Source organism: Hypanus sabinus, unplaced genomic scaffold (genome assembly GCF_030144855.1).
Source record: "Hypanus sabinus isolate sHypSab1 unplaced genomic scaffold, sHypSab1.hap1 scaffold_47, whole genome shotgun sequence".
In the NCBI taxonomy this organism is placed as follows: Eukaryota; Metazoa; Chordata; class Chondrichthyes; order Myliobatiformes; family Dasyatidae; genus Hypanus; species Hypanus sabinus.
The window spans coordinates 1,927,810-1,999,898 of record NW_026781341.1 but is presented as its reverse complement, the minus strand read 5'-3'; the positions used below and the strand labels follow the sequence as shown (position 1 = coordinate 1,999,898).

The following is a 72,089-nucleotide window of genomic DNA, read 5'->3' as shown; positions in this document are numbered from 1 at the left end:
TTAACTGCAAGAGGCGGGAAAGGAGCAGAGAAATTACTGACTAGTCAGGGCAATAGAGCAAAATTATTATTATTGGACATTACCTTTTGTTTTTTCTCTGCTACAAATGGTGGAAACTGGACCCAGAACAAATGAACCCGCTGACAGTGTGCAATATCGGTGTGACAGAGAACTCTCCGCGAGTTTTGTAAATGGGTTCAATCTGGGTGAATTCCCAAACGGACCAGATGACAGCTGGTTAAACGCTTCCTGGCCGCAGTAAGGAATGGGTATGATATACCAACGTCACTGGTCTGAGCCGCACAGGAATGAAATGAAATCCACATCGGCGGTTCCCTCTGCTCACATTTCTAACATAAAGGAGCCTTTCGCGTTGTTCCATCACCCAGACAGGCAATTCACAGACGATTTATACGGACAGAACAGAAGGTCGTCTGGCTCCCACGGATGAAGTGTAGCCCGGTGTCCTCCAGTGCAGACATTTCGATTCACAATTATTACATGATATCGAGACAGCGGAGAGGATTTCAGTCAAAGGCAGCTTCTCTGCTCCAATATGGAGCGCTGCTTGCTACGAAAGCAATGGGATTAATATTGTCAGCGCCTTCCGCCCATGACTGAAATGCGGGGTCTGGACAGGTGGTTGTGGAAACAAGTAGCGACAGAAACACTTCAGAATATCGGAATTAACTCTCAGTTCCTGCCGTTTGTAGGTGTGACAGCGTCTTACCGAGAATTCCAACGGCTGAAATAACAGGGTAGTAAATGTCTTCTATCCGCCAGATTACTGGATATCCCATTTGAGTGACGCAGTGAACGCTATTGCTCTGAATTCCACAGATCGGCAAGACACTCTGGGCTGACGTACTGCAACAGGCTCTGATTTATACAGGGGATCCATCTCCAGTGACAAGGTCCCACCTCTGACCATTGTTAGTGAACAAACAAATTACATCACCGGCAGTGTCTCAGGTGTGAATTCTGTGGGGATGTAACGCGAACACGTCAGCATCATTAGCATTACCTCAGTCCGACCCCTTTGAGTAATTCGAGCAAAATGCGCAATGAGACCAGTAAGTGAGCAATCAGCTTCATTTCCAACATTCCACAGTTGTATTGACAGCGGTCACGACTGTTCCCATTTTCCAAACTGAGACTTTCACTGTGGTTCTCTTTCCACAAGCATTCCGGAATCGATGTTTCCAGCATTTTCGGCAATTTTCACTGTCACGCCTGCTGATTCATCTACAGATAGATCCTGTTTCCCCTCAGTGTGCTCTGGATCCAGGGACACATGAAAACCCCTCCCAGTCTCCTCCTGCAGACTTTCATTTAATATTAATTTAATTTAATTTAATATCATTCACTTTTTCTTAATTCAGCAGTTCCACTCTGGCTGCTCAGACACCAAACCTATTCCACCCCGTCCGACTATAAGTCACCATATACAAATCATAGTCGTTGTGTCCACAGACACTCGGTCCAGTTCTCCTTCAGACTTTCACTTTGGTTCTCTTTCCACGAGCAAACGGGAATCGGTGCTTCCAACATTTTGGACAATGTTCACTGTCACATCTATTGTTTCATCTACAAATAGACCTTGTTTCCCCTCAGTGTGCTGTGGATCCAGGGTCACTGTCAGTCTCCTTCTGCAGACTTTCAGTTAATGTCATTCACTTTGTATTTTTTTAATTCAGAAGCTTCACTTTGACCGCTCAGCTGTTAAACCCACCCCATTATGCTCCATTATGTGCCGACAGATATAAACATACCCACGGTGTACACAGACACTCTGTCCAGTTCTCCATCAGACCTGGACGGCATCGATGTTTACGTCATTTTGATCACTTTCCCGGTGTAATGTTTAATTTGGACACCGTCGATAAGTACAGAACTCATTGTTCATTCCAATGAGAAGGAAGGATTCAAAGAGGGGGAAGGGGCCACAGTGTTTGACAAAGGAAGTCAGAGATTGTATAGCATTAAAGAAAAAGAAGTATGACAGGGCTAAGATGAGTGGGAATACAGATGATTGGGAAAGTTTTAAGGAACAGCAGATCTTAACTAAAACAGCAATACGGAGAGAAAAATCAGGTATGAGCTCAGTCTGGACAGGAATATAAAAGGGGATGGCAAAAGCTTTTTTAGCTATGTGAAGAGAAAGAAGATAGTTAAGAACAATGTTGGCCCCTTGAAGAATGAATTGGGAGAAATTGTTATGGGAAACAGGGAAATGGCAACAGAATTTAATGCATACTTTAGATCTGTCTTCACCAGGGAGGACACAAGCAATCTCCCAGATGTATGGATGGGCCCGGGTCATAAGATATCAGAGGAATTGAGAGAGAATGACATTAGGAAAGAAACTGTGATGAGTAGACTGGTAGGACTGAAGGCTAATAAACCCCCGGGTCCAGATGGTCTGCATCCGAGGGTTCTAAAGGAGGTGGCTCAGGAAATTGCGGATGCATTGGTAATCATTTTCCAATGTTCCTTAGATTCAGGATCAGTTCCTGAAGATTGGAGAGTGGCTAATGTTGTCCCACTTTTCAAGAAGGGAGGGAAGGAGAAAACGGAGAACTATCGCCCTGTTAGCCTAACGTCAGTCGTGGGGAAGATGCTTGAGTCCATTATTAAGGACGAAATAGTGGCACATCCAGATGGCAGAAATAGGATTAGGCCGAGCCAGCATGGATTTACCAAGGACAAATCATACTTGACTAATCTGTTGGAGTTTTTTGAGGGTGTAACAAGGATGTTAGACGAGGGTAAGCCAGTAGATGTTGTGTACCTAGATTTTCAGAAGGCATTCGATAAGGTGCCACATAGGAGATTGGTGAGTAAAATCAGAGCTCATGGCATTGGGGGCAGGGTTACAACATGGATAGAAAACTGGTTGGCAGATAGAAAGCAAAGGGTAGCAGTGAATGGGTGTTTCTCAGACTGGCTGGAGGTGACTAGTGGGGTATCACAGTGCTCTGTATTGGGACCACAGCTCTTTACGATTTATGTCAATGATTTAGATGAGAGCATTGAAAACTATATCAGCAAGTTTGCTGACGATACTAAACTGGGTGGCAGTGTGACATGCGAAGAGGACGTTAGGAGAATACAGGGAGACTTGGATAGGCTGGGTGAGTGGGAAGATACTTGGCAGATGTCATTCAATGTGAATAAATGTGAAGTTATCCACTTTGGAAGCAGGAACAAGAGGGCAGAGTATTGTCTGAACGGTGTAGAGTTAGGTAAGGGAGAAATGCAAAGAGACCTAGGAGTCCTAGTTCACCAGTCAATGAAGGTGAATGAGCAAGTGCAACAGGCAGTGAAGAGGGCAAATGGAATGTTGGCTTTTGTTACAAGGGGAATTGAATACAAGAGCAAGGATGTTCTTTTACATTTGTACAGGGCCCTGGTGAGACCACACCTGGAATATTGTGTACAGTTTTGGTCTCCAGGTTTAACGAAGGACATTCTGGCAATTGAGGAAGTGCAGCGTAGATTCACTAGGTTGATTCCTAGGATGGCAGGGCTGTCTTACGCAGAGAGATTGGAGAGATTAGGCTTGTACACGCTGGAATTGAGGAGATTGAGAGGGGATCTGATTGAAACGTTTAAGATAATTAAAGGATTTGATAGGATTGAGGCAGGAAATATGTTCCAAATGTTGGGAGAGTCCAGTACCAGAGGGCATGGATTGAGAATAAGAGGTCAGTTATTTAAAACAGAGTTGTGGAAGAGCTTCTTCTCCCAGAGAGTTGTGGAGGTGTGGAATGCACTGCCTCGGAAGACGGTGGAGGCCAATTCTCTGGATACTTTCAAGAAGGAGCTGGATAGATATCTGATGGATAGGGGAATCAAGGGATATGGGTACAAGGCAGGGACTGGGTATTGATAGTGAATGATCAGGCATGATCTCAGAATGGCGTTGCAGACTGGAGGGGCCGAATTGTCTACTTCTGCACCTATTGTCTATTGTCTATTGTCTCCACGGTTCCCTCCAACTCTTAACCTATCTTCTCCACATCTGTAGTATCTGTTTGTACCTATGTTTATATGTATGTGGGTGGGTGTGGGTTAGTGTGTATGAGCGCGCGCGTGTTTTTATGTGTATATGTGTCTGTCTGTGTGTGCGTGCGTGTGTGTGTGTGCGCGTGTGTGTGTGGATGTGTGTATAGGTGTGTTTGTGTGTGTTCTTATTGTGTGTGCGCATGTGTGCGGATGTTTGTGTGCAACTCTTCTATATCACAAAACGTATACGCATAAAATTTGTTATTCGTGCTGTGGATTTTGAACAGTAAAGTGACGGACAAAACCTCTGTTGAATCTGCCTGAGAAACAGTTAGATGCTGAAAGACTGTGGCGTTCAATTAGCTGTAGGAATATAATGAGATGATAAGGCTGCCATTCACTGCTCTGTGGGTTACGAGTACAACCACAACACGTTTCTCCATGGTGTAAATATCGGCATGATTTTACAAAATACTTTCTGACGGGTATAGATTCCATTCCGATATGATCTCATGGTTTAACATAAAAATACCCCTGTCTTTGGCATTTCCTTTACAGTGTCTTTCGCAGGACCATCTAATAAAGCAAAGTTATCAAATAAAGCCATATTGAAAGTATTATGAACACACACACACACACACACACACACACACACACACACACACACACACACACACACACACACAGAGATACACACAAACACTCTTACACAAATGCACTCACACACATGTAAATATACACACACACACATATACAGTATCTATGACATACACACGCACCTACACACACGCGCAAACAGATACACTCTCTCACACTCACACACACTCTCTGTGCATTTCATACTGCATATACCAGTTTCTCCTCTAGTGCGAAAGTGTGGGGTGCATTCTGTATCTGACAGTCTCTGCCACAGTGTGAGACTGTGGGGTTTCAATTTGTATTTAATAGTCTCTGTTACAGTGTGAGAGTGTGGGTTTCGTTCTGTATCTGTCAGTCTCTGTTACAGTGTGAGAGTGTGGGTTGCATTCTGTATCTGTCTGTCGCCGCTGCAGTCTGAGAGTGTGGGTTTCATTCTGTATCTGTCAGTCTCTGCTACAGTGTGAGAGTGCGGGTTTTATTCTGTATCTGTCGGTCTGTGTTACCGTGTGAGAGTGTGGGTTTCATTGTGTATCTGTCAGTCTCTGTTACAGTGTGAGAGTGTGGGTTTCATTCTGTATCTGTCTGTCGCCGCTGCAGTCTGAGAGTGTGGGTTTCATTCTGTATCTGTCAGTCTCTGCTACAGTGTGAGAGTGCGGGTTTTATTCCGTATCTGTCGGTCTGTGTTACAGTGTGAGAGTGTGGATTTCATTGTGTATCTGTCAGTCTCTGTTACAGTGTGAGAGTGTGGGTTTCATTCTGTATCTGTCTGTCGCCGCTGCAGTCTGAGAGTGCGGGTTTCATTCTGTATCTGTCTGTCGCCGCTGCAGTCTGAGAGTGTGGGTTTCATTCTGTATGTGTCAGTCTCTACTACAGTGGGAGAGTTTGGGTTTCATTCTTTATCTGTCAATCGCTGCTACAGTGTGAGAGCGTGGGTTTCATTCTGCATCTGTCGGTCTCTGTTACAGTGTGAGAGTGTGGGTTTCATTGTGTATCTGTCAGTCTCTGTTACAGTGTGAGAGTGTGGATTTCATTCTGAATCTGTCTGTCGCCGCTGCAGTCCGAGAGTGTGGGTTTCATTCTGTATCTGTCTGTCGCCGCTGCAGTCTGAGAGTGTGGGTTTCATTCTGTATGTGTCAGTCTCTACTACAGTGGGAGAGTTTGGGTTTCATTCTTTATCTGTCAATCGCTGCTACAGTGTGAGAGCGTGGGTTTCATTCTGCATCTGTCGGTCTCTGTTACAGTGTGAGAGTGTAGGTTTCCTGCTGTATCTGTCAGTCTGTGTTATAGTGTGATAGTGTGGGTTTCAATCTGTATCTGTCAGTCTCTGATCGAGCTTTAACTGTGTCCTCTCAGTCCTGTAGCCTGAAGCCACTGATTCAGTGGGAGCGGGAGTATTTTTTCTCTTAATTCTCAAATCTTGTAACTGATCTTAAAATAGTTGCCGTCTTCCTCGACCTATTTTTGGAACAAGTGTCTCCTACGGTTGGCTTATGCTATAATTGTGAGATAGAGAAATCATCAATGAATAATATCGGTTGTTCGGAGCGGTATATTCAGGATAATAGAGTCATGGGGCAAACAGACCATTCGTCCCGGCATCATTCTGCATGCTATTAGTTACTCAAACAGATACAGCCAAATAGAACAGCACTTGGTCTGTAATTGTCTATGGCTTGACAATGCAACTTCTTCAATGTTGAATGAAAATAAACACTTCAGATAAGTGCTGTAATTTAAATATATTTGCGTAAGTAAATTCATAAATTGATAGATATAAAACAAACCGAGCCAGAATGTTTCATGTTCCAGCAGCATGTATATCAATAGATTTCCCTCAACAATTCTAAATTGCTTCCTTCACCGAGTATCTTCTCTCTTAAGAGTTTGACGATTCTTTTATCCGTCCCTCAATGTGCACAACTGTGTGAGTTTGTTCCAGTGATGGCCCACTCATAAATGATGTGATATTCATTTTGATTTTCTTATGTAAGCTTCAGATTGGTCTGTATCGTGCCGTCCATGTTTTATTGAATATACCGTTGCAGCCTTGTTCAGTGTGGTACTGAGAGAGTTTGTGAGTAGGAATGATGTGAGGGAAGCTCAGGTTTCACATTTGGAATAATCCAATGCTCCACATTGCAGCATGCGGCTGACTGATGAACTACCCCACCCCGCCCCACTATGTGCCACCAGATATAAATCATCTCCGCTGTGTACAGAGACACCCTCTTTGGATCTTCTCCATCAACCGACCAACCACTAAAATAAGACTGACTGGTCTATAATTTCCTGGGCTATCTTTACTCCCTTTCTTGAATAGGGGAACAACATCCGCAACCCTCCAATCCTCCGGAACCTCTCCCGTCCTCATTGATGATGCAAAGATCATTGCCAGAGTCTCAGCAATCTCCACCCTCGCTTCCCACAGTAGCCCAGGGTATATCCTGTCTGGTCCCAGCAATTTATCTAACTGGATGCTTTCCAAAATCTCCGGCACATTCTCAAGCTTTTCAGTCCACTGCAAGACATCCCTACAATCGCCAAGATCCTTTCCCGTCATGAATAATGAAGTAAATTATTCTTTAAGTACCTCCGTTATTTCCTCGGGTTCCATAAACACTTTTCCATTCTCCCACTTAATTGGTTCTATTCGCTCACATCTTATCCTCCTGCTCTTCACATACTTGTGGAATGCCTCGGGGTTTTCCTTAGTCCTGAATTATGTGTGTTTTTATTTTCTTTAAGCGGGTTCTTTGCTTTGTGGCCGCCTGCAACAAGACGAACCTCAAGGCTGTCTACTGTATACATACTTTGATGGTAAATGTGCTCTGAACTATGAACAAGCTGGGAGCAATGTTAAGAAGGCGTGCTGGACTTCATTTGTCTGGAATCGAGCTCAAACATGGTGAGAAAATGTTGCAGATCTGTAACGCACAGGTTAGACCACACTTGAGATGTTGAGCTTAGGAAGACGGTGGAAACGTTAAAGGGGGTGAAGAGCAGATTTACCAGGATACCACCTGGGCTACACACGCGGTGTTGTACAAACAATAAGTGGTTGTGATTGGAAGGCGCTGCCTGCTCCTGTGGTAGAGATGGGGTCACCAGGTGTCTTCAAATGTAACTGCACACACAGATGACGGGCGATTCATGTGTAGGTATCGAAACGATACAGGAAGCAAAGTTAACGAGACGGCTCATATAACCATCAGCGCAAAGCAGTTAAGGCCATAAGGACATTAAGAATAGGAGCAGAATTAATCAAGTTGGTCTCTCGAGTCTGCTCCGCCATTTAGTCATGGCTAATCCAATTTTCCTTTCTGCCCCAATGTCTTGTTTTTTTTTCTATCCATGACCTGCAGAATGAAGAATCTATCACTTCCCGTCTTAAATATACATAAAGACTTGGTCTCTGCAGTTGCCCGTGGCAAGGAATTACAGGATTCAGCCCTCTCTGGCTAACGAAATTAGTTCTGTTTGCCGTTCTACAAGGACGCTCCTCTATTCTGAGGCAGCGTCCTCTGGTCCCAGACTCTCTCACCATAAATATTATCCATTCCACATCTATTCTGTCAAGATCTCTCACCATTCAATATTTCCAATGACGTCACACCTCATTTTGCAGTTTTCCAGTGAATTCCGGGCCAGAGCCAACAAACCGTCTTCATATGACAAGCCGTTAAGTCGGGAAATCATTTTCGTAAACCAGGACTGAGCACTCCCTAGTTTCAGCAGATCCTTTCTAAGCGGAGGAGCACAAATCTGCTCACAACACTCAAAGTGCAGCCCGAACAGTGCTTTATAAAGTCTCAACGTTATATTGAATCGGGCGAGTGACCACCTTCCATAGCGTTCTCTGGGTTATTTCTGTGGTGGTCAAGGATGCTGGTTTTCCAAAGAATGGCCCTCCCTCTTTCTCTCCTTTCCCCATTCGGTATCAGATGATTCTCGTCCTTATCGCTCTACTAAACCTGACTTGTGCTGATGCAATCAACGTTGACTTTTCCTGCCCACGGGAAACTGCAGAATGACGCGCGAAGCATCACGGGTTCAAAATGCCGAAAGGCGTCCTCCCGAGGATTCACAGATACTGGATCCCGAGGGAGCAGAGTGTTCAGTTAAATGACTGGGGGTGCGAGTGTGCTGTGCGTTGCTGTTCTTGTGGATCTTTCTGGTGGGTGGTGGGGTTCTGTGGTCGTTGAACAATGGGCGTCCGTTGAGCGTGAGGAGTCAGATGGGTGCTCTGGAAGTGGCTGATGTGCGGTTATGAATCAAGATTAGACACACTGATCTTGTTTTTCAGGTCAAGCCAGTCCGGAAGTGGAGATGCAGTCGCGCTGCTTATGGGCGAGGTGGTGTATGAGGACGGCTTCAGTGGCTGACGGGTGAGGTATGAGCTGGTTGCTGTTCGATAGAGGCCCGAGGTCAATGTCAGATGCCTGAGAGTTGTGGGGTCTGCTGGGGAGGAATAGTCGCAGTGTGAGCTGACGGGGAGGTGTGGAGTCAGCGAAAATGTGGGAGGTATGTGGGCATTGGAAAATGGGGAGGTAGAGTCAGTGGAAAACAACGTAGTGGGATTTGTGGTCATTGGGGCCGTATAGGCGGATCACATTGAGTAGGGGGGCTGCTGGAGAGGGTATGGCAGCTAGGTGACTGTTCTGTAATTTCCTTTCTGCTGCCTTCCTCCTTTCCTAAAGAGAGGAGTAGCGTTTGCAATTTCTTAGTCCTCTGGCATCATGACAGATTTCAATGATTTTGAAAGGCCATTTCTAATGCACCAGAATCCCTAATGCTACCTCTTTCAGAACCCCAGAATGCGGTTCTTGTGATCCGTGTGACTTACGTAACTTTCTGTCTTTCAGCTCTATGGGCACCTTCTCTCTTTTAACAGTAACTGCACACATTTATCTTCCTTCACACGCCACAACATCAGGCATACAGCTAGTATCTGCCACAATGAACACTGGTGCAAAATACTGATTTAATTCATCAGTCCCCCGTGATTATTTCTCCTGCCTCACTTTCTAGCGGTCGAATATCCATTCTCATTTCTCTTTTATTTTTAAAAGACTTGAAAAATCATTTACAATCCACTTTGATATTATTTGCTGCCTTGCTTTTATGTTTTGTCTTTTCCCTTTTAATGATCATTTTAGTTGCTCTCTGTAGGTTTAAACAAAACTTCCCAATCGTCTATCTAGCCACTAATTTTTGCTTTGCTGTTTGACCTTTCTTTTGCTTTTACAATAGCCTTGACTTCCCTTGTCAGCCATAGTTGTACTATTTTACAATTCGAGTATTTATCAAAATTTCAGATACACATGTCCTGCACATTCTTCATTTTCACAGAAACAGACGACGTTTATGCTCTGCTGACCTCCCTGGCTGTAGCTCCTACCAATCGATTGTACTTTGACCAGCTACTCTCTCGTACCACTGTGATTTCCCTTACTCCAATGAAATACCGCTACTTCAGACTTCACTTTCTACTTATCAAATTTCAAGTAGAACACAATCATATTGTGATCAGTGCTTCCTAAGCGTTCTATTACCTTAGCTGCCAAATCGACTCACGTAACACCCAATCCAGTATACCTAAACCCCTCGAAGGTTCAACGGTAAACTGCTCTAAAGGGCTATTTCTTAGGCATTCAAAGAAATCACTTGCTTGAGATCCATTACAAAACTGAATTTCCCAATCGGCCTGCATGTTAAAGTCACCCATGACTACCATATAATTTCCTTTTTATTCGCCTTTTCTATTTCCTGTTGTAACCTACGGTCCAGCTCCCAGCCACTGTTGGGAGGCTGTATAAAACTGGCATCCACATTCTTTTTCCTTGCATTTTTCTTAACTCATCCCACAAGGATGCAAGATCTTCCCATACTCGATCACATCCTTTTACTGATTCTAAGGCATTCTTTCCCAGTAGACCCACATCATCCCCTCTACCTAACTTTCTATCCCTCCGATATAACATGTAACCTCGGACATTCAGTTCCCAACTGCAAACATCTTTCAGCCGCCTTTCAGTGATGGCTACAACATCATGTCTGGCAATCTGTAATATTGCCACAATATCATCCACCTGATTTCTGATACGACGAGCATTTAGATTCAACACCTTGCTGTCCTTTCTGATCCTGCACACCTAATGATTTGTGACTCAACCTTTTGGCTGCAAATAAGTCCCATCACCTGCCTGCCCTTCCTGACAAGGTGACTGAATGCTATATTCACTTTTACCGCCCTCCCCAAAAATGTTGTGGACGCGATCTGAGCCGTCCCATCCCTGACACCTGGGAGGCAGCATACCTTTCGTGTGTGCAGTTTACGTCCACAGTGTCTCCTGTCTGTTCCCCACACTATCGAATCCTCTATCGCTGCAGTTCCTTCTTCTGTCCCTTTCCCTTCTCCGCCACCGTCCCATGTTCTGTGCCTGTAACTAGGTTGCCGCGGCATTCTTCCAGGACGTCACCCCTGAAAAATGTATCAAAGCGGTATACTTGCTTTTCATGGCAATGTGTCGTGGTATGGTCCGTGAAATCCGCATTCCGGTTCACTGTCCGGTCTACGTACCTTATTCCAGGTTTTCCGGGTTTCCCTAGTTTCTGTTGAGGCAGCTTATTCTTGTTTGGCTGACCTCATAAATACCTTCAGGATTACGCCTCAGGCTGCTGGATTGTTCCTGTGAAAACACCCTGTCTGCATCCCTTTCCTTTACCTTCCTGCCTGGAGCCTCTTGCCCAGATCCACCTGTCTGCATCCCTTCCCTTCACCTTCCTCCTGGTGCCTGGTCTCCCCCTGCCTTTGCCTGGAGCCTCGCCTTGCCTCTGCCTGGAGCCCCGCCTGGCCTCGCCTTGCCTGTGTCTGGAGCCCCGCCTCACCTTGCCTGTGTTTGGAGCTTCGCCGTGTTTGGAACTGTCTGTGTCCACGCCTTCGCTCGTTAGGTCCGGCTGTTTTGCCGCTAACTAGCGTTAGGAACTGTCTCGTCGGGTTCGGTGTTCGGTGTTCGGCCCTACGTTCTGTACCCAAGGAGAGGTCCCGGCTCAGTGTTCCATGCTCCTGACTCTACTTCGTCCAAGACTCAGTGTTCTGCGTTCTTCTCTCTTCCTCGACCATGTCAAGGCTTCGGGGCCTCATCCAGTCCTAGTCAAGGTCCTTGTCTTGTCGAAGCCACGGCTTTCTGTTCACGTCTTGTCATGTGCCACGCCCGGCCCAGGAGTACCTTGCCCCGCCCAGTGCTGGTGTTCCCACGTCCTGTTCATGAATCTCACGTCCAGTCCTGTTGCCTCCCCTCATCCTGTAACCTCGTCATGTCTTCGCCTAGTTCTGGTGTCCAAGTTCGAGTCAAGACCCAGGTTCTGTGTCCTTGTCCAGTCTCTGGCTCGAAGTCCAAGACCAAGAATCCCTGTCTCGTCCGGGGCCTGTGTAATGTCCAGCGTCCTTTCTTCCTCTCTTCCCCTGCTTCCTTCGCACGCCTAGTCCTGTTCCTGGTAGTTCACTGTCTGTGTCTTGCATTTGGGTCCGGTCCCAATGCCACACCTTGTGACAAAATGGCCACGGTGTGTTCCGTTGCAACTGCCTATTACCATTTCTCCTGACGGGCACCCAACTAATCGCCTCCTGCAACTTAGGGGTGACTACATCCCTGTAACTCGCTCTCCCGCACAAGCTGAAGGTCATCCCGTTTCCGATCCAGATCCCTAACACGGTCTTCATAGAACTGCAGCCGGATGCATATCATGGACACCCTGGGACCGCCAGCTCTCCAAAATCCGGCACGAAGAGCAGACCACATGCGTCTAAATGGTCCAGTGAGAGAGGGAAAAATAACAAAAATGGAACCTTACAGACGTTTTACACAGAGCCGAAGGCTCCTTTGAGACAGAGCCTGTCGGTCCTACACTCGCCGACTAGCCTACTTGTGTGCAATGGCCGGTCCACTGATGGTCGTCATTGTGCACGGGGATTTAGCTTATCGGTGGACGGTTTGTGATAATTTATTAACAAATGCACTTTCAATCTTGTACTTTATACAGTACCTACTTGGTTGTTTAAGTCGTGTTTGTAATCTGCTGGAAATGTTTCTTGCTCTGGGATAAACTAATGTGCAAGTGGGTATGTCAGCAGCTTTGGGGGCGCATACGGAAGACGTCGTGCGCACTTATTGATGAGAATGACGCCAAGTATGTGCGCACAGGGATTATCATGCGTGTTTGGGGTGCACACGGTTTTGGTGATGTTCGCAGGTTTAGGTGTTGGTCGGCGCATATGGGTGCACATGGAGTTGTGGGTGCCAGTCGATTCCGAGCTGTTAAAATCTCAAAGTAGTTTCATTTATTTGAGTTTTAATAACAACTGATCTTTAAACATTGAAGATGTTCTAGCTATTTCTTTCAGGTGAGGGCTGCTATTTTGTGAATGATTCTTTTGGAAAAATCGAATGTGCATCGCTGGGTTTCAGTCGGCTTGACGGTGTCCACGGCCCTCGGGTGCTCACAGATTCCGGGATGTGGTGTATTTGAGGTCGTGACGAATCTCAAGCGCGTCTTCACGGATTTCTGAGCAATTGTGGATTTGGAGTAATGGAAAATATCAAGGTTGTTTCTTTTACAAACACTTCAATAAATAGTGCACTTTAACGTTCCATTTCGATTGGTTGCTGTTGTTAATGTGGATTAAGCTATCTTGAGAAAAGTTTGAAATGATTCTAGCTCTGGGATAAACATTTGTACTTATAGGGCCGCCTTCGAATTTGGAGCTGCGCAGAGATTTGGAGATATACGCGGCAGGTTTGGGTACATGCGGATTTGGTGATGTCGGTGGATCGTGATGTGTGATGAATCTCAAGGTCGTATCGTTGATAGATATATTCATAATAAGTGTACATAGAGCAAAACTTAGTTCTAGATTTTGGACGTTGAGGCAGCTATTTTGTGAATTGCATGAAGTGACTCTTGCTTTTGCATAATTCAATGTGCATGTGAACCTGTCATCGGGTTTGGCATGCAGATGGGTTTAGGTGTGCGCTCTCATTTCGACATGTGCGCAGTTTTATGCATCTTGTGTCGAACATAGAGTTACACACGGATTTTGGGTTACACCGGGTTTCGGTGTTCCGGCGGATTTGCAGTTCCAGACGGATTTGGGATGCGTGCGGATTTTTATTCTGGAAACAGTCATTTTCTGTGCCGTTTGAAATGAGTCCTGCTCTGAGTAATCTATTATGGATTTTGGAGTGTCAGCCTGTTAGGAGTGTCAGCCAGTTTTAGGGCGGTGTCGGCAAATATGGGGATGCACATTGGTTTACGGATGCGAACAGATTCAGTGATGCAACCGCCAGTATGAAGGTGCACACCTGTGGTGTCAGCGGATTCAGAGTTGTGCCGTATCTCCAGGTTGTTTCATTTACAAATGTCTCCAACCTCAGCAATGGGACGCTCGGCTTGCGGTTCACCACGCTCGCCTACAATATCCTCCCCATGGGAAGCGTGGAAAGCACACTGCCCCCTGTACAATCCTAACCCCGTATCCTATTTACTTTACCAGACACGGGCTGAGACACACAATCAACTGGAACAATGCTGAGTAATCATATAAGCCTCGAACAAAATCAATCCTGGAGGAGCCGCAGAATCAAAATGCGCGGTTTCCTTGGCTGCACAGGTCTAGGGAAGACAGTCTCCGTTCCCGCTAAACGCTTGTGATTGAGACAGCTTTCCCGCCCTAAACCCCGGTTTGTGCAGATACCAAACATTGATACCGTGTTAGAAATTATTGACACGTAATTACAAACTGTACCCGGCGTCAGGACTGGAGACAGATTTCGATGTTGGGTGAAGGGGAGGAAGAACCACATGTGGATGCGTGAAACCGGGATGGGGGCAGTGGTGAGGTAACGAGCTGGGAGGTTAAAGGGCGGAGAAGAGGAATCTAATAGGAGAGGACAGAAGGCCATAGAAGAAAGAAAAGGTGGTGGAGGACCAGGGGGTAGCTAGTAGCGGGGCAGATAAGGATAGCGAGGGCAATCGGAATGGGGAATGTCGCAGTAGGGGAACATTGCAAGAGCTTCGGAAAATCGATATTCCTGCCATCTGGTTGAAGGCGACACAGGCCGAATATAAGCTGTTGCTCCACAAGAACAATGAATGTGGCCTCACTCCGACAGTAGAGGAGGCCATGGAAGGGCAAGTCAGAATGGGAATGGGAAGTGGAATTTAAGTAGGTGGCTACTGGAAGGTCCCGCTTTTTCTGATGGACGGAACGGATGTGCGCGGTGAAGCAATTTCCCAATCAACGTCCAGTATCACAGATATACAAGAGGCCACACCGGAGCAGCAGGGACAATTAACGACCCAACACACCCAGAGTTGAAGTGTCGCCTCACCTAGGAGGGCAGTATGAGGACATGAATATTAGTGAGGGATAATGTGCAGGGGAGGGTGTATCAATTGTTCAGATTGCAAGGTAAGTGCCAGGAAGGAGATCAGTGACGACAGTCGCGTAGGAAGAGACCCCTGGAAAGCGCAGACTGGGAGTAGGGGAAGGGAAGATGTCCTTGTTGTTGGGATCACTTTAGTAATGGCGGAATTACAGAGAATTATGTGCTGGGCGCGGTGACTGGTGAGATGGCAGGTCCCTATCCTTAGTGAGGTGGTGGGAGTTTGGAGTGAGGACAGATCTGTGCGAAATGGAAGAAACGACTTTGAGGACAGCGTTGATGGTGAAGGGAGGGAAGCACCCTTCACTGAAAAAGAAAGAAACATCTCCGTTGTTCTGAAATGAAACGCCTCAGGCTGAGAACGTAAGCGGCGGCGGAGGGAGGAGTTGAGAGAAGGGGATGACATTTTTACCAGTAGCAGGATGGGTGAAGTATAGTCCAGGTAGCTGTGTGAGTCGATGGGTTTATGAAGTACGGCAGCAGATAAGCTGGCTCAGAAGACAGGGAAAGGGAGATTGAGAAGAGGATGACATTTTTACCAGTAACAGGATGGGTGAAGTATAGTCCAGGGAGCTATGTGAGTCGATGGGTTTATTGTGTACGACAGCAGATAAGCTGGCTCAGGAGACAGAGAAAGGGAGATTGAGAAGGGGAGTGAGCTGTTGGAAATGGATCAGGTAAAACAAAATGCGTGATGGAAATTGGAGCTGGTTGATGAAGCCAACGAGCAGCGTGCAGGAAGCGGCAGCCATGCTGTCGTCAGTGTCGCGCGGGAGAAGTCGGGCAGTGACACCGGTGTCGGCTCCGAACACGGACCGTTCCGCGTAGCCAACAAAACTGCAGGAACGGCTGGGATCCATGCGAGTGCCCATGGCTACAAGGGTCTTCAAAGTGTTGGGAGGGGGTTCGGTTTGAAATGTGAATATTTTTACAGGCTCTGTACCTGTCATCCGTTCTGCGACAATTGCCAGTTCAATACATTTATCCGAATCAAATCTGAGTTGGGTCTGGATAAGAACTATCATTACTGCCTCTGATATCTGCGATTCATGTTGAGTAGTATGGTTCAGCTGACGGACGTGTTCATATTCAGATATCATCGTTATCTTTGCGATTGACAAGATAAGGAGCGACATTCTCATTGTGAACAATAAAGTGAAGCAGCATGAGCAGCTTAATTAATGTGAGGAAATGTCACCACTAGTAGAACTATTTATGTGTCTGGAGAAGGCCCGGTCACATCAGATCCCTCCAAGTATAAACACGATACAATGTGATACTTAAAAATAAAACAGCGAGCTTTACTGTCAACTGTTTGGGCTATTCCCGATATTATTGAGATCAGAATAACAACAATTAATGTTAAATGTGTCTATCTTCCTCCGTCCGTGTGGCCACTCGATGGGGCCCTTGTCAAAAATATCTCTCCTCCAAACTCGATAATATCTATCTCATAACAACTTTCAGGAGAATTCTGTCCGCGGCAACAGTAACATACTGGTCTGACAGGGATTGTAGATGACATCATTGATGACAATGGGTTTTCACGACTGTAACTGGATGGAGTATCAGCATTTTATTTCTTGCAAGTCAGCGGACACTGGAAATGCAGTGTGTCGCCAGTGTGATCTCCGTTGCCCTTGAATAACCAGTACCTGCTGGAAATAATGTCTGCAGTATGGTTACAGGAATAAGAGAGACTTGTGGGCACCGCTGGTAAACAATGGAGTCGCGCAGAGGACGATCAGCAGAAACCGGAGATGGGGGAGGGGAAGTTGTGCCTGGTGGTAGAGAGGCTATGGAGATGGTGGAAGTTACGTTGAAATCTCTTGCATGCGGAGGCTCGTGGCGTGTTACCTGAGGACAAGGAGACCCAATCCTTTTTATTATTCTGGGTGGAATGGAGTGATGTTACCTGAGGGAAATGCGTCAGAGAATGGAGATAGAAGCATCGATCGTGGTGGAAGGGAATGTCCATTGCCTGTAAAATGTCTGGAGATGAAATTTCCATCAAAGGAAATGATAGAATGGAATAGCACTTTTGCGAGTATCCGTTTTTCAGTTGGTATCTTCAGGATAACTGTGAGAGTCAGTTGCATGGCTTTGGAAAAGATGTCGGTGGACAATCTCTCCCTGGAGTTGGGAACAGAGATCTCGAGAGTCAAGATTGTTTTCAGAAAGGGTACAACCTGATCTGCGGCGGTGTGGCAAATTGTAGGCCAGGTACATGAGAATGACGAGCTCATTGTGGCTGCAGGAAGAGGCACCAATTCATTTGTCAATGGACTTGTAGCATCAATTCAGCCGCCACTGTCGGGAACGAACGGGTTGTTTCGGGAACACTGATGCCCTCGCAGGAATATGGCCTTGCAGCTGGACCAACGAATCGGGAGAACAGAGCAATGTACGGTGGAACCATGGGGCGGAATGCACTACAATCAGTAGGGCAAAGAAGGGAAATCAGCCAGCGAATTCGGGACCAGCATTGCGGCTGCATAAGGGGCTTGTCAATGCAATTTCCGCTTGTGAGGTGTGATAGGAATAAAGGATACGCTAGGCCAAGAGGGACAGAAAGTGCCCGCAATATATAGAACCTCGTGTTATCTGGACGGGCGAGGCCGCAAAGTCACGACTTTTTCGGAACAATGACGGCAAGCGGAGATTTTACCACATTCTTTAGCTGCTCCCTGAACTTGCCCTGTGTAACGGCGTAAAGGGCCGTGTTTGTACAACAGCTCAGAAGCTGCAGAATGATGCCCAGCTCTCGAAGGGAATCTGGCGGAAGCAAACGTATGGGAAGATAATACAGCCGATCCCACGCAGAGAACACACTGAAAGGTGCCCACAACAGGATGAAATTACCCGAGACCATCAGCAATAAAACGAGGGATTTCCTGCGTTTCTCCATCTCCGGGTCTCTGGCACTCTGTCCGTTACCGGGAACTCTGAGTCTCCTGCGGGCTCTGCTGGTGATTAAGACGTGCCTGACAGTGAGGCCGTTCGTCAGCAGAATCAGCACAAATGGGAGTACAGGGGTGAGGAAGGAATAAAATATGTCAATTTGATTCGTGTAATTGAAATTATGATATCTCTGTTGACAAATGAATGGAGCAATTACCCATGCGTATTCCTCTGACAGTCGAAAATACCAGTAAATATTCTTTAAATTGCTGATCACAGTCACTGTCACCAAAACCACGGCCGCGGTTTTCCGCGTGCAATATTTTGTTTTCATCTTTTGGCAACAAATAGCGACAAACCGATCCAAGGTGAACGTGACGGTGAACCAGACCGAACAGTCGGTTGCGGTGTAAATCAGAGCAGCGTGGACATTACACACCTTGGGCATTGAGCGGTCGAAAACCGAGTGCTGCATGTACGTAAGAGGAATCTTGCTCAATATCAAGTCCAGGATAAGAACCAGAAGATCCGCCGCTGCCATGGCAACCAGATAGCACGTGACAACTCTGGAGAGGCCGCACTTTCTCCGAGACAGGATGAATATGGTCACCATGTTCACTGCCAAACAGAATAAACCATCAGGGTAAATACAACAGGAAGATTCCTCTTAAAACGAGTGTAATGTGTGTCAATGATTGGAATGAGTGTACCTGACGGAATAATATAATCGTAGCGATTACCAGTTGAATAAAATTGAACCGTTTTGCAAAGTAGTTTAATCTTAGTGCAATCTGTTCGATCGAATATCAGCAACGAAACGGAAAGCGAAGAACACAGATAACGACGGTAGATGGTTGTGAAATTCCGTATATGCTGAGGGGAAAAGATCTGAATGATGCTCCGCGGAATTTCCGTGAAATAATTATCCTTGACACCCACCATCTCTGGCTGAGGCGCAAATTCCCGTCCCTGATCCTTAGCCAGGGCGGCTGAATTTGCAGATGTAGTCCACAACCTCATTTTGCACGTCACTTCCTGTTTGCCAACATTGAGGGAGTATTACCTTGAAATCGTACCACGAGTCTCACCAGCTCCACCTTGTACTTCTGCCTTTACAATCCTATGCCACTCATTAATGTCTCGAAAATGCCTTATTTTTTTCAGCAACAGTGAAACTGATTTGTCACCAGAACAATACGTCATGGTCAGCATTTCAAGAACTTACAGTGGTCTATCAAGTTTTGGAAAAAAACATCATGTTTTCAGAAATACGTTCCTCAGGCTTTACACGCGGTCAAATGCAGCTGGCGTGAAAATATATATTAAAGATCATTGTATTTTACAATTTTGGGGTCCCAATTGGAAAACGCATTTTATGAACACAGTGGGCAGGAGGGTGGCCAGAGTCAGAAAAGGCAACCAGTGATTATATTCCGGAGACAAAGCTTCCTTTGCTTCAGTGGCACCTCGGCCAGCACATGAAAGTTGGAAAGGAACTAACGAATTTATTAACTTTCTAATCCGACCGATGTTATAGACAATAGACAATAGACAATAGGTGCAGAAGTAGACCATTCGGCCCCTCGAGTCTGCACCGCCATTCTGAGATCATGGCTGATCATTCACGACCAATACCCAGTCCCTGCCTTGTCCCCATATCCCTTGATTCCCCTATCCATCAGATATCTATCTAGCTCCTTCTTGAAAGCATCCAGAGAATTGGCCTCCACCGTCTTCCGAGGCCTCCACACCTCCACAACTCTCTGGGAGAAGAAGCTCTTCCTCAACTCTGTTTTAAATAACTGACCTCTTATTCTCAATCCATGCCCTCTGGTACTGGACTCTCCCAACAACTGGAACATATTTCCTGCCTCAATCCTATCATATCCTTTAATTATCTTAAACATTTCAATCAGATCCCCTCTCAATCTCCTCAATTCCAGCGTGTACAAGCCCAATCTCTACAATCTCTCTGCGTAAGACAGCCCTGCCATCCCAGGAATCAACCTAGTGAATCTACGCTGCGCTTCCTCAATTGCCAGAATGTCCTTCCTTAAACCTGGAGACCAAAACTGTACACAATATTCCAGGTGTGGTCTCACCAGGGCCCTGTACAAATGCAAAAGGACATCCTTGCTCTTGTACTCAATTCCCCTTGTAACAAAGACCAACATTCCATTTGCCCTCTTCACTGCCTGTTGCACTTGCTCATTCACCTTCATTGACTGGTGAACTAGGACTCCTAGGTCTCTTTGCATTTCTCCCTTACCTAACTCTACACCGTTCAGACAATACTCTGCCCTCTTGTTCCTGCTTCCAAAGTGGATAACTTCACATTTATTCACATTGAATGACATCTGCCAAGTATCTGCCCACTCACCCAGCCTATCCAAGTCTCCCTGTATTCTCCTAACATCCTCTTCGCATGTCACACTGCCACCCAGTTTAGTATCGTCAGTAAACTTGCTGATATAGTTTTCAATGCCCTCATCTAAATCATTGACATAAATCGTAAAGAGCTGTGGTCCCAATACAGAGACCTGTGGTACCCCACTAGTCACCTCCAGCCAGTCCGAGAAACACCCATTCACTGCTACCCTTTGCTTTCTATCTGCCAACCAGTTTTCTATCCATGTTGAAACCCTGCCCCCAATGCCATGAGCTCAGATTTTACTCACTAATCTCCTATGTGGCACCTTATCGAATGCCTTCTGAAAATCTAGGTATACAACATCCACTGGCTTATCCTCGTCTAACATTCTTGTTACACCCTCAAAAAACTCCAACAGATTAGTCAAGCATGATTTGCCCTTGGTAAATCCATGCTGGCTCGGCCTAATCCTATTTCTGCCATCTAGATGTGTCACTATTTCCTCCTTAATAATGGACTCAAGCATCTTCCCCACGACTGACGTTAGTTCTCCGTTTTCTCCTCCCCTCCCTTCTTGAAAAGTGGGATAACATTAGCCACTCTCCAATCTTCAGGAACTGATCCTGAATCTAAGGAACATTGGAAAATGATTACCAATGCATCCGCAATTTCCTGACCCACCTCTTTTAGAACCCTCGGATGCAGACCATCTGGACCCAGGGATTTATTAGCCTTCAGTCCTACCAGTTTACTCATCACAGTTTCTTTCCTAATGTCAATCTGTCTCAATTCCTCTGATATCTTATGACCCTGGCCCATCCATACATCTGGGAGATTGTTTGTGTCCTCCCTGGTGAAGACAGATCTAAGGTACGCATTAAATTCTGTTGCCATTTCCCTGTTTCCCATAACAATTTCTCCCAATTCATTCTTCAAGGGGCCAACATTATTCTTAACTATCTTCTTGCTCTTCGCATAGCTAAAAAAGCTTTTGCTATCCCCTTTTATATTCCTGGCTGGACTGAGCTCATACCTGATTTTTTCTCTCCGTATTGTTTTTTTACTTAAGATCTGCTGTTCCTTAAAACTTTCCCAATCATCTGTATTCATCTATATTCTGTAATCATCTGTACAACAATCATCTGTTGCTGATAATGATCAGAGAGAAATGGAGGAAGGGTCGACACACTAACGTTATTCTTTCTGCTGGAAGGCAGATAATTAGACGATTTATCCAACACAGTTCTGCGACAGCCTCACGCTGCCAACGGAAACAATAGCAAAAGAAATGTGGATACTGAGCTGGCGAACGCAAAACGCCCGGAAGCGGAGCCATTAAGATAAATGTTCACAGTTTAGAGAACGGAATGCCACTGCTGAACGACAGCCAATGTGGAAACGTGAAGAACGAACGACGTTTTCTGAGGAACTCCCGCAAGCTATAGGGCGAGATAGGAGCCAAAATGCGAAAGCTACTTCGATAATGTGGTCGGCACGGCCGAAGGTCCTGACAGCGGAGGGACCTGGTTCAGTTCACGGAAATCCTGCACAACAGATGACCGAACAGACCGATTAGCCACGAAAAGACTAAGGGTTGGAACCCAGTTTGATTGGAATTGTCTCTCAATTGAGGAAGAAAAAAATCTTGATTCATAGCAGATATTCTCGCGGCGATGAGAAAGTGAATAGAAAGCGGAGATCAATTTTAATATGTAATGTTTCAACGTCTCGGTGGTAGGCTGCTGTGCTGAGCGACTGTCAGTAAGTTCACTCGTCAGAAACGTAACCATTACACCCGGAACATTAACTGAGCCAGTCTGACCACGCCACAGGACCATAAGCTATTCAATCCTGATTGACGTGTTTCACTTCCAAAACTGTCTTCTTGCCTTCTCTACATGAACATTGATGTCTCAGTTAACAACCGCTTAAACTGCGCGAATACGGGCACAGGGCCATCAAACGCGCCGCATACGTGAGATCGTTTAATCGCTGGAGCATTCTCGTAAACCTGCTCTGGATCAACACCACTGCCAACACATATTCTCTTGAACAGAGATCGTCAGGGCTGAAATCCACCAAAGTGCATAGAAAATGGTTTGTTTAATTAACACATTGTAGTGCGACAGCATCATTAATTATTATTATGAGAAGTACACGTGATAAGAAAATACGGTAACGTATTAAAGAGACTCACCAGGAAGAGCAATAATGGCGAGGACGGGGAAGAAAACCACTTGAATGGCGACGAGAACATATGAAACTCGAAAATCGACCAGTACCCAATAGTCTGTAGAAATATATGGAATCATCCAGAAGACACTTCTTCCATTTCCCGTTATATTCCAGGCTGCGCTTCCCGGAACCCGATCCATGACAGAACGAGCCAATCCGTCCTCACTCTCCCTGACACTGCAGCTCCGGTTATCTGTCCGTGGCAGGGGAGGCTGCTCTCGCTGAAACTGAGGGAACCGAGTGAACGGGGCTCTTATTAAACAGAGAGAAAAAGAATCTCCGGTGACGTCAGCAGCCTACCCTGAACAGACTCTAATTATTTTCCGTAAAGCTACAGGAAGAGTTAACCCTTGGTCTACCAGGTGGCAGAGGAAGAAGTGTGTAGATAAATGCTGCTGTGGCCATATATACCGAAAATACTAAAATATTTTTTTAAATCTCGCACTGCACTGGTTTAGCACAGTTTGAAGTGGAATTAAGTCCAAAATAAGCAAATATATGCATTTTCTTTAAAACCCCCCGTGTTGGGAAAGCAGTAAATTAGTCAAAAATCATATTTGATCCATCCTTTGCTGCTGTAAGATGAATTGAAGAAAAGAACGGTTCTGAAAGAGAGCGGCATTAGCTTGGAAAGTGGAGGTTTGATGAGAGAGAAAAGGACTGTCAGCCCTCTGTACAATCGTGCTGTCATGTTCGACAGGAGTAGCAAGTGGACAAGAAAGGTAGACAAGGGGAGAAAAGGAAGAGTGAGAGAGAGAGAGAGAGAGAGAGAGGGAGCGGGAGAGAGGGGCAGAGAGAGAGCGGTGAGAGAGGTGGGAGAGACAGAGAGCGAGAGAGAGAGAGAGAGAGAGAGAGAGAGAGAGAGAGAGAGAGAGAGAGAGAGAGAGAGAGAGAGAGAGAGAGAGAGAGAGAGAGAGAGAGAGAGAGAGAGAGAGAGATACAGAGACAATAACGAAGGAATTAACTGTCGGCAACTGGGTTCCCTCCAGCGCAATGCGGATCAGATCACTGAGTGGTCAATAAGGATTCTTTGCGACGGTCTTTCTGTGGTTTTACCAGTGGCTGATTATTATTTTTCATGTCATCCTGATATACAAGTAGATTAACAATCTTTAACATGTTTACTTGTGTCTCACTTTCCTGTAAAATCCTGATGCTGTTGAACCAGAAATTAGCAAGAAAAATAGAGTGTTTTCCTTACGGTCCATAAGCCTCCCCACATCCCATACAGAGCCCAGGCCGCAGACCTACAGGGATTTCCACTGTATGGCAGTCGATGCTGCTCCGCTGTGTGCGATGTGTCGGTGTGAGAGGATGCGCTTTAATCCGGGCAGAATCAGCATTTTTCTGTAAAGTGACTTTGTATTTATCGCCAAGCAAACGTGTCGCTGTAACTTTGTACAATTTACCCTCGATTGAAGATCACACAGAAATAAACATCCACCAGTATACGTTAAGTTATATTTACTATATTATTGACACCTTTGGACATCAGAAAAAAGTACATCTGACCAAATCTGTAATTGAAGTAAACACGATATTTTTATTTTTTCCTGGTGTGTTCCATTATCTGCACCACGGAAAACAAGCTGAAAACGTACTTTAGGTTCTTTATCCACTTCTCCACTGGAAAATGCCCAGAATTATATTTTTTTTTCTGCAGATGGACCAAATAAAAGTTGTAAAGATCTCCTTTCCTCCGCTAGATTGCAGGTCACATTTGAGCAAACATGGTTAGCAAACCTGCTTAGCCCACTTCCACCCTCCACCCCACCGATCAACGGTACATGCAGTTATGTGAGTTGGTGGAAGATGGTCGTATGAGCAGCTGGTGTTTATCACAGGACCCGGTTATGCGACCATCCACTAACGTTGGACAAATAGCCAAGAATGGAGAAGGGGCAGTGTTGCTCTTTTGGTTAAATGTGAAATTAAATCATTTAAAAGAGGTGATATGGGGTTGCAAGGTGTTGAATCATTGTGGATAGAACCACGAACTGTAATGATAAAAACCATTATGTGAGTTATATTTACAGACAACCCAAACAAGAATATGATTTGGTCTACACAATATAACATGAGATAGAAAATGTCTGCCTAAAGGGCAGTATGGTAATCGTCATGAGGGTTGAAAATATTCCGCAAGACTGGGAAAATTACGTTGATCCTAAACTCCAAGAGACAGAATTTTTAGAATGCCTACGCCGTGGCTTTTCAGAGCAGCTCGATGTTGAACCCACCGGGAGATATTGTGTAATGAGCCGGAATTGATCAAAGGGCTCTGGTGAAAATGATCACGATATGATCGGATTCACCCTCAAACTTGAAAAGAAAGGATGCATCAAAACTACAGCGGAGTAGAGGGAATTACAGAGACATTAGCGAGAGTTCGCCAGAATCGTTTGGAAAAGAAGCCAGGCAGGCATGACGGCAGAACAAAACTAGCTGTAGTTTCCGAAAGGAGTTTCGAAAGCACACGATATATACTGTCTAAAGAGGAGATATGTTATAAAGGAAGATGATACACCGTGGCGCAGAACACTGTTCAACGCCAACATCATAGGCATAGAGAAGGAATGCAGTACAAGTATTAGCGGGAAGGTAAATGATTGGGAAATTTTATATGCCAGCAGAAGGCAAAATACAACCCATTAAAAAGTTAAAGAAGGAATGCAATATAATACTAGCCAAAAGATGATACCAAAAGTTTTTTTTTTGTTCAGATACACAAAGTGTACGAGCGAGGCGAAAGTGGAAAGCAATGACCGAGCGACAGTAATGGGGGATAACAAAATGGTGGACGCACTGAATGAGCATTTTGCATCAATTTTCAAGTCAAGTCAAGTCACTTTTAACTGTCATTTTGACCATAACCGCTGGTACAGTACATAGTAAAAATGAGACAATGCTTTTCAGGACCATGGTGTTACATGACACAGTACAAAATCTGCACTAAACTACGTAAAAAAAACACAGGAAAAAAAACACTATACTACAGACTTACCCAGGACTGGATAACGTGCACAATAAATGGTAAACAAGACAATAGGGTAGTATGGTTTTAATCCAGGCTTTGTGTATTGAGGAGTCTGATAGCTTGGGGGAAGAAACTGTTACATAGTCTGGTCGTGTGAGCCCGAATGCTTCGGAGCCTTTTCCCAGACGGCAGGAGGGAGAAGAGATTGTATGAGAGGTGCGTTGGCTGCTTCATAATGCTGTTTGCTTTGCGGATGCAGCGTGTGGTGTAAATGTCCGTGATGGCGGGAAGAGAGACCCCGATGATCTTCGCAGCTGACCTCACTATCCGCTGCAGGGTCTTACGATCCGAAATGGTGCAATTTCCGAACGAGGCAGTGATGCAGCTGCTAAGGATACTCTCAATACAACCCCTGTAGAATGTGATGAGGATGGGGGGGGGGGGTGGTGGCAGGTGGACTTTTCTCAGCCTTCGTAGAAAGTAGATACGCTGCTGGGCTTTCTTTGCTATGGAGCTGGTGTTGAAGGACCAGGTGAGATTCTCCGTCAGGTGAACACCAAGAAATTCGGTGCTCTTTATGACCTCTACCGAGGAGCCGTCGATGTTCAGCGGGGAGTGGTCGCTCCGTGCCCTCCTGAAGTCAACAACCATCTTTTTTGTTTTGTTCACATTCAGAGACAGGTTGTTGGCTCTGCACCAGACCGTTAGCCGCTGCATCTCCTCTATGTAAGCTGACTCATCATTCTTGCTGATGAGACCCACCACGGTCGTATCATCGGCGAACTTGATATGGTTTCAGCTGTGTGTTGCAGCACAGTCGTGGGTCAGCACAGTGAACAACAGTGGACTGAGCACACAGACCTGGGGGGGTGGCGTGTTCAGTTTGATGGTTTTGGGGATGCTGCTCCCGATCCGGACCGACTGAGGTCTCCCAGTCAGGGAGTCTAGGATCCTGTTGCAGAGGGAGGTGTCGGATGAAATGGATGAATGTCGGAATTTTTACTGTATTCGCGGGTATTAGATAAAGATTGGGAGACGATGGTATTCGCTGCTATTTAGATCAATGAGAGGAGACTTTATCCGCTTGTTTACATAAATGAGTTGACAGGTTGCTAGTAATATGTAACATGACGAGTCATCTTGACAGCAATGTGGACAATATGTTTGCTGTTGTAAGGGAAACTCAAACAGGTGAAGATAGACGAGATTATTTTTACGAAGGGGAATAATGTGTCTTTGGAATTCTCTTCCTCAAAGGAAAAAAAGAAAGAGAAGGAGTTTTTTTTTTTAATGTTTAATTCCGCAGAACACAGTCAGTTTCTTGACAGTCAATGGAGTGACGTGTTGCAGGCTGTGCAGGCTTGGGCCGCTGAAATCAGAGTTCAATTGAGATCAGAGAATCAGAGAATGGTGGAATAGAACTGAGAGGCCGAATGTCCTGCTACTCATCCAATATGTCAGCAGCAACTTCCGCCAAATAAGAGTCCCAGTGAAATTAATGTTCAGAGTTTTTTCCATCCGTCACTGATAAGAAAACGTTTGATGTAGGTGTAAATTAAATGCGATGTCAGGAAAATTCAGCAGCCGGGAAATGGTCTAAATTTCATATGATGGCGCTGTAATCCAGCAATTCGTTTCCAGTCAGAGAACAATAAACTGAAGGAGAAGGGCATCCTTGTCTTGTTGTCGACTTTGCCGAGTAGTTATCTCTGTAAGATGGTAACCTTGGCATAGCCGCTTCCGAGTTGTCCATTCCCAAAATGTTACAACTGCGGAGAACTGTTAAAGATGGCTTTTAAAAGGACCAACTTAATATCAGTGCACGTCCAAGCTACGGCGGCACAGTTAAATCTGGAGAAAGGGGATGTCCGCTGATCGAAAGAGAACGTTATTCCAAATGCATAATATTCCATCAGAGTGGAGAGTGCCCTTCCTTCTGCTGTCTCTGTGCAATAAACCCACAGCGATCTTTGTCCTGAGCTGTCGCTGGGGTTTATAATCTGACAATAAACTGGCCCAGAGTGAACAATAAATTAAAGCGACGGCTCCAACATTAGCGGAACTGGATGCAGTTTGTACTCGTTCTCTGAAACAGACCACATGTTAGAGAGAAACGTAATCTTTGCATCGCTTGCACTGAAGTATTAATTCTGACTCGGACCACAAGTTAGAAAGACTCATTCAAGCAAGGTGAATCTTTGTGTGGTTTAACACAAGCGTTGTGGAACAGGGTGTGGCGTTATATGTTGAATAGACTGAAGTTCAGGTTTATGAGCGTGTTATCAACTGAACATTGCTCACGGTGTGTTCACTTACTGACATAAAATTCAGATACTCGGATTCGCTGAAACCAGACCCAGGAATTAAGGATCAGGCAGGAAGATGGACTGTATTGAGCAGTGTCATTGCTGTCATTATCTTGCTGTCGACATTGACCGGTAGTTATCTGTGGGAGATGGTTATCTCGGCACAGCTGCTCCCCAATTGCCCATTACCAAAAGGTAACAACTGCGGGCAACTGTTAAAGATGGCTTTTAAATGGGCCAACATAAAATCAGTGCAGGTCCAGGCTACGGGGGCACAGCTAAATCTCGAGAAAGGGATTGTCCGCTGATCAAAAAAGGGCATTATTCCAAATGCATAATACTCGATCAGAGTGGAGAGCGCCCTTCCTTCTGCTGTCTCTGTGCAATAAACCCACAGCGATCTTTGCCCTGGGCTGTCGCTGCGGTTTATAATCTGACAATAAACTGTTCCCGACGTGAATAATAAATTCCAGCGACGGCACCAACAGAACGGACCCAGGATGCGGGTTCTCTGGAGGTGGTAAAATTTCGCGCACTTAAGTATTAATTCTGGTTCGGAACACAAGTTAGAAAGACTCATTGAAGCAAGGTGAGTCTTTACATGTTGACTAGACTGAAGTTCAGTTTTATGAGCGTGTTATCAACTGAACATTTCTCAGGGTGTGTTCACTTACTGTTAGGGCCTCAGATGCTAGGATTCGCTGGAGTCTAGCACCAGGTCAGAACAGAACCTATACGGGGAGATGTTATGGCTTTATATTAAGGTGGTATTTCTAGTGTTTCTACTAGTTCAATACCGTGGATTAACGGATTCGTGTGTGTATTTTTCCGATTCTGTGTATTTTGTTTTAGCAAAGAAGGTGTATATCTGTCAGTGATAAAAAAAAAAAATCCAGCAGTAAATCCCACCGGCAATTGGACGAAACTTGGCAGTCTGCTGTCAGAGGGCATTTTATTTTGTACATCTTGTCCCTAATGACGTGGCCGCTGAGTGTGTGTTGGTGGTCTCCTGCTGTTCCAAAATCAGAGTTCGGCGTTCAGTGACGCTCCTCTGCACACCACTGTTGGACACATGGTGATTTGAGTTACAGTCGGCTTCCTGTCGGATTTAATCAGTCTGGCCAGTCTCCTGGTTCTCTCATTAACGAGGCGTATTCACCTTAGACCTGCCGCGATGTTGTTTCCGCACCATTCTCAGTAAACCGTGAGCGATTTGTGCGTGCAAACCCAAGGAGAAGGGCATCCAATTTGCTATTTTTCGCTACTAAAATAAAGAACGACATAAAGGAAATGTGTAATATAAACAGATAATATTTAAAATGAATAGCAGATTGAGGAACATCTGTAGCGGCCAATTCTAACCAAACCAAGTTGCCATTGCTGGCGACTCCCACGGACTTGATATACTTGTATGACGCACCCACGGCTCCAATAAAGGTTGTTTCAAAAGGCAAAGGTATGTCGTCGATCCTTTATTAGCAATCTGCAAACGTACGATCTTGAAGCAAAGAAGCGAAAAGGTACACAAGTTTAACTTCAGCGAAAGTGAGCTGATGATAACAAATGATACGGTCCCCAGCTGAATACTGCACTGAACAAACCACAAATACGTAGCTGATTGTCTTTGCGTTTACAAAGTCCCCACTGATGCGACTAGTTACCATAAAAGCATCATGAATAGGCAGCACAGACTGCAATGCAGATGGAGAACAGATACATGGCTCCTACAGACTGGCTCAGCTCTCATACGGGGTTTTCCACCTGGAATATTAACAGTGTCTGTTTTGTTGAATAATTCCAGTACTTTGTTTATTTATTTTAAATTCGTTTTTGACAGCTTGCTCTTTTGGATGTATGGCGGGACTACATTGTGTTTAACAGCGTCATGTAACTCTGATAATAGCCAGCAGAATACCCAGAGAAATCTTGACAGGAGTTTAGGAGTTAATTATGGTCTTAAAATCCTGCTGGAGAAACTATAATGCTTCAGGACAGTGCCAGACGATGTTGAACTGAAAGGAGGCGATGGGAATCAAGTGCAACTTAGAAATCTGTATAATCCAGTGACGAGAGGAATAGATGTCCCATTGGTCAGCAGAAATGTTTCAACCCGCTCTGCTGTAACAGTTGTACATTACTCACCATAGCGCCTCCAGTGGTAGGAGGAACACAGTGGAGCAGTAGGCGCTGTCTGCGAAATCTGCCTTGCCATTCCATTGACACACTAACCCCGGTCCAGGACATAAGACTGGTTCCTAAAAGGGAATTGCTGGTAATATAGTGAGTAGATACCCTGGAAAATCCTGGCCTAGTATACAATCCATGGAGAGCGCGGAAATGGACATTGTGTGACTGAGGGTCGATGGCCACAGGTAGCTCAGGCCATGTCAAGTGTTCGGTGGATAGACCCAAGATGTTTGGAAGCGTGCGATTCAGTTAAAACAAAGTGCTCTCATTTGCGCCTCAAATAATGTCTGAGCATCCTGGTAATTGTGTTTGTAGAAAGCGGCAGAATCTGACCAGAACTGTCTTCGAAATGGGTAACGGGGCGAGCAGTGGAGGAGTTCCAGTGACGTCAACATCGGGAAAGTACACGGGTATGCTAGCAAATTACATTCGTTTATAAGTATTGTCTTGACTCCGTGTCTGAGTTTAGTTCAATATCGGCAATTCACAAAATATTTGTGAAGGGACTGGTTAGAGAGATGACAGAGAAGGGGCATCATCGGAAGTTAGAGAAGTCACTCCCTCCTCTTCATAAACCTTGACTTCCCTAACTTCCGTTAATTTCCCCCTCCCCTTCGTAAACTTTGACTTCTCTAACTTCCGTTCATGCCTCTCCTCCTCTTCGTACCCCATCCCTTATTCATTTATTACAATTTTCCCCTTTCTCTCTTTCTTTTTTCTCCCTCTGTCCCTCTCACTATAATTCCTTGCTTGTTCTCCATCCTCTGGGCTCCCGTCCCCTTTTCTTTCTTCCTAGGCCTCCCGTCCCATGATCCTCTCCCTTTTCCAGCATTGTATCACTTTTTCCAATCAACTTTCCAGTTCTTAGCCCCATCCCTCCCCCTTCTGTCTTCTCCTATCATTTCAGATCACCCCTCCCCGTCCCACGTTCAAATCGCTTACTATCTCTTCTTTCAGTTAGTCCTGACGAAGGGTCTCGGCATAAAAAGTCGACTGTACCTCTTCCTATAGATGCTGCCTGGCCTGCTGCGATCACCATAATTTTTTGTGTGTGTTGCTTGTATGTCCAGCATCTGCAGATTTCCTGGTGTTCGTATATGTATTTCGGACTGAGTTTGGTGACCTGGCGCACTACCTTTAGGTTCCAGAGTGAAAGCTGCTGCCCAATAGGTGTTTGGAAATGAAGTTATTTTTGTCCATTTTCCTTCACAGGGCCGAGCACAGTGATCACCGAGCTCCTGGCAAGCTGGGACGATTTCCAGTTGCTGCAGTTGACAGACTTCTACCGGGTCAGGCTGGAACAGGCGATGGAAGGAGGGGTGCACGGAGTAAGCCTGGCGTTAACGGCCGAGAATCAGTTCAGCGGAGAGGAACATCGGGTGAGTGGGAGGGAGAATGGCTTTGAATTTTCACACATCACAGGACTGATGGGTGTCGGAAATCTGACTCATCGGATATTATATTAGATAAAGGAACAACTGGGAAATAAATACTGTACATACAATCACAAAAATGTGAATGTGAACCAGTGATAGAAAAAGTGAAAAGATCCTGCGGAATGCTGGGTATCCCCTCAATATTCAGAGCGAGTTGAGTTGTGTGGCCTTGAAGTATTAAGTTGAAATATTACAGGAAGTTTCGGTTTGGGAAGGATATGCAGTGTGATGGCAGGATGACAGTGAGAACAGATCATCAGTGAATGCCACATGAGCTCGAGTGTGCTCTGTTCTGAGTGGAGATGATTGTTACAATCTGTAACCGCAAACTGTGGATCGTAGAATACTACTATGTTAAAATGTGTAATCACTGAATAAGCCTCCACTGGAAAAGGCAAAGGAAAGGCATCAGGTGTTAGCCGGTAATCTGCTCTCATGTTGGACACTGACAGACTGAGGAGATGAATCACATAATCATTTCTGCAACTTCCCTGTGACTGCTCACTCTGTTATAAAAACTCTCCTGATTTCTTTCCTCATCTGTGATCGTCATTTTCTTATTTCTGTTTTGCTCCGTCAAATCCAGTGAGGAATTAATTATGGATTTGAAGCCACGTCAATGAAGCGGTCACAGACCAGCCAGGATAGGCAATAAACAATAGACAATAGACAGTAGGTGCAGAAGTAGATCATTTGGCCCTTCGAGCCTGCACCGCCATTCTGAGATCATGGCTGATCATCTACTATCAATAACCGGTTCCTATATCCCTTGATTCCCCTATCCATGAGATAACTATCTAGCTCCTTCTTGAAAGCATTCAGAGAATTGGCCTCCACTACCTTCCGAGGCAGTGCATTCCAGACCCCCACAACTCTCTGGGAGAATTTGTTTTTCCTTAACTCTGGCCTAAATGACCTACCCCTTATTCTCAAACCATGCCCTTTGATACTGGACTCTCCCAGCATCTGGAACTTATTTCCTGCCTCTATTTTGTCCAATCCCTTAATAATCTTATATGTTTCAATCAGATCCCCTCTCAATCTCCTTAATTCCAGCGTGTACAAGACCAGTTTCTCCAACCTATCTGCGTAAGACAGTCCAGACATCCCAAGAATTAACCTCGTGAATCTACGCTGCACTTCCTCTACAGCCAGGATGTCCTTCCTTAAGCCTGGAGACCAAAACTGTACACAATACTCCAGGTGTGGTCTCACCAGGGCTATGTACAAATGCAAGAGAATTTGCTTGCTCTTGTACTCAATTCCCTTTGTAATAAAGGCCAACATTCCATTAGCCTTCTTCACTGCCTGCTGCACTTGCTCATTCACCTTCAGTGACTGATGAACAAGGACTCCTAGATCTCTTTACATTTCTCCCTTACCTAACTCTACACCGTTCAGATAATAATCTGCCTTCCTGTTCTTACTCCTGAAGTGTATAACCTCAAACTTATTCACATTAAACGTCATCTGCCAAGTATCTGCCCACTCACCCAGCCTATCCAAGTCACGGTGAATTCTCCTAACATACTCATCATATGTCACACTTCCGCCCAGCATTTTCTTATCAGCAAATTTGCTGATGTTATTCTCAATGCCTTCATCTAAATCGTTGACGTAAATTGTAAACAGCGGTGATCCCAATACCGAGCCCTGTGGCACCCCACTATTCACCACCTGCCATTCCGAGAAACGCCCATTCACCGCTGCCCTTTGCTTTCTATCTGCCAACCAGTTTTCTATCCATGTCAATGTCTTCCCCCCGATGCCCTTAGCTTTGATTTTACCCACTAATCTCTTATGTGGGACCTTATCAAATGCCTTCTGAAAATCGAGGTAAACTACATCCACTGGATCTCCTCCCGTCTAACCTCCTGGTTACATCCTCGAAAAACTCCAACAGATTAGTCAAGCATGATTTACCCTTGGAAAATCCATGCTGGCTCGGTCCAATCCTATCACTGCTATCTAGATATGCCACTATTTCATCCTTAATAATGGACTCTAGCATCTTCCCCACCAACGATATCAGGCTGGATCTCATTGACTGGTGGACCAGGTTCACGGTGAATGTCCCTCCATGTGCTCTGCACTCAGAATGTACAGTCCATGTCCAGACAGGATCAGCACCCGTCCGGGTGACTGCTCAGTGTGATCCCATTACACAGCACATCATTTACTTCTCATTCTCTGTGTGAATCTGTCAGTCCCCAATATGTTCACCGTTACTCTTCACAGAAAATCTCTGATCTCGCTGATAAGGGAGAGCGGGCGGACAGTTCTAAACTCCTTCTGAGCCTGGTGATGGAGAAAGGCTCCCGCGCCCGGAGGGTGATGTGGGAAACCTTTGTGAAAATGAGGATTGGTGTCCCAAAGCTGGACAAAATCCTGAAAGAAATACAGGAACATGGTGAGATATCAGATATTAATTTACTTTTGGATTCAAATATTACTTACTTAAAACTTGATGAATTGAAACGTGTAAAATTGTTTAAAATCTGAACAGGCTGTGTTCCGGACCATCAACCCGTACCGGAGATTCCCAGGGAGCTGAAAGGTAAGTGAAGAAACCGCTGTTGCCATCAAAGGTTGATGTTGTGTAGGGCCAAGTCGTTGCTGAGCCAGGAGGATTTGATCAGGTAAGTGTTCCACCGTGTCACAGCACACAGTGAGACACATGGGAAAATGTTTGCTGCAGGGAGAGTTTTCACAGGAGATTATGAGGAAACACGCAGAGAGTTGGGGGCGTTGCTGAAAGGGATCACTCCTCTATGGGTTCTGCAAAGACAGGTCCCACTACCGGGGTCAGATTGGAGAAGAGTGCAGTCTGAGGAGCGAAACTATAGGAGATTTCACTCCGAAAAATGAAATAATACCCCTACCAACACCCAACCCAACACCCTCATTCTAAGCCACATTTCTAAACTCCCTCAGATCCTACAGGTTATCAATTTTTAGAATTGGGAGTCCATTGAAGTTCTCGTCACAGAATAGGCATGACAACGTCCATTTAATGAGAAAAGCTGTAACACCCCAACTGGTCTGTTTAATCCCAGAACAGCATATAAACCCCACTCTCTTCACGTTTTCAAACCACTTCGTGCAAACACTGCTAAAGTTATCCAGCTCAATTTCCCACTCAATAATCCTGGAATTCCATCTGGAAACAATGTTAGTGAGGTGGAGATCAGAGACTAAATGCTCAGCTGAAATTCATGTGGGCCTGTGTTGTGTGGACACTGTGGAAGGGTAAGAGATGGGAATTAGGACAGAGAAACCGGGGTTTGTGAGCTTGCAGCAAAAACGTGGAAAGGACTGAAAATATCTATAAATAATATTGCAATTAATTAAATTGTGAACGTCTGGATAGGAAATTCACTACATCCGTTAGCACATTTTGTCACCGAAAATGCAACTGGAATCTCTTGGGCTGAAGAGATTGTAAGGCTTCATCATCGCAGACTGAGTTGGACCACTCAACTGCACATTCAACAGAGGAGAGGGCGAAGGAAAGACAGATATCGTAAAGATTATTAGTCTTACAGTAGCCCATGCTTTTAACTGATTACTCGAAGCCCTTGAACAGAAATATAATGCACCACCTTCATTCAACGTGTCTCATTTCCAAGAACAAATTCCAAGGTCGTTAATTTTCAAATGGTAACAAGCTGTTTTCATACTGTTCACGCCTCTGTCGTCTGTTATTGCTTTCACCACTGACAGGTTCCTGACACACTGTGAGACCCCACACACACCTGGCAGGAACCTGATACATTGTGAGACACCACACATCCATGACATTGTTCTGACACACTGTGAGACCTCACACACACCTGATAGGGTCCTGACACACTGTGAGATCCCACACACCTGACAGGGTCCTGACACACTGTGAGATCCCACACACCCCTGGTAGTGTCCTGGTCCAAGTGAGACCTCACACACATCTGACAGGGCTCTGAAAACTGTGAGACACCACACACACCAGGCAGGGTCCTGACACACTCTGAGATGTCACACACACATGTTAGAGACCCGATACTCTGTGAGACCCAACACACCTCTAACAGTGTCCTGGCACATGGTGAGACGAGACACACCCCTGATCGTTTCCTGACACACTGTGGACCCACGCATCCTGACAGTGTTCTGTCACACTGTGAGTCCCCACATACTTCTAACAGAGTCCGGAAACATTGTGAGACCCCACACACCCCTGACAGGGTCCTGACACTCTCAGAGACCTGTCCCTCCACTGCTAGGGACCTGTCACACTTTGAGACTCGACACACTTCTGACTGGTTCCCGGCATGCTGTGAGACCCCACTCATCCCTGACAGGGTCCTGTCACACTCTGAGACCCGACACACTTCTGACTGGTTCCCGGCATGCTGTGATACCCCACACATCCCTGACAGGGTCCTGTCACACTCTGAGACCCCACAAAGCACCGGCAAGGTCCTGACACACAGTGAGACCCTACACATCCTTGATAGATTCCTGACACACAGTGAGGCACCAAACCCCTGAAAGGGACCTGCCACACTATTAGACCGACACCCTCTTGACAGGTCCTGACACACTGAGACACTACACACCAGTGACCAGATAATGAAGGAATTAGAGACTCCACATACGCCTGTTAGAGTCCTGACAAATTGAGAGACTCCACACTCACCGGGCAGGGTCCTGACACACTGTGAGACCCAACACACCGCCAACAGTGTCTTGGCATATGGTGAGACCCCACATATACCGGGCAGGGTCCTGAAGCACTGTGAAACCCCACATATCCCTAACAGGGTCCTGTCTCACTGTGAGACCCCATACGCCGTTAATAGGGTTCTGATACACAGTGAGACCCCAAACACTTCTGACAGCATCCGGACACACTGTGAGACCGGACACACCCCTGACAGGATCCTGAAACACTGTCAGACCCCAAACACACCAGGCAGGTTCCAGACACAGTGAGAGACCAAACACACACACCTGACAGGGTCCTGACACACAGTCAGAACACACACACCCCTGACAGGGCCCTGACACACTGTGATACCCCACACACCCCTGACTGGGTCCTGACACACCGTGAAACCCCACACACCCTTGACTGGGTCCTGACACACCGTGATACCCCACACACCCCTGACAGGGTCCTGGCACACTGTGAAACCCCACACACCCCTGACAGGGTCCTGACACACTGTGAGACCACACACACCCCCAACAGGGCCCTGGCACACTGTGAAACCCCACACACCCTTGACTGGGTCCTGACACACCGTGATACCCCACACACCCCTGACAGGGTCCTGGCACACTGTGAAACCCCACACACCCCTGACAGGGTCCTGGCACATTGTGAGTCACCACACCCATGAAAGGGACCTGACACACTATTAGACCGACACCCTCTTGACAGGTCCTGACACACTGAGACACTACACACCAGTGACCAGATAATGAAGGAATTAGAGACTCCACATACGCCTGTTAGAGTCCTGACAAATTGAGAGACTCCACACTCACCGGGCAGGGTCCTGACACACTGTGAGACCCAACACACCGCCAACAGTGTCTTGGCATATGGTGAGACCCCACATATACCGGGCAGGGTCCTGAAGCACTGTGAAACCCCACATATCCCTAACAGGGTCCTGTCTCACTGTGAGACCCCATACGCCGTTAATAGGGTTCTGATACACAGTGAGACCCCAAACACTTCTGACAGCATCCGGACACACTGTGAGACCGGACACACCCCTGACAGGATCCTGAAACACTGTCAGACCCCAAACACACCAGGCAGGTTCCAGACACAGTGAGAGACCAAACACACACACCTGACAGGGTCCTGACACACAGTCAGAACACACACACCCCTGACAGGGCCCTGACACACTGTGATACCCCACACACCCCTGACTGGGTCCTGACACACCGTGAAACCCCACACACCCTTGACTGGGTCCTGACACACCGTGATACCCCACACACCCCTGACAGGGTCCTGGCACACTGTGAAACCCCACACACCCCTGACAGGGTCCTGACACACTGTGAGACCACACACACCCCCAACAGGGCCCTGGCACACTGTGAAACCCCACACACCCTTGACTGGGTCCTGACACACCGTGATACCCCACACACCCCTGACAGGGTCCTGGCACACTGTGAAACCCCACACACCCCTGACAGGGTCCTGGCACATTGTGAGTCACCACACCCATGAAAGGGACCTGACACACTATTAGACCGACACACTCTTGATAGGTCCTGACACACTGACAGTACCCAGACACACATAAGAGGGTCCCGACACGCTGCGAGACCCCACACACCGCTGACAGGGTCCTGACACACTGCAAGACCGCACGTACCCCGATTGGATTCAGATAGACTGTGAGACCACACACGCCCGTAACAGGGTTCTGATACACAGTGAGACTACACACACCTCTGACAGTATCCTGACACACTCTGAGACCATACACACACCTGACAGAGTCCTGAAACACTGTGGGACCCCAAACACCCCTGGCAGTGTGCTGGCATACTGTGAGTCCCCACACATGCCTTACAGGGTCCTGAAACACTGTGAGTCGCCACACACACCTGACACAGCTCTGACACACCATGAGACCCCACAAAGCACCGGCAAGGTCCTGACACATGCTGAGACTCCAGACACGCCTGACAGAGTCCTGACACACTGTGAGACCCCCACTACTGAAAGAGACATGACACACAATTAGACAGACACACTCTTGAGAGGTCCTGACATACTGTGAGACAATACACACCAGTGACCGGATGATGAAGGATTGACAGAACCCACATACCCCTGTTAGGGCCATAATACACTGTGAGACCACACATAACCCTGTCAGGGTCCTGACAAACTGTGAAACCACGCACATCCCTGACAAGGCCCTGACACACTGTGAGACCCCAAACACCCCTGACAGGGTCCTGACACACTGTGAGACCCCACACACCCCTGGCAGGTTCCCGATAAACTGTGAGACTCAACATATCCCTGGCAGAGTCTTGACACATGGCCAGACACCACAGACTCCTGACGGGGACCGAACACATTGTAAGACCTCACACACCCCTGACAATGTCCTGACACACTGTGAGACCCCACTCACCCCTGACAGGGTCCTGACACACTGTGAGACACGACATCCCTGACAGGGTCATGACACACTGTGTGACACCACACTCCTGACAGGTTAATGACACACTGTGAGACCCCACACACCCATAGGAGGGTGCTGACACAATGCAAGACCGCAGATACCTCTGGCAGTGTCCTGACAGTTTGTGAGACCCCACAGACCCCTGAAAGGGTCCTGAAACACTTAGAGACCCGACACACAACGGACAGGTTCCTGGCAATTGTGATTCTCCACACACCACTGGCAGTGTCCTGTCACACTGAGACGACCTGCACACCCTGGGAGTATCGCGATACCCGACGAGACTCAACACACTCGTTTTCGGGCCCTGACACGCTGTTAGATCCCACTCACCCCGACAGGGTCCTGACACAATGTGCGACCCCACACCTTGATAGGATCCTGATACACTGTGAGACCCCACACACCCGTAACAAGGTTCTGATACGCAGTGAGACCCCACACACCCCTGACTGGGTCCTGTCACACTGTGAGACCTCACACACTCCTGACAGGGTCCTGACACACGTTAACCTCACACAGCCCTGAAAGGGTCCTGAATCACTGTGAGAACCCACACACCCCTGACAGATTCCTGAGACAGTATGAGATCCCACACACCCCTGACAGTGTCGGGAAACACGCATCCCTAACAAGGTCCTGACACAGAAAGAGACAGCACACACCCTTCTCATGCTGTGAAAATCTACACACCCCGTCAATATGCTGTCACACTGTGAGACCCCCATACACAGTCCAGGCACATTGCGAGACCCCACACACCCATGAAAGGGTTCGAACACACTTTAAGATCCCGCACACCCCAACCAGTCACCCACAGTGTAGGTGCTGATCAGCAAAGCTGCCTCTTTGCATTTTGAATTAGTGATGCTAGGAGGGGGAAGCTGTGATTCCCTGACACGTTCCTTTGGTAGAATTCTCACTACCCTCTTTACTATGTCTATACACCACATCAACATAAGGGATTAAAAGTTTCATCCACAGGAACAATTATATTTGTGGCAGTCGTGGGAGTTTGATGAGTACGGGACAATCTGGGGTCAGTAAACTACCAGGGAAATTCTCACCTTCACAACACAGTTAATGCGGAAATGTGATGATCTGGTGTTTATCTAGACCACGCCTTTCTGTCCAGTCAGGAGTCTTTTAATCAAATTGACTTTACTGTACGAATATCCATTGATGAATCTATTAATGCAATGGCTTTGAGATAACTCTTGCGTGCTTAGATACTGAGTTCAGCGTTGAGGCATCTAACAGTTTGTCCACTGTCTGTTCCCATGGAAGATGTTCAACAGAAACACAAGGAGGCTCTGCGGGCACAAACTGAAACACTGAGAGTGAACACGATCCTGATGAGGGAGAAGGTGAAGGTTTTCCAGCTGGCTGATCGATACGCTGAGCTCACGGTCATTTCTACTGTTCGAGATCGGAGACTTGTGGAACATGAGCTGCTGGCAAGAGGCAGAGACCACGAGGAGTGGAGAGAAAAACATCTCCGTGGACACCTGGAAAAACTCCGGATGGATCAGCTGTTCCACAGCAGCTTTACTCGGAGTAAATCCAAATCTGTGAGTTCGGCAGCAATGGCCGGAGTCCCGGGGATCGGGAAAACAACAATGGTACAAAGGATTGTTCATGACTGGGCCACGGGGAAAATATACCAACAATTCCAGTTTATCTTCAGTTTCAAATTCCGGGATTTAAACTCCATTAACTGCAGAATAAACCTGAAGGAACTCATTCTGGATCAGTATCCTTACTTTGGGAACATACTGAGAGAGGTCTGGAAGAACCCAGAGGGATTGCTGTTTATATTTGATGGTTTGGATGAATTCAATGACACAATTGATTTTGCTGACAGTCAGAAAGACACGGAACCTCAGTCCACATGCACAGATCCTGCATTCAAGTGTAAGGTGTCTGACATTGTGTACAGTTTAATCCAGCACAAGCTGCTCCCAGGGTGTTCAGTGCTGGTGACCACCCGTCCCACTGCGTTACATTTACTGGAAAAGGCTAAGATCAGTGTCTGGGCTGAAATCCTGGGATTTGTTGGTGAGGAAAGGAAGGAATACTTCATCAGACATTTTGAAGATCAGACGGTGGCGGCAGCTGTTTTCAAACACGTGAAGGAGAAGGAGATCCTGTACACCATGAGCTACAACCCCTCCTACTGCTGGATCCTCGCTCTGGCACTGGGTCCCTTCTTCACACAAAGAGTCAGGGACCCGCAGCGAGTTCCCAAGACCATCACCCAACTGTACTCCTACTATATTTACCACATCCTGAAAAACCACGGTCGTGAGATTGAGAATCCCCGTGATGTGTTACTCAGGGTTGGTCAGATGGCCTTCAGAGGAGTGTCCGAGAAGAAGATTGTGTTTACAGATGGAGATTTGATCAACTACAATCTGCAGCCTTCCCAGTTCCTGTCCGGGTTCCTGATGGAGCTTTTGGAGAGAGAGGATTCTGCCCGGAGCGTGGTGTACACATTCCCACACCTCACGATCCAAGAGTTTGTAGCTGCAGTCGCACAATTCCTGAATCCACATCCCGGGGATATCCTGAAATTCCTCACTGGAGCCCACAACACGACAGATGGGCGATTTGAGGTATTTCTCCGTTTTGTTGCTGGTCTCTCCTCCCCAATGACAACTCGGGGCCTGGAGGAGTTTCTGTGTCCATTTCCTCATCAAACAACCTGCCGGGTGATTGACTGGGTGAAGGAGGAGGTTGAACGCCAAAGTGGAAACATGGGGAGTGAAGCTGGTAAAAGGAGCCTCCTGAACACATTACACTACCTGTTTGAGTCTCAGAATCGTGGACTGGCTCAGGCCGCACTGGAATCTGTGGAAACACTTTCATTCAGTGGAATGACACTGACCCCGATTGACTGCGCTGTCCTGTCTCATGTCATTGGACTCAGTGACACAATAAAACACCTCAACCTGCAGAATTGCCACATTCAGTGTGAAGGAATCCAGCGGCTGGGACCCGGGCTGCACAAGAGCCAGGAGTTGAGGTAACTTGATTTATCTCTCACTCTGAACTGTGAAACTGTCTCATTGTGTTGTTTCAATGTAAAGGAATTTCAGTAAATTTGTAGTAAATCAGATTGTGAAGAATTGTGACAAATGCCCAGGGGATCGGTCAGTAATTCCCCAAGGACGGGAAGGTTCTGTGGTTCCTTGTGGAGGGATGGTGGAGACTTCATCAGATCAGTGAACAACGACCATTGGTTTAATGGTAGTAAATCACAGGAATGGCCGTGCTACTCACTGCCTGTGACACGTCCATTGACAATGTTCCTTCTCACTGTGACTGACACCCAGACCGACACTGACTGCAGCAGGTGGGTCAGAGATTCACACCCCCTTCCCGGTGAGGGACAAGAGACCATCAGCAGACTGTCCCAGTGAGAAGGAATGAAATACCATTGTGAGATTGTCCTCCTACTGCCATTCCCCGTGCGTGACTTTGCTCACTTCCAGATACGCAAAGAGCGAGGGCGCATCTCCTCTGGGCCTCTGTTCAGACCCAACATACACGCACAAAATTGTCTGCATCCTCTCGTCTTGTAGGATTATCGTTTACCCTTGGAATCCACCTGTGGGACCTCTCATCCCAATCCGCCTTCCATTATTTGGAATCTCGCCCCCATCCCCATTCCTCCTGTGCGCTCTCTATTACTCGTTCCTCATCCTCCTGTGGGATGTCTTTCCCACACCCACCCTTCCTGTGAGATCTCTCTTCCCCATCCCCCTTCCTTCTATCGGATCCTTATCCCCTTTCCTCCTGTGGGATCTCTCTCACCCATCGACTTCCTCCTGTCTGATCTCTCTTTGGCATGCCCCTGTGGAATTTCTCTTCCCCAACCCCCTTCCTCCTGTGTGATTTCTCTTACCAATCCCACATCCTCCTGTGGGAACTCTCTTCCACATGCCTCCTCCTCCTGACCGATCTCTCAACCACTTCCCCCTACATCCTGTTTAATCTCTCTCTCTATCCCCTTCCTCCTGTGGGATCTGTATTCCCCATGCCTCATCCTGCTGTGGAATCTCTCTTCCACACTCCCATACCTTCTGTGGGATCTCCCTTCCCCATTTCCTTCTTCTTGTGGGATCCCTTCCCATCCCGCTTCTTCCTTCGGGATCTCTCTTCCACATCCCCATCCCCCTTTTGCCTACGGGATCTTTCCTCCCCATATCCTTCCATAGAATCATAAAATCATAGAAAACTACAACACAGAAATCAGACCATTCGGACCTGCTAGTCTGTACCGAATCCTTATTCCGCTAGTCCCATTGACCTGCACCCAGTCCATAACCCTCCAATCCTCTCCTATCCATGTATCTATCCAATTTGTTCTTAAAGCTTAAGAGTGAGTCCACATTTTCCACATCAGATGGCAGCTCGTTCCATACTCTCACCACCCTCTGAGTGAAGAAGTTCCTCCAAATGCTCCCCTAAACTTTTCCCCTTTCACCCTGAAGCCGTCCTCCTGTAATTCATCTCTTCTAATCTATGTGGAAAGAGCCTATTCGCATTTACCCTGTCTGTACCCTCAGAGTTTTGTAAACTATCAAATCTCCCCTCAATCTTCTGCGCTCCAGGAATAAAGTCCTAACTTGTTCAATCTTTCCATGTAACTCAACTCCTGAAGACCCGGCAAAATCCTATTAAATCTTCTCTGCACTTTTTCAAACTTACGGATATCCTTCCTGTGGTTAGGTGACCAGAACTGCATACAGTATTCCAAATTTGGCCTCACCAATGCCTCACACAACCTCACCATAGCATCGCAACTCTTATACTCAATACTTTGATTTATGAATGCAAGGATGACAAAAGCCTTCTTTGCAACCCTTTCTACCTGTGATGACACTTTCAGGGAATTATGTATCTGAACTCCCCGATCCCTTTGTTTCTCCGCACTCCTCAGTGCCCTAACATTTGTTGTGTATGCCGTACCCTCATTTGTCCTTCCAAAATGGAACACCTCACACTTGTCTGCATTAAATTCCATCTGCCGTTTTCTGGCCCATTTCTCCAGTTTGTCCAGATCCCTCTGCAAGCTTTGAAAGCCTTCCTCGCTGTCCACAACGCCTCCATCTTAGTGTCATCCTCAAACAGGCTGATCCAAATTATCAAATTATCATCTAGAATCTAGATCATAGATTTAAACAAAAAACAACAATTACCTCAGAACAGATCCCTGAGACACACCACTAGTCACAGTCCTCCAGTCTAAGAAGCAATCTTCCACTACCACTCTCTGCCTTCTCCCACACAGCCAATTTCAAATCCAGTTTGCAACCTCTACATGGATAGCTGGTGTCTGAACCTTTTGAGTTAACATCTTATGGCCTCTGATGGCCTTACTAAAGTCCATATAGGCAACCTTCACAGCCTTTTATTCATCTACCTTCTTGGTAAATTCCTCGAAAAACACTACAAGATTCATTAAACATGATTTCCCAGGCACAAAGCCATGCTGACTATCTTTAATCAGCCCTAGGCTGTCCAAATCCTTGTATATGCGATCTCTCAGAACACCATCCAATACTTTACCTACTAGTGATATCAGGTTTACTGGCCTGTAATTACGTGGTGGACTTTTAGAGCCTTTTTTCAAACAACGGAACAACATGAGCTACACTCCAATCCTCCGGCAGCGCACCCATAGTTAAGGATATTTTAAATATTTCTGCCAGGTCCCCTGCAATTTCTACACCAGTCTCGCTCAAGTTCCGAGGAAGTATCATGTCAGGCCCGGGGGATTTATGTAACTTTATTCGCTGTAAGGCAGCAAACACCTTCTCCCCTTTAATCTATATATGTTCCATAACACTACTGTTCAATCCCTTAATTCCATATACGCTATCCCAGTTTCCTGAGTAAACACTGATTTAAAAAAATGTTTAAGATCTCCCCCATCTCGTGAGGCTCCACACATAGACGAACACTCTGACCTTCTAGGGTACAAATTTTGTCCTTTAATATTCTTTTACTCTCAATATACTTGTAGAAACCCTTCGCTTCACCTTCACATTATCTGACAACACAACCTCATGTCTTCTTTTTGCCTTCCTGATTTCCTTCTTCAGTATTCCCTTACATTTTCTATCCTCTTCCAGTACCTCATTTGTTCCTTGTTGCCTATACCTGCTAAACACCTACTTAACCAGATCGCCAATATCCCTTGAAAACCAAGTTTCCCTATGCCTGTGAAATTTGCCTTTAATCCTGGCAGGAACATGTGAACTCTGCACTCTCAAAATTTCACCCTTGAAGTCGTTCCACTTACTGAACACATCCTTGCCTGAAAACAACTTATCCCAATCCACTCTTCCCAGATCCTCTCTCATTTCCACAGAATTGGAATACATCTGTCAAATACTTCTGTCACCTGACCTGTTTGGTTCCCTAATAGGAGATCAGGTACTACACCCTCTCTCGTTGGTACCTCAATATATTGATTTAGAAAACTTTCCTGAACACATTTGACAAACTCCACGCCATCTAACCATTTCTCAGATTGGGAGACCCCATCAATATGTGGAAAGTTAAAATCCCCTCCTATTACAACTTTCTGTTTCTTACATCGGTCTGCTAAATCTCTACAGGTTTGGTCCTCCGATTCTCTCTGACTATTGTGCGGTCTACAATACAACCCTATTCGTGTGGTCGCACCTTTCCCGTTCCTCAGCTCCACCCATGTGGCCTCCGTAGATGAGCCCTCCGGGGAGTCCCGTTTACGCACAGCTGTGATATTTTCCCTGACTGGTAATGCCACTCCTCCCCCATTCATCCCTCCCCCCTATCACGTCTGAAACAATGGAAACCCAGAACATGAAGCTGCCAGCCCTGCCCCTCCTGCAAGCCATGTCTTACTGATAGAAATAATGTCGATATCATTATCGTGCCAATCCACGCCCTAAATTCATCTGCCTTACCCACAATACTCCTCGTATGGAAATAAATGCACCTGAGAACATTTCTATCACGGACAAAACTTATATATATGTCTATACAAGCAGTCCACGCCCACGCATGATCCTTATCATCCTCCACATCACTATCTTCTCTAACACTCTGGCTCCCCTCCCCCTGCAATCTAGTTTAAAACCCCCGGAGCAGAACTTGCTAACCTACTGGCAAGGATGTTAGTCCCCTCCAGTTCAGGTGCAAACTGTCCAATTCGAACTGGTCGCACCTCCCCTGGAAGAAAGCCCAATTGTCCAGAAACATGAACCCCTCCCTCATGCACCATCCCCTCAGCCGCGTATTTAGCTGCATTATCTTCCTATTTCTAGCCTCACGAACATGTGGCACGGGTAGCAATCCACCTGTGAGATCTCGCTTTCCCATCCCTCTTTCATCCTCTGGGCTCTCTGCTCCCACTCCAACTTTCTTCCAACTGTTGGATCGCTCTTCAGCATCCACCTTCCTCCTGTGGTATCTCTCATTCCTATCCCCCTTCCTTCTGTGCGATCTCCCTTCCCCATTCCTTCCTGCTGTCGAATTTCTCTTCTCCATACCCCTTGCTCCTGTGAGATCTCTCTACCCTTCCCCCTTCCTCCTGTGGGCACTCGGTTCCCTATACAACTTCCTCCTGTGGGATTTCTCATCACCGGCTTCCTTCATCCTGATGAATCTCTCTTCCCCATCCCCATTCCAACAGTGGAATCTCTCTTCTCCACCCCCATGCTCCTATGGGATCTCTATTCCGCATCACCTTTCACCCTCTGGGGCCTCTGTTCCCATTCCACTTCCATCTGTGGGATCTCTCTTCCCCATCAACTTCCTGCAGTTGGATCTCTCTTCCGCATCCCCCTTCCTCCTGTGCGAATTAACCTCCCCACCCCTTTCTTCCTGTGGGATCTCTCTTCCGCATTCCCCCTTCCTCCAGTGAGATTTAAACTCCCTACCCCTTTCTTCCTGTGGGATCTCTCTTCCTCATCCACCTGACCACCCTGGGAGCTCTGTTCCCATTCCTCCACTTCTTATGGAATCTCTCTTCCCAATTTCCCTTCCTCCTGTACATCTCTGTTCCCAATTCCCCATCCTCTTGTGGGACCTCTCTTCCCCATCCCCCTTCCTTCTGTCGGATCTCTCTTCCCCATTCTCCTACCAAATGTGGGATATCTCCTCCCCACCATCTTTCATCCTAGGGATATATCTTCCCCAACACCCATACTTCTGTGGGATCTCTCTTCCTCATCCCCCTTCCTCCAGTGGGATCTCTCTTTCCCATCCCCCTTCCTCCTGTGGGATCTCTCTTTCCCATCCCCCTTCCTCCTGTGGGATCTCTCTTTCCCATTCCCCATTCTCCTATGCGCTCTCTCCTCCCCATCAATTACCTCCTGTGGGATCTCTCTTTCCCATCCCCCTTCCTCCTGTGGGATCTCTCTTTCCCATCCCCCTTCCTCCTGTTGGATCTCTCTTGCTCATCCCCCTTCGTCATGAGGGATCACTTCTCCCCATCCCCCTTCCTCCTGTGGGATCTCTTTCCCATCCCCCTTCCTCCTGTAGGATCTCTCTTTCTCAATCCCCTTCCTCCTATGGGATCTCTTTCCCATTCCCCATCCTCTTGTGGGATATCTTTTTCCCATCCGCCTTCGTTCTGTGGAATCTCTCTTCCCTATTCTCCTACCAACTGTGTGATATCTCCTCTCCACCATCTTTCTTCCTAGGGATATATCTTCCCCAGCCCCCTTACCTCTGTGGGATCTCTCTTTCCCATTCCCCTTTCTCCTATGCGCTCTCTCCTCCCCATCAATTACCTCCTGTGGGATCTCTCTTTCCCACCCCCTTTCCTCCTGTGGGATCTCTCTTTCTCATCCCCCTTCCTCCTGTGGGATCTCTCTTTCCCATCCCCCTTCCTCCTGTGGGATCTCTCTTTCCCATCCCCGTTCCTCCTGTTGGATCTCTCGCTCATCCCCCTTCGTCATGAGGGATCACTTCTCCCCATCCCCCTTCCTCCTGTGGGATCTCTTTCCCATCCCCCTTCCTCCTGTAGGATCTCTCTTTCTCAATCCCCTTCCTCCTATGGGATCTCTTTCCCATTCCCCATCCTCTTGTGGGATATCTTTTTCCCATCCGCCTTCGTTCTGTGGAATCTCTCTTCCCTATTCTCCTACCAACTGTGTGATATCTCCTCTCCACCATCTTTCTTCCTAGGGATATATCTTCCCCAGCCCCCTTACCTCTGTGGGATCTCTCTTTCCCATTCCCCTTTCTCCTATGCGCTCTCTCCTCCCCATCAATTACCTCCTGTGGGATCTCTCTTTCCCACCCCCTTTCCTCCTGTGGGATCTCTCTTTCTCATCCCCCTTCCTCCTGTGGGATCTCTCTTTCCCATCCCCCTTCCTCCTGTGGGATCTCTCTTTCCCATCCCCGTTCCTCCTGTTGGATCTCTCGCTCATCCCCCTTCGTCATGAGGGATCACTTCTCCCCATCCCCCTTCCTCCTGTGGGATCTCTTTCCCATCCCCCTTCCTCCTGTAGGATCTCTCTTTCTCAATCCCCTTCCTCCTATGGGATCTCTTTCCCATTCCCCATCCTCTTGTGGGATATCTTTTTCCCATCCGCCTTCGTTCTGTGGAATCTCTCTTCCCTATTCTCCTACCAACTGTGTGATATCTCCTCTCCACCATCTTTCTTCCTAGGGATATATCTTCCCCAGCCCCCTTACCTCTGTGGGATCTCTCTTTCCCATTCCCCTTTCTCCTATGCGCTCTCTCCTCCCCATCAATTACCTCCTATGGGATCTCTTTTCCATTCCCCATCCTCTTGTGGGATCTCTTTTTCCCATCCGCCTTCGTTCTGTGGAATGCCTCTTCCCCATTCTCCTACCAACTGTGTGATATCTCCCCACCATCTTTCTTCCTAGGGATATATCTTCCCCAACCCCCTTACTTCTGTGTGCTCTCTATTCACCTCCCCCCCCCCTTCCTTCTGTGCGCTCTCTCCTACCCATCCCACATCCTCCTGTGGGATCTCTCTTCCGCATGCTCCTTCCTCCTATGTGATCTCTCTTCACAATCCTACTTCATCCTGTGGGATCTCTCTTCCACATCCTCCTTGTGGGATTTTTCTTGCCCATTACCTTCCTGCTATTGGATATCTCTTCTCATCCACTCTCCTGCTCTGGCATCTCTTTACCCGATCGCACTTCCTCCTGTGGGATCTCACATCCCCATCCCCTTCTTCCTATGTAATACCTCTTCCCCATACCCTTCCTTCTGTTGGATTTATCTTCCCCACCAGCTTTCTTTTTTTGGGATCTCTCTTTCCCATCATCTTCCTTCTGTTGGACCTCTCTTCCACATTCCACTTCCTTCTCTGGGCTCTCTCCTCCGTCCCCCTTCCTCTGGTGTGATCTCTCCCCTTCCCACATCTTCCTGTGGGATATCCCTTCCCAATCTTCCTTGCTCCTGTGGGATCTCTCTTCCCATTGGCCCTTCCGACTGAGTGAATTCTCCTCCCCACATCCCTTCAGAGAATCGGAAAATCATAAAACACCAGCGCACAGAAAACAATGGTGCCGAAACTTTATTCTTCTTGTCCCATTGACCTGCACCCAGTCCATAACCTTCCAGACCTCTCCCATCCATGCATCTATCCAATTTATTCTTAAAGCTTGAGTCCACATCTACTACATCAAATAGCAACACGTTCCACACTCTCCCCACTCTCTCAGTGAAGAATTTCCCCCTAAACCATTCCCCTTTTCACCCTGAAGCCAAGTCCTCCTGTAATTTATCTCTCCTAATCTATGCGGAAAGAGCCTATTCGCATTTACCCTGTCTATACCCCTCAGAATTTTGTAAACTTCTATCAAATCTCCCCTCATTCTTCTATGCTCCAAGGAATAAAGTCCTAACCTGCTCAATCCTTCCCTGAAACTCAACTCCTGAAGATCCGGCAACATCCTAGTAAATCTTCTCTGCACTGTTTCAATCTTACTGATATCCTTCCTATAGTTATGTGAACAGAACTGCGCACAATATTCAAAACTTGGCCTCACCAATGTCCCAAACAACCTCATCATAACATTTCAACTCCTATACTCAATACTTTGATTTATGAATGCCAGGATGCCAAAAGCCTTCTTTACAACCCTGTCTACCTGTGATGCTACTTTCAGGAAATTATGTATCTGAACTCTCAGATCCCTTTGTTGCTCCGCACTCATCAGTGCCCTAACATTTACTGAGTATGTCCTACCTTGATTTGTCATGCCAAAATGCAACTCCTCACACTTTTCTGCATTTAAGTGGTGACTAGTGGTCTGCCTCAGGGATCTGTACTGGTTCCAATGTTGTTTGTCATATCCATTAATGATCTGGATGATGCAATAGTAAATTGGATTAGTAAGTATGCAGATGATACTAAGATAGGTGGCGTTGTAGATATTGAAAGTTTTCAAAGCTTGTTGTTCAAAGATTTAGGCCAGTTAGAAGAGTGGGTTGAAAAATAGTAGAGGGAGTTTAATGCTGATAAGTGTGAGGTGCTACACTTAGGAAGGAATAATCCAAATAGGACATACATGGTAAATGGTAGGGCATTGAGGAATGCAGTAGAACAGAGTAATCTAGGAATAATGGCGCATAGTTCTCTGGAGGTGGAATCACATGTGGATAGGGTGGTGAAGAAAGCTTTTGGTATGCTGGCCTTTATAAATCAGAGCATTGAGTATAGGAGTTTGGATGTAATGTTGAAATTGTACAAGGCATTGGTGCGGCCAAATTTGGTTTATTGTGTACAGTTCTGGTCACTGAATTATAGGAAAGATGTCAACAAAATAGAGAGAATACAAAGGAGATTTACTAGAATGTTACCTGGGTTTCAGCACCTAATTCACAGGGAAAGGTTGAACAAGTTAGGACTTTATTCTTTAGATCGTACAAGGTTGAAGGGGGACTTGATAGAAGTATTTAAAATTATGAGGGGGATAGAAATAGTTGACCTGCATATACTTTTTCAATTGAGAGTAAGGGAGGTTGGAACAAGAGGGAATGAGTTGAGAGTGAAGGGGCAAAAGTTTAGGGTTAACACGAGGGGATTTTATTTTACTCAGAGAGTGGTCGTTGTGTGGAACGAGCTTCCAGTAGAAGTTGTAGAGACAGTTTCGATTTTGTCAGTTAAAGTAAAATTGGATAGGTATATGGACAGGAAAGAAATGGAATGGAGGGTTATGGGCTGAGTGCAGGTAGGTGCGACTAGATGAGAGTAAGCGTTCGGCACGGACTAGAAGGGCCGGAAAGGCCTGCTTCCGTGCTGTTTAATGGTTTAATGGTTATAAGTTATATGATATAAATTCCATCTCCCATCTTCTGCCCCATTCTTCCAGTTGGTCCAGATCCCTCTGCAAGCTTTGAAAGCCTTTGAAAGCTGCTGATCCAATTTATCACATTACCATTTAGGTCATTGATATGGACAACAAAGAACAATGGTCCCAGCACAGATCCCAGAGGCTCACCAGTAGTCAAAGGCCTCCGTCTGAGAAACAATCATCCACTACCACTCTCTGTCTTCTCCCACACAGCCAATTTCGAATCCAATCTACAATCTCTCCATGGATACCGAGTGTCAAAACTTTCTGATCTAGCCTCCCATGTGGGACTTTTTAAAATGTTTTACTAACGTCTATGCATTCAACATCCACAGCCTTTCCTTATTATGCATCCTTGGTAACTTTCTCGAAAAACACAATAGGATTCATTAAACATGATCTACCACACACAAACAGCCCTTGGTTATCCAAATCCTTGTATATCCGATCTCTCAAAACACCTTCCAATAGGTTACCTACTACTGATGTCAGGCTCACTGGTCTGTAATTACCTGGTGTACTTTTGAAGCCTTTTGCAAAGAATGGAACAACATGAGCTACCTCCAATCCTCCGGCACTGCACCCGTGGCAAAGGACATTTTAAATATTTCTGCCAGGGCCCCTGCAATTTCTACACTAGTCTCTCTCAAGGTCGGAGGAAATATCATTTCAGTTCCGTGGAATTTATCTACCTTTATTCACTGTAAGGCTGCAAGCAGCTCCTCCTCTCTAATCTCTATATGTTCCATGACACAACTGTTTGTTTGCCTTAATTCCATATCCGTTATGCTAGTTTCCTGAGTAAACACTGATGCAAAAAAAAACTGTTTAAGATCTCCTCCATCTCGTGAGTCTCCACACATAGACGACCACTCTAATCATCTGGGGTACCAATTTTGTACTTTACTATCCTTTTACCCTCAATATTCTTGTAGAAACCCTTCTGGTTTACCTTCACATTATTTGCCAACACAACCTCATGTCTTCTTTTTGCCTTCCTGATTTCCTTCTTTAGTATTGCCTTACATTTTCTATACTCTTCAAGTATAGAAGAGTCCCTTGTTGCCTATAGCTGCTAAACACCTACTTAACCAGATCGCCAATATCCCTTGAAAACCAAGGTTCCCTCTGCCTGTTAACTTTGCCTTTAATCCTGGCAGGAACATGCAAACTCTGCACTCTCAAAATTTCACCCTTGAAGGCGTTCCACTTACTGAACACATCCTTGCCAGAAAACAACTTATCCCAATCTTAAAACTAATGACATTATCGTCACTGGACCCCAAAATTTTGCTTACACATCTGTCACCTGACTTGTCTGGTTCCCTAATAAGAGATCAGGCACTGCACCCTCTCTCGTTGTTAGCTCAATATATTGATTTAGAAAACTTTCCTGAACACATTTGACAAACTCCACACCATCTAACCCTTTATCAGAGTGGGCGTCCCCGTCAATATGTGAAAATTTAAAATCCCCTACAATTACGACTTTCTGTTTCTTACATCGGTCTGCTACCTCTCTACAGATTTGCTCCTCCGATTCTCTCTGCCTATTAGACGGTCTATAATACAACCCTATTAGTGTGATCACACCTTTCCCGTTCCTCGGCTCCACCCATATGACGTCTGTAGACGAGCCCTCCGGGCTGTCCCATCTACGCACAGCTGTGATATTCTCCCTTACTGGTAATGCCACTGCTTCTTTCAACCTTCACCTCTATCACGTCTAAAACAATGGAACCCCGGAACATGAAGCTGGAGTTTTTAAGGAATATAAAAGTGGATAAATCTCCGGAGCCTCACAGGATATTCCCTTAGACCATGAGTGAGGTTAATGTAGAAATAGCAGGGACTCTGACAGAAATATTTCAAATGTCATTAGAAACGGGGATGGTGCCGAAGGATTTGTGTATTGCTCATGTGGTTCCATTATTTAAAAAGGGTTCTAAGAGTAAACCTAGCAATTATACGCCTGTCAATTTGACGTCAGTGGTGGGTAAATTAATGGAACGTATTCTTAGAGATGGTATATATAATTATCTCGATAGACAGGATCAGTCATCATGGATTTGTGCGTGGAAGGTCATGTTTGACAAACCTTATTGAATTTTTTGAAGAGATTACAAGGAAAGTTGACGAGTGTAAAGCAGTGGATGTTTTCTATATGGACTTCATTAAGGCCCTTGACAAGGCTTCACACAGAAGGTTAGTAAGGAAGATTCAATCTTTAGTTATTAATACTGAAGTAGTAAAATGGATTCGACAGTGGCGGGATGGGAGATGCCAGAGAGTGGTGATGGATAACTGCTTGTCAGGTTGGAGGCCGGTGACTAGTGGTGTGCCTCAGGGATCTGTACTGGGTCCAATGTTGTTTGTCATATACATTAATGATCTGGATGATGGGGTGGTAAATTGGATTAGTAAGTATGCAGATGATACTAAGGTTGGTGGCGTTGTGGATAATGAAGTAGGTTTTGAAAGTTTGCAGAGAGATTTAGACCAGTTAGAGGAGTCGGCTGAAAGATGGCAAATGGAGTTTAATGCTGATAAGTGTGAGGTACTACATTTTATAGGAATAATCCAAATAGAACATACATAGTAAAATGTAGGGCATTGAAGAATGCAATAGAACAGTGTGTTCTAGGAATAATGGTGCATAGTTCCCTGAAAGTGGAATCTCATGTGGATAGTGTGGTGAAGAAAGTTTTTGGTATGTTGGCCTTTATAATTCAGAGCATTGAGAATAGGAGATGGGATGGATTGTTAGAATTGTACAAGGCATTGGTGAGGCCAAATTTGGAGTATTGTGTACAGTTCTGGTCACCAAATTATAAGAAAGACGTCAACAAAATTGAGACAGTACAGAGGATATTTACTGGAATGTTACCTGGGTTTCAGCATCGAAGTTACAGAGAAAGATTGAACAAGTTAGGTCTTTTTTCTTTGGAGCATAGAAGGTTGAGGGGGGACGATAGCGGTATTTAAACTTATGTGGGGGACAGATAGAGTTGATGTAGATAGGCTTTTTCCATTGAGAATACTAGAGATTCAAACAAGAGGACATGAGTTAAGGGGCAAACGTTTAAGGGTAATATGAGGGGTAATTTCTTTACTCAGATAGGGTTAGCTGTGTGGAATGAGCTTCCAATAGAAGTGGTAGAGGCAGGTTCGGTATTGTCATTTAACGTAAAATTGGATAGGTATATGGACAGGAAAGGAATGGAGGGTTATGAACCGAGTATGAGTCAGTGGGTCTAGGAGAGTGTAAGCATTCGGCACGGACTAGAAGGGCCAAAATGGCCTTTTTCTGTGCTGTAATTGTTATATGGTTATATAGTTATTAGTCTTGCCCCTCCTGCAACCAAGTCTTACTAATAGCAATTACGTCGATATCATCATGTGCCAATCCACAACCCAAACCCATCTGCCTTCCACACAATACTCCTTGCATTGAAATAGATGCAGCTGAGAACATTCCTCTCACGTACAAACCATTGATATCTGTTTATCAAAGTAGTCTTCGCATGACCTTTATCCTCCTCCACTTCACTATCTGCTCTAACACTCTTCCCCCTCCGCCTACAATCTAGTTTAAAACCCCCGGAGCAGAACATGCTAACCTACCGGCAAGGGTATTAGTCCCCCTCCAGTTCAGGTGCAAACTGTCCAATTCGAACTGGTCCCACCTCCCTTGGAAGAAAGCCCAATTGTCCAGAAACATGAACCCGTCCCTCATGCACCATCCCCTCAGCCACGTATTTAGCTGCATTATCTTCCTATTTCTAGCCTCACTGGCGCATAGCACGGATAGCAATCCACCTGTGAGATCTCGTTTCCTCATGCTACTTTCTCCTGTGGGATGTCCCTTCCCTATCCGGCATCCTCCTGTGGGATCACTCATCCATCCGGCTTCCTCCTGTGGGATCTCTCTTCCCCATCCCCCTCCCTCCTGTGGGTCCTCTGTTCTCATGCCCCCTCAACCTGTGGGATTTCTCTTTCCCAAACCCATTCCTCCTGAGGTATCACTCCGACTCGTCACCAATCCTCCTCTATGATCTCTCTTCTCCATCCCACCTCTTCCTGTGGGATCTCTCTTCCCTATCCGGCATCCTCCTGTGGGATCTCTCTTCCTCACCCCCCTTCCTCCTGTGGGATCTCTTGTCCCATCCTGCTGTTGGATCTCCCTTTCCCTTTCCCCCTCCTTCTGAAGAGAGACCCCACAGGATGTGTTGTATCCGACAGGAAATGGCGGGTATTCGAACAGAGGCCCGACAGGAGTAAGTGGATGGGAAAGAGAGTTCCCACAGGAGGAAGGGGGATGGGGAAGTGTGATCCCAGAGGAGGAAGTGGGATGGGGAAGAGAGATCAATAAGGAGGAAGGGACACGAGAAAGACAGATGCCACAGGAAGAGGGGAATGGGAACAGAGGCCCAACAGCAGGAAGAGGTACGGTGAAGAGAGAGCTCAGAGGAGGAGGTCAGATGGACGAGTGATGTAAAATCATGAAGGGGGATGTGGAAGGGAGATCCCAGAAGAAGAATGTGATTCCCTATCCCACTTTCTCCTGTGCCACCTCTGCTCCCATCCCCACAGTCCCTGTGGGATCTCTCTTCCTCATCCCCCTTCCTCCTGTGGGATCTCTTTTCCACATCCAACTTCGGCCTGAGGGTCTCTGTTCCCATCACCCCCACTTCCTGTTGTTACGAAATTCCCGTAACTGGATCAGTTACCAGCAAATATAGGGAGGTCCGTTGAAGTCTGATGGTACTATTTATTAAAAGTATTTATTGATAAAGGGCACAAAAATAAGGTTAATGCAAACATACAGATAATATACGTCGTCAATACTAAATCTAAGCGCGGGTATAATAATAACCGATAAGAAATATCTCTATCGTTGTCTAGGGGATAATGTATTGTCCGATGGAAAGGCAAGTCACCATCAGTTCGTTCAAGCTGCAGCGTTGTTGGGTTTAAAAGTGATGTAGTATAAACTTGCCCCAGGTCTTTTAAGATGCCAATCCGTTGAGTCAGGGGAGCGGGCTTCCCCGTTGTTAGCTAAAAGCTGTTTTCCGTGGTTCCAGTCACCGATTCCAGCCACGGAATCGAACGCACGTGGCTTCCTTCAGATGACTTCCTGCTGTTACGTGGTCGCTTAACGTTTCTTCTGGTGCGACTGAGGGGTTGTTCCTACAGCCCCTTTTTTATTCTGACTCGCAGGGTCGTAGATGTCAATCAGGTTGGGGGTGATGCAATCTCTCCCTCAACCAGCCCACTTTGCCCGAGGGCATTCACGTAGCAGAGTATCTCAATCCACAAATCTGTCTCCAAGCGACAATGGCCATGTCCCGTAGCTTTGCATCGCTATGGGGGGGGGGGGGGGGAGAAACTTGACATCCTGCACGTCTCCCCCTCCTGACTTGGGCCCCCTTTCGACTCAACCCAACAGTGATCTGGCGATTTTCACAAAGGAGGGGGCTACGGACGTAACACCCCCTTTCTTCAGGGCGTTTTTTTTTACCATCGGAAAAAAACGAATTCATACAGAGTCTTGCAGGGTGTTAGAATCTAACACAACACCAAACTTTTTTTTCTACAGTGTAATGCAGTTATCCACTCAATTCAGCATCTAGATAAACAATCCGTGAGCATATTATCACTTCCTTTAATATGCTGTACCTTAATATCGAACTCCGCCTTCCTCCTTAGGGATCTCTCTTCGCCATCCGCCTTCCTCCTTCGGAATCACTGGTCCATCTGACTTCCTTCTGTGGAATCTCTCTTCCCCACACCCTTTCCTTCTGTGGGGTCTCTCTTACCCATCCCACATACTCCTGTGGGATCTCTGTTTCCCCATCCTTGTGTGATCTCCCTTCTACATCTTCCTTCCTCTTCAGGGATCTATCTCTTCCCCATCTCCCTTCCATCGGTGGGATCTCTCTTCACCATCCCCCTTCCTGCAGTTAGGCCTCTGTTCCCATTCCCCTCTTCCTGTGGCATCTCACTTTCTCATCCCCCTTCCACCTGTATGATCTCTCTTCCCTGTCCCTCCTCTTCCTGCCGGTTTCTCTTCCCCATGCTCCTTCCTCCTGTGGGATCGCTCTTCCTCATCCAAGTTTTTTCTGTGGGATGTTACTCCCACATTCCCTTCCTCCTGTGGCATTTATCTTCCCCACTCCCTTTCCTCCTGTGGGTATCTTTCTTCCCCATCCCAATTTCTCCAGTGGGATCACTGTTCCCCATCTGCCTTCTTCCTCTGGGATCTTGACATTGACAGTGATGGGAACTCCGATCAGTGATTTACTGAAAGGTTTAACGTTTCCTAAAATATCCGAGCGAGAGAAATTCCCCCAAACTCACGGTTTGAATCACTTTATTCATCAATTTGTCTGTTTGTGTTTAGACTTGGGCGAAACCAGCTGGGAGATTCAGGAGTGAAACTGGTGTCTGCGGCTCTGAGGAACCCAGAGTGTAAAATACAGAAACTGTGGTAAGTGCCAGACTGTGGGAGATTGTGTTTACAGTCACTGGGTGTCTGACACTGAACATTAATGTGATCAGTAATTGTGTTACTGATAAACACTAGGGATTTGTACCGTCTCCTGTCTCTCTGTGTCCTTCACCCTCACTCTCTCTCATCTCCAGGCTGGAGAATGTCGGTCTCACAGATTCTGGTGCCGAGGATCTCGCCTCCGCTCTCAGTACAAACCCATCACTGACGGAGCTGAACCTGAGTTATAATAAACTGGGGGATTCAGGAGTGAAACTGGTGTCTGCGGCTCTGAGGAACCCGGAGTGTAAAATACAGAAACTGTGGTAAGTACCAGACTGTGGGAGATTGTGTTTACAGTCACTGGGTGTCTGACACTGAACATTAATGTGATCAGTAGAAACAAAGAAACATAGAAAACATACAGCACAATACAGGCCCTTCGGCCCACAAAGCTGTGCTGAACATGTTTCTACCTTAGAGTTACCTCGGTTTTACCCATAGTGCTCTATATTTCTAAGCTCGATGCAGCCATCCTGGAGTTAAAAAGATCCGATCGTGTCCGCCTCCACCACCGCCGCCAGCAGCCCATTCCACGCACTCACCACTCTCTGCGTAAAAAAACTTACCCCTGACATGTCCTCTGTACCTACTTCCAAGCACCTTAAAACTATGCCCTCTCGTGCTAGTCATTTCAGCCCTGGGGAAAAGCCTCTGAATATCTACATGATCATTGCCTCTCATTATCTTGTACACCTCTACCAAGTCACCTCTCATCCTCTGTCTCTCCAGGAGAAAAGGCCACGTTCACTCAACCTATTCTCATAAGACATGATCCCCAATCCAGGCAACATCCTTGTAAATCTCTTCTACACCCTTTCTATGGTTTCCATGTCCTTCCGATAGTGAAAAGACCAGAATTGAGCACTGTACTCCAAGTGGGGTCTGATCAGGGTCCTATATAGCTGCAACATATAACCAAATAACTATAACATCATGGAAACAGACCAGCTTGGCCCTTGCAGTCCGTGCCGAACGCTTACTCTCACCTCGTCCCACCGACCTGCACTCAGCCCATAACCCCCCATTCCTTTCCTGTCCATATTCCTATGCAATTTTACTTTAAATGACAATACCGAACCTGCCTCTACCACTTCTACTGGAAGCTCATTCCACACAGCCACCACTCTCTGAGTAAAAAATTCCCCCTCGTGTTACCCTTAAAGTTTTGCCCCCTAACTTTCAAATCATGTCCTCTTGTTTGAATTTCCCCTACTCTCAACGGAAAAAGCCTATCCACGTCAACTCGATCTATCCCCCTCATAACCTCTCAACTCTTAAACATTACCTCTCGACTGTTAAACTGAATCCCACGACTGATGAAGGCCAATACACCGTGTGCCTTATTAACTACAGAGTCAACCTGCATAGCAGCTTTGAGTGTCCTATGTTTTCTGATCATCCACACTGCCAAGTCTTGCCATGAATACTATATTCTACCAGCATATTTGACCTACCAAAATGAACCACTTCACACTTATATAGGTTAAACTCCATTTGCAACTTCTCAGCCCAGTTTTGCATCCTTTCGGTGTCCCGCTGTGACCTCTGACAGCCCTCCACACTATCCACAACACACCTAACCTTTGTGTCAGCAACAAATTTACTAACACTACCCTCCACTTCCTCATCCAGGTCATTATAAAAATCACAAAGACTAGGGGTCCCAGAACTGATCCCTGAGGCACACGACTGGTCACCAACCTCCATGCAGAATATGACCCATCTACAACCACTCTTTGTCTTCTGTGGACAAGCCAGTTCTGGATCCATAAAGCAATGACGCCTTGGATCCCATGCCTCTTTACTTTCTCAATGCCTTGTATGGGGTACCTTATCAAATGCCTTGCTGAATTCCATATACACTACATCTACGGCTCTACCTTCATCAATGTGTTTAGTCACATCATCAAGAAAATCATTCAGGCTCGTAAGGCACGACCTGCCTTTGACAAAGCCATGCTGTCTATTCCTAATCATATTTTGCCTCTCCAGATATTCATAAATCCTTACTCTCAGGATCTTCTCCATCAACTTTCCAACCACTGAAGCAAGACTCACTAACCTATACTTTCCTGGGCTATCCCTACTCCCTTTCTTGAATAAGTGAACAGCATTCGCAACCCTCCAATACTCCGGAACCTCTCACATCCTCATTGATGATGCAAAGTTCATTGCTAGAGGCTCAGTAATCTCCTCCCTCGCTTCCAAAAGTAGCCTGAGGTACATCCCATCATGTTCCAGTGACGTATCCAACTTGATGCTTTGCAAAAGCTCCAGCACATCCTCTTTCTTAATATCTACATTCTCAAGCTTTGCAGTCCACTGCAAGTCATCCCTACAAACACCAAGATCGTTTTCCGTCACGAATACTGAAGTGAATGATTCATTAAATACCTCCGCTATATCCTCCTGTCCCATACGCAGTTTTGCATTGTCACACTTGATTGGTCCTATCCTCTCACATCTTACCCTCTTGCTCTTCACATACTTGCAGAATGCTTTGGGGTTTTCCTTAATCCTGTCTGCCAAGGCGTTCTCATGGCCCCTTCCAGCTCTCCTGATTTCATTCTTAAGCTATTCCCTGCCAGTCTTATAATCTTCCAGATTCATATCATTAACTCGTGTTTCGAACCTTTCATGAGCTCTTCTTTTCTTCTTGACTAGATTTACAACGGCCTTTGTGCACCACGGATCTTGTACCCTACCATCCTTTCCATGTCTCATTGGAACGTACCCACTCAGAACCCCACGCAAATATCACTTGAATATTTTCTACATTTCTTCGGTACGTTTCCCTGAGAAAATCTGTTTGCAATTTATGCTGACAAGTTCCAGCCTGATAGCCTCATAGTTCTCCATACTCCAATTAAAGGTTTCCCTAACTTGCCTATTCCTATCTCTCTCTAATGCTATGGTAAAAGAGATTGAATTGTGATCACTACCTCCAAAATGCTCTCGCACTGAGAGACCTGACACCAGGCCAGGTTCATTTCCCAATACCAGATCAAGTACAGGCTCCCCTCTTATAGGCTTATCTACATATTGTGTCAAGAAACCTTCCTGAAAACACCTAACAAACCCCACCCCATCTAAACCCCTCACTCTAAAGAGATGCCAATCAATATATGGGAGATTAAAATCTCACACTTCAACAACCCTGTTATTATTACTCCTTTTGGGAATCTGTCTCCCTATCTGCTCCTCGATGTCCCTGTTACTGTTGGGCGGTCTATACAAAACACCCAGTAGAGTTATTGACCCCCTTCCTGGTCCTAACTTCCACCCACAGAGACGCCGTAGACAACCCCTCCATGACGTCCTCCTTTTCTGCAGCCGTGACACTATCTCTGATTAACAGTGCCACGCACCCACCACTTTTTCCTGCCACCCTGTCCTTTATGAAACATCTAAAGCCTGGCACATGAAGTAGCCATTCCTGCCTCTGAGCCATCCAAGTCTCTCTAATGACCACAACATCATAGCTCCAAGAGCTGATCCACACTCGCTCATCCGCGTTATTCATCATACTCCTTGCATTAAAATAGACACATCTCAAATGATTGGACTGAATGTGTCCCTTCTCTATCTCCTGCCTATCCTCCCTTTCGTATTCTCTCCAAATTTTCTCTATTTGTGAGCCAACCTTCCTTTCCTCCATCACATCAGTTCATTTCCAACTCCGAGCAATTCTATTAAAACTCTCCGCAACAGCCTTAGCAAACCTTCCCTGCAGGATATTGCACCCCCCCCCCCCCCAGGATTCAAGTGGAACCCATCCTTTTTGTGCAGGTCACAGCTGCTTCAAAAGAGGTCCCAATGATCCAGAAATCGGAATCCCTGCCTCCTGCTCCAATCCCTCAGCCACGCATTTATCCTTAACCTCATCCTATTCCTATTCTCACTGTCTTGTTGCACAGTCAGTAAACCCGAGATTACTACATGTGCGTTCCTGTTTCTCAACTTACATCCTTACGCCCTGTGGTCTGTTTTCAGGACTTCGTCCCTTTTCCTAACTATGTTATTGGTCCCAATATGTACCACGACCTCTGGCTGTGCTCTCTCCCACTGCAGGCTATCTTGGACGCGATCTGAAAATCCGGGACCCTGGCACCTGCGAGGCAAACTACTGTCATTCATGTGTTTCATTCCTGCATCCAAAGATTCGCCTGTCTGACCCGTTAACGACAGAATCCCCTATCTCTACTGCCATCCTCTTCCATTCCCTGCACTTCTGGAGCACAGGGCCAGACTCTGTGCCACAGGCACGGCCACCGTTGCTTCACCCCACCCCCCTTAGGACGCCCCCACTCCGGCAGTACTAGAACAGGAGTACCTATTGTCAAGGGGTACAGCCACAGGGGTATTCACTAGTACCTGCTTCTTGCCCTTCCCTCTCCTGACTGAACCACTTCTTCAGTCTCCCATGGCTCAGGTATGACCACCTGCCTGTAACTCCTCTCTCTCCTCACTCTCCGTGACCAGACGAAGGTCATCGAGCTGCATCCCCAGTTCCCTAACTCGGTCCCTAAGGAGCTGCAGCTCGACACACCGGGTGTAGAAGTTGCCGGCCAGGAGGCTGGGAGTCTCCAGGATCTCCCACATCTGACACAGAGCACAGAAAACCAGCCTCACACACATAACTCTCTGTCTGTATTGTAAACAGATAACCTACCTCGCCTCGACCCTTTATCGCCGAAGCCCCGTTGAGCCAAAGCCTTCCTACTCTGTCTCCCGCTCCTCTGACGCTCGCTCTGTAAATCTGTCTTCCTTTTAAACTCTTCTCGCTGTTTTCACTGGCCGACTTGCGCAGTCGTGCTGAGGAAAAAAAATCAGTAATTGTTTTACCGATAAACACTGGGGATTTGTACCGTCTCCTGTCTCTCTGTGTCCTTCACCCTCACTCTCTCTCATCTCCAGGCTGAGGGATGTCGGTCTCACAGATTCTGGTGCCGAGGATCTCGCCTCCGCTCTCAGTACAAACCCATCACTGACGGAGCTGGGCCTGAGTGGTAATGAACTGGGAGATTCAGGAGTGAAACTGGTGTCTGCGGCTCTGAGGAACCCGGAGTGTAAAATACAGAAACTGTGGTAAGTACCAGACTGTTGGAGATTGTGTTTACAGTCACTGGGTATCTGACACTGAACATTAATGTGATCAGTAATTGTGTTACTGATCAACACTGGGGATTTGTACCATCTCCAGTCTCTCTGTGTCCTTCAATCTCACTCTCTCTCATCTCCAGGCTGTTCAGCGTCGGTCTCACAGATTCCGGTGTCGAGGATCTCGCCTCCGCTCTCACTACAGACCCATCACTGACGGAGCTGGACCTGAGTGATAATAAACTGGAAGATTCAGGAGTGAAACTGGTGTCTGCGGCTCTGAGGAACACGGAGTGTAAAATACAGACACTGCAGTAAGTACCAGACTGTGGGAGAGTGTTTACAGTCACTGGGTGTCTGACACTGAACATTAACGTGATCAGTAATTGTGTTACTGATGAACATGATGCACCATCAATAACTCACACTGAGATGTAAGGCGAGATATCGGCTTTTATTGACTGGAAGAAGGAACCAGGAGTGAGTGTCCATCATACTATGACCTGGAGACTGAGGCCGAGCGTCAGGCCTCAGATCGCCTTTATACAGGGGCCTGTGGGCGGAGCCACAGGAGCAGTCAGCAGGGGGCGTGTCCAGACAGGCACATAGTTCACCACAGAACACTGGGGATTTATACCGTCTCCTGTCTCTCTGTGTCCTTCACCCTCACTCTCTCTCATCTCCAGGCTGTGGGAGATTGTGTTTACAGTCACTGGGTGTCTGACACTGAACATTAATGTGATCAGTAATTGTGTTACTGATAAACACTGGGGATTTGTACCATCTCCTGTCTCTCTGTGTCCTTCACCCTCACTCTCTCTCATCTCCAGGCTGTGGGGTGTCGGTCTCACAGATTCTGGTGCCGAGGATCTCGTCTCCGCACTCAGTACAAAACCATCACTGACGCAGCTGAACCTGACCTCAAACTCGCTGACAGATCGATCTGCCCCCGCTATCCGCCTCCTCATACTGACCCTCCCGAGTCTGGAGTCGATCGAGTAAGTGTTTGTGTAAATGTTCAATGTGATAAAATATCAGCGGATCGGCAGGTTGTCTGGTGATATTTGTCTGTGAGTGTTGTTGAAACATTAACCCCGGTCCCCTGTTACTGACACTGTTGTGTGATCTGTTTATTTCATCTTTATTCTTCCATCTGTCTCAGGCTGGAGGACAATCGGTTCAGTGAGACCGGGAGGAAGGAACTGGGACCTCTGGAGGGACTCAGACCCGGACTGAGAGTGGATCTGTGAACATCCGAATGTGTGAAAATCCCCACCCGCGGGATGGGAACATTTTGGCCGATTCCCCGCCTCCCCTTTAACTCCCGCCCTTACCTTTAATGGCCGCGCGCCCGGTGTGATTCCCAACGGTTTTAACGGAAGTGGCTCAGGTCTCGCGCTGTGCGTCGCTCGGAGCGGTCCCGCAGTGACGTGTTTCCGCCTGTTGTCCGGCGGGGTGTGCGTGTTCGGGACTCCCACGTGACACCCGAGAGAATTACCCAGACAGGAAGAGCCCGGGGGTTATCCCGGGACAGAATCCTTTTGCTCCCTTTGCTGAGGACGGTGCAGTCTGGCCGATATAATGATGTCAAATGGACAAATCCCTCGGCAATGACCCTGGATCTGCAGCGATCCGGGACACGGCCCTGAAGTGTGATTTTATAATCATCGGTTCCCCGGTGCAGAGTGACGGTGAGAAACGGGACTCATTATTCATCCGGTCACTCGTTGTCGCCGATCAGTTAATTGTGGGTGACTGTGAATGAGTCGGGTCAGTTTATTTATTCCCGCACGTCAGCAGCTCACTCATTGTTTAATTTACATTTGTCATGATGAAATCAATAAACCGCGGTGACTTCCTGTCCTGGTGCCGGACTCGAGTTTTATTTGAGGTTTCTGCTGCCCCCCGCACCCTGTGCACTGCAACAGTGGGTCGGAGCTCCTCACACTGACACAGTAGCGTCTCAGCTCCAGGCTGAGGGAGGTCGGATGCCCAGGATCTCATCTCCACCAAAGCCCCTTCCTGGCTAATTGATCCCCGCAGACTGATAGAATTGACGATAGTATCACACGTGAGACCACTGAGCTCCCGATGGGAATGGAACACCGACGTTTCATAAGGAGTGAAGCTCCCTCCGCCGTCACCCATTATACAGCCCCAGGGTCAGACACAGAGTGAAGCTTCCTCCACACCCTCCCATCACACACTCCCGGGTTCAGACACAAAGTGAATCTCCCTCCACACCGACCCATCACACACTCCCCGGGTCAGACACAGAGTGTATCTCCCCCCACACTGTCCCATCACACACTGTCGGGGTCAGACACAGAGTGAATCTCCCTCCACACCGTCCCATCATTGAATTACTCCGTCAGACACAAAGTGAATCTCCCCCTACACTGTCACATCACACACTACCGGGTTGAGACACAGAATGAGTCTCCCTCCACACTGTCACATCACACACTCCCGGGGTCAGACACAGAATGAATCTCCCTCCACACCGTCCCATCACACACTGCCGGGTTCAGACACAGAATGAAATCCCTCCACACCGTCCCATCACACACTGCCGGGTTCAGACACAGAATTAATCCCCCTCCGCACTGTCACATCACACACTACCGGGTTTAGACACAGAGTGAATCTCCCTCCACACTGTCACATCACACACTACCGGGTTCAGACACAGAATGAATCTCCCTCCGCACCGTCCCATCACACACCCCGGTCAGACACAGAGTGAATCTCCCTCCACACCGTCCCATCAGACACAGAGTGAATCTCCCTCCACACCGTCCCATCACACACTTGCAATGCCAAACTCCCGGGAGAGGTGGGATGTCTGCAGTAGAGTAGCTCCTTAGCGGCCAGCCAGCTAGTTTAAATAGTGTTAGGTGTGCTAATGAACGAATGACACCCGTTAAACTCACCTCAACAGTGATTTAATCCTCCATGGGCAATAGAAAAGTCACTGTTGCAAACAGTGCAGCGAGCAACACTGTCATTATTCCTGATCCCTGTTAGGCAGGGGAACACTTCAGTGTAGTCTGGGGTGAAATTATGTTTCATATTTTACTTTTTTTGGAATACTCTGCCATGGCACTCTCTCTCTCTCTCTCTCTCTCTCTCTCTCTCTCTCTCTCTCTCTCTCTCTCTCTCTCTTTCTCTTCTCTCCACCCTCCCCCTTTCTCTCTCTCTCTTTTTCTCTCTCTGTCTCTCCTCCCCCCCCCACCTCTCTCTCTTTTTCGATCGTACTCAAAAAATCGATTTCTGGGATATTATATATAATTCGCGGGCTTCAAGGAGCCGCTGTCAATTAGCGGATCATCCGGGAGAGGTGGGCTGTCCGACGCATCACTTGAAATGGCCGCTGGGGTGGGAGTGACGGCTTTGGTCGAAGTGAGCGCAAGAGAGGGAGGGACGCGCTGATTTAAAATGGGCGAATCCTTGGTAAATGTGGCCGCCAGGGATGCAGTGAGACACTGAGTTACAATGGCCACTGTCACACACAGAATCTATGGCGAAGGAACATGCGGTGCCCATGGATACAATCCCGGGATCGAGTGTGTTATTGATTGTAATAACAGCATTTTAATTTGTGTTTTATATCGTCTTCCATATTGTATATATATTTTAATTCTAATTATGTTGTAAATGAATAAATTAATGTATATATCTCAGATATTCACACATACATATATACATGTGGGTTTTGGGGAGGAGGGGTGAGGGATTTGGGAGGAAGAGGAGTGATGGGACGAGGAGTGGACTGAGGAGACGGTGATCGTGGCGAAGTCACTGACTCCATAGGGGAGGGAAAGCGGAGGGGCGAAAGTTCCTGTCACAAACTGGTGGCCGACGTGGAGAAAATAAAGAAGGGGTGAGGAGGTGTGAAACGACAGGAAGGGAGTGGGACTGATAGGACGGGAGGGAGCGCGATGTGATGGTACGGGAAGGGAGGGGAATTGATGGGACGGGAGGGGGTGGTCTGATTGGACAGGGTGGGGAGTGTGGACGAGTGACGTTTGCAATAGTGGTGGATGAATGGGTGGTGACATTTCCCTCGCAAATAAGACGAGCTTCAAAAAAGTGGGGCGTGGGCGGGAGAAAGGGGGAGCGGAGATCGGGGACGCGGTCAGAGCTGATGAGTCAGGGAGTTCATTGTCTCAACGAAGGAGAGGGGAGCGACTCACTCAACGGACGGGGTGAAGGGATTGGGTGGGGGAGAGAAATTTCCCATCAGAAAATGTTCACTAAAATGTAGTGGATGGCGGAAGAAAGGGCAAGGGGCCAGAGAGGGGAAAGGATGTCAGGAGTGACAGGGTGAGTAGGGGAGTGACTCACTGGGTAACAGAGAGAGAGAAAGAGGGCGATGAGGAGTGGTGAAGATTGGCATCGCAAAATGGCAGCCCCAACCAGCGTACGATGCAGAGCATCGAGATGGCGGGGGGAGGAGAGCGAGTGGACGGAGGGACGGGGTTTGCGAGTGATGGGATGGGAAGGAGGGTGACAAGATGGTGAGTGTGAGGGACTGACGCACTTCGTGGTGGAGGAAGTGGGAAGGAGGGTCTGACACTGTCAAAAAATCGCTGTCAGCGGAAGGTTAAATGGAAAATCGGGAGATAGGGCATCGAGGGAAAGGAGAGGAGGGATGAGGAGTTGAGATTGAATAAACAGCAAGGGAAGGTGAGGAAAAGGTTGTGCCCCATTCTACAATGGTGGGAGAGAGGTTGTCAATGGTAACCATCAAAAAATGGCCGCCAGCCAGGGTGGGATGGGCGATGATAGCGAGGGGACAGAGAGCGGAGTGTTTCAGGGGAGACGGGAGCTGAGGGTAGGAGAGGACGGCTCGTAACAAGGAAGCAAGAACTGGGGGGTTCCCACGGGGGTGGAATGCGACTACGGGAAGAGGCTAACATAGTTACCCTGCCCTCCCCTCCTCAATCTCGAAAGTCCAGCTTTGATTTTTCTTTCGGGCTGAGCCTCAGCTCGCTCGGCCTGAATCCTTCAGCCTGACCGTGGAGTAGGGGGACGTGTCGTCACCGGGGCCCGTCAAAGGCAGAAGTGGGCGCCGTTTTGCCGGAGAAGACAGAGGCGAGGTCTAGCGGTGCGGGCTGGTTGACGTGGATCACCACCATTTTTTGCAGGGTGAGGGAGAAGGAGGGGTCAGATTGAGGAGGGAAGAGGAGAAAGAGGTGAGCAGTGGAGATGAGACCCACTACCCACCCAGCCTCTCTCTCCCTTAGTCTCCTCTCTCCATCTGTTCCCCCACCTCTCTCTTTCCACCCTACCCTCCTCTCTCCACCCCTCCCCACGCTACCCTCCTCTCTCCACCCCTCCCCACGCTATCCTCCTCTCTCCACCCCTCTCCGCACCCTAACCCCCTCTCTCCACACCTCTCCCTACCCTATCCTCCTCTCTCCCCACCCTATCCTCCTCTCCCTATCCCTCTCGCCTCCCTATCCTCCTCTCCCCACCCTTTTTCCTCTCCCCACCCTATCCTCCTCTCTCCACCCCTCTACCCACCCTATCCTCCTCTCTCGGCACCTTATCCTCCTCTCTCCACCACTCTCCCTACCTTTTTAGAGCTTTTCTGCCCCATCTCTCTGAACTGTCTAGTCCATCAGCAATAACAGGAACGATTCTGTAATTCCCTATCAAGTATGAAATTACAAGTATTATCTCCGATAAATTCCCCCGTGGAAAAGACAGTGATGTGCGAGTTTGAACAATCGTTGTCAGACAAAAAATACAGATATTGGCAATAAATTATTCTGTTTTCGGGTAGCAGGCAATCACATGTGCGGTACCGCACAGAATGAAACCCGTCTGTTACGATATAGACTATATCGATTAGGTCAGGACCGAGTGTTTTATTCTTTTCTGGCGTTCCCGGCGATGGGAACTTAGGCGATGTGGGGAATTTTGAGGACAGAATATTTTTTTTTCTCTCCTGGCATTCCCGGCGATGTGGAGAATTACATGAACATTTTATTTTTTCCCCTGACGTTCCGGGCGAGATGAAATTGGGTTATTTGCAGAATTATGAGGATGCCAGGATGACTTACTGCCATTTAGTGAATCTCGATGTGTGCGGAAATCCATGGCAATTACAAATAAATAATGTGGATAAATGTAATGTATGAGGAAAATTAAAAGCGAAGTGCTACCAAAATAGGAATTTGCATAATATATTGGAAATGTTTCGTGTGCTGATTCTCGGGTCACCTGGAACACTGTTCACGTGTAAACAGGGCAACCAGTCAGATTCAGAGATGGTCAGTTGATATTCTCAGCAAGTAACTTTTAACCCCCAGTCAAAGTCATGTTTTCCTACTCCAGCTTCGTCTCGATATTATGAGACAAAAATTGTTGTATCGCGTGCAAATTGTGCTCCCTCCTTAAGAAATACAGACTCACAATAGAGGAATGTTCACCATCTTGGCTTCTGACGTGGCTGTACTGTGACGGGGATTGGATCACGTGGACTGGACGCTCCGTCATGAAGCTGCTTCATTCAAACAATGACCTGTGCATTCTTTCATACTGAGCAAAATGAATGATTTGCAAATATTGCAGATAATCTCCATCAGAATTTACATGGTCGGCACAACATTGTGGGCCGAAGGGCCTGTGATGTGCTGTAGATTTCTATGATTCTATGATTGACAGTCTGGGTGCAGGGAATATGTATCCTGTACCGTCCAGTTAAGGCCTATGAGGCAACATTTCATAAGAATGAACACACTGTTCACGACGGATATCAGATGAAATTCTTTACCGCTCGTGAATCATTGGAATCAGACAGCAGTGAATCTGAGGTTAACAGTAACTCAACCTCACCCTTGATGGGTAGTGGAGGGCGATTAAGTTGGATGTGCCTGATTGCGAATCATATTTGTTATGTCAATCCGTTCTCTTTCTCCAGTGATTTTGGAGGCGATTGTCATCCTGTCCGGGGAAAGTGCGGCCTCTCCTTCTGCACCACACTGTATCTGCTGGCCATTATAACTTGTTTTATATCAATTTCACTATCATTATTTTCCCTTTCTTTTCCTGAACGTCCTCTCTGTGTGCACTGTTCTCCGTGTCCGGTCCCGCATTGCCGTAAACTGTTCCGTCTGGTTCACCGTCACTTTCACCTTCGATCGGTTTGTTGCCATTTGCTGTCAGAAACTGAAAACAAAGTCCTGCACGGGGAGAACGGCGGCCGTGGTTCTAGCGCCATCTAGCGGTCTGCTCCGTCTGAAAAACGGCCCACTCTACTTCACTTACAGAGAGATCATTAACAATGTACCATGGTTCTGTTATCCGAAGCCAAGTTACTTCACTGAACCAGCGTGGGTGGCGTATGACTGGTTTGACATCGTTTTGACTCCGTTCCTCCCATTCGGCGTAATTCTGCTGCTCAACGCTCTGACAGTCAGGCACATTTTAGTGGCCAGTCGGGTCCGTCGAGGCCGAGGGGTCAGAGCAAGGGGGGAAACAGCAGTGACCTGGAGATGGAGAGCCGGAAGAGGTCTGTGGTTTTGCTCTTCACCCTCTCCGGCAGCTTCATCCTCCTGTGGCTGACGAATGATGCAGAATTTATCTACTATCACATCACGGGGATAGGAACACACAGGAATGACTCGGAAATTATTTCCGCCTCTGTCGGATATTTGCTGAGGAATATCAGCTGCTGCACGAACACATTCATTTCCGCCGCCACTCAGTCCAGATTCCGAGAGCAGGTGAAAAGCGCGCAGAAATATCCGTTCATTTCAGTACTCCGGTTCATTAACAGAGCAACCCCCAAACGAAGCACAAAACTGCCCAGAGTCAGCCCCGTAGTCCCGACTTCTACCCTCTCTTCCCTAAGGTGGCGCCGCTGGCTGAATATAGAGAGACCATATAGCTACGATGTCCAAAGAGCGTTGTCACTCTCCTTCGATCGCACATCTGGGAACCTGACTCTGTATATACATCTTCCGTCGGTGACGGATTTATGATTCCCCAGGTCAACGTATCGGGTGAATAATTTCATCCTGCAATCTCCGGGAAGAGTGACCCACCCCCCACACTACCCACTGTTGGAGACCCCGTCATCTCAGTGACAATGGGGAGGTTCCAATTTCTCCTCTGTGCCCAGATACAGTGACTCTGCGCCCACAATTTTCAATTATTACCAAGCAATGTTACAAACGACAGCGACTCGCTAATGTCTATAATGCCCGATGGTGGTGGCCCTGCATCCACTCATCCCGTTAGGTATGAACATCCATCCATTATACCCGGTGGTTGATACTCCATCTATTGTAGGGGTGACAAGAACCCGTCCATCACAGTAGCACGGAATCTCCATTCATTGTTCCCGTTGGTAGTGAAGCCTCAGCCATTACCCGTCAGGTGTTGAACTTCCATTTATTGTTCCAGGTGGTAGTGAAGCCTCAGCCATTGACCTGTATGGTGTTGAACCTCCATTCATTGTTCCCGGTGGTAGTGAAGCCTCAGCCATTACCCGTGTGGTGTTGAACTTCTATTCATTGTTCCGGGTGGTAGTGAAGCCTCAGCCATTGACACGTGTGGTGTTGACCCTCCATTCATTGTTCCCGGTGGTAGTGAAGCCTCAGCCATTGACACGTGTGGTGTTGAACCTCCATTCATTGTTCCCGGTGGTAGTGAAGCCTCAGCCATTGACACGTGTTATGTTGACCCTCCATTCATTGTTCCCGGTGGTAGTGAAGCCTCAGCCATTGACACGTGTGGTGTTGAACCTCCATTAATTGTTCCGGGTGGTAGTGAAGCCTCAGCCATTGCCCCGTGTGGTGTTGAACCTCCATTCATTGTTCCCGGTGGTAGTGAAGCCTCAGCCATTGACACGTGTGGTGTTGACCCTCCATTCATTGTACCCGGTGGTAGTGAAGCCTCAGCCATTGACACGTGTGGTGTTGAACCTCCATTCATTGTTCCCGGTGGTAGTGAAGCCTCAGCCATTGACACGTGTGGTGTTGAACCTCCATTCATTGTTCCCTGTGGTAGTGAAGCCTCAGCCATTGACACGTGTTATGTTGACCCTCCATTCATTGTTCCCGGTGGTAGTGAAGCCTCAGCCATTGACACGTGTGGTGTTGAACCTCCATTCATTGTTCCCTGTGGTAGTGAAGCCTCAGCCATTGACACGTGTTATGTTGACCCTCCATTCATTGTTCCCGGTGGTAGTGAAGCCTCAGCCATTGACACGTGTGATGTTGACCCTCCATTCATTGTTCCCGGTGGTAGTGAAGCCTCAGCCATTGACACGTGTGGTGTTGACCCTCCATTCATTGTTCCCGGTGGTAGTGAAGCCTCAGCCATTGACACGTGTGGTGTTGAACCTCCATTCATTGTTCCGGG

The 72,089-nt window shown here is 47.0% G+C and overlaps 1 protein-coding gene across 1 annotated transcript; it reads left to right on the top strand.

Moving 5' to 3' along the window:
• Nucleotides 1-30,418: 30,418 nt before the first annotated feature.
• LOC132389077 (NACHT, LRR and PYD domains-containing protein 3-like) lies at nucleotides 30,419-70,705 on the top strand. The gene is made up of 10 exons (XM_059961490.1): nucleotides 30,419-30,479; nucleotides 31,282-31,448; nucleotides 33,744-33,915; nucleotides 34,012-34,062; nucleotides 35,768-35,820; nucleotides 40,015-41,741; nucleotides 57,462-57,548; nucleotides 57,704-57,874; nucleotides 63,542-63,709; nucleotides 70,267-70,705. The coding sequence occupies exons 1-10, from the start codon at nucleotides 30,419-30,421 to the stop codon at nucleotides 70,703-70,705; spliced, it is 3,096 nt and encodes a 1,031-aa protein (XP_059817473.1).
• Nucleotides 70,706-72,089: the final 1,384 nt, after the last annotated feature.

Coding starts and splice junctions, on each gene's coding strand:
- LOC132389077 (XM_059961490.1), top strand. CDS start 30,419: ATGGGTAACGGGGCGAGCAGTGGAGGAGTTCCAGTGACGTCAACATCG. Junction 35,821..40,014: donor TGACTGGTTCCCGGCATGCT/GTGAGACCCCAC, acceptor GATGTTCAACAG/AAACACAAGGAGGCTCTGCG. Junction 41,742..57,461: donor CACAAGAGCCAGGAGTTGAG/GTAACTTGATTT, acceptor GTTTGTGTTTAG/ACTTGGGCGAAACCAGCTGG.